General features: G+C 35.5%; 1 protein-coding gene across 2 annotated transcripts; it reads left to right on the forward strand.

Moving 5' to 3' along the window:
* The first annotated feature begins 33861 nt into the window (after window positions 1–33861).
* Window positions 33862–49703, forward strand: LOC105053569 (amino acid transporter AVT1C). 2 transcript variants are annotated; one of them, XM_010934782.3, is made up of 13 exons: window positions 33862–34015; window positions 34376–34589; window positions 37129–37478; window positions 40160–40374; window positions 40480–40503; window positions 44440–44620; window positions 45352–45571; window positions 45698–45833; window positions 46427–46446; window positions 47206–47351; window positions 47645–47688; window positions 47774–47836; window positions 49337–49703. In XM_010934782.3, the coding sequence occupies exons 2-13, from the start codon at window positions 34390–34392 to the stop codon at window positions 49430–49432; spliced, it is 1695 nt and encodes a 564-aa protein (XP_010933084.2). In that variant the 5' UTR covers window positions 33862–34015; window positions 34376–34389; the 3' UTR covers window positions 49433–49703. The 2 variants fall into 2 exon arrangements, with proteins under 2 accessions (XP_010933084.2, XP_019709370.2); XM_019853811.3 differs by lacking the exon at window positions 33862–34015 and having other exon boundaries at window positions 34076–34589.
* The last annotated feature ends 22386 nt before the right edge of the window (window positions 49704–72089 follow it).

Below are 72089 nucleotides of genomic sequence, written 5' to 3' on the forward strand. Positions count from 1 at the left end.
TCCCTTGGGTGCTCTCCTTTCCAATAGATCTCTAAAGAAAAAGAATGAAATAAAAAAAGGATGTGAAAAGAAAAGAAATAAATAAGGAAGCTTAGACGTTAGCTAAGGCTTCCACTTGGGAGAAATGGAAAAGGGCTCAATTATGTGGGAGGCTTGGAGTGATTGAATAGAGAAGCTTAGACGTTACACTACAAAAAAATAAGATATTAGTAACGATCATTAGCGACGGCATTTTAGCTGTCACTAATAAAGGATATTAGCAATGGTATTACCGACGATAATAATTTCGTTCGCTAATAACTTTTTTACCGACGGCTATTAGAGACGGTATTTTTGTCATCCCTAAAAATAATTTTTAATGATAAAAAATAGTGACCAAAAATAAGTCATCATAAAAAAATTATTTATTAAACTTATTAGTGACGGTGGAAAGGATATTTGAGACCGCACGATTGTTAGCGACGGTATTAGTAACGGTCATTAGCGACGGTGTTTTAGCTATCACTAATAAAGGATATTAGCGATGGTATTACCGACGGTAATAATTTCATCCCTAATAACTTTTTTACCGATGGCTATTAGAGATGGTATTTTTACCGTCCCTAAAAATAATTTTTAATGATAAGAAATAGTAACCAAAAATAAGTCATCATAAAAAAATTATTTATTAAACTTATTAAAGATGGTGGAAAGAATATTTGAGACCGTATGATTATTAGTGATGGTACTATTAACGTCAGATTTAGCCATCTCAAAAAAAATATTTATTAAACTTATTAGAGATGGCAAAAAGAGTATTAGCGATAAAATGAGCCATCACTAATAATCATTAGCGATGGCATTATTAGCGACTAAAATTACTATCGTAGAATAAAAAAATCTTTTTTTATTTATTAAACTTATTAGTGATGGTGAATAATTATCTTCATCATTCATTATTTAAATAATTATTATTACAGAATCGTCACAAAAGATCACCTCAATCCGATAGCTCTAGCTATGTCAATCCATAATATTCGATTTCGACGGTCACGAATGACCACATAATGATCTGATAGATCAAGATTACCGATGGATCCAAAAATTTACAACAATGATCTTGATGATATTTATAGTACACTATTAAAATTTTACTTTAATCATACATCATTATTATGATCAATTTAGCATGAGATAATTTTAACCATTAAATAAAAATGAGTGATCAAAAAGCCAAACGGCATCCAATTAAGATGATTTTGTAGATAAATAATCTTTATTACTATGTTAATCATTTGTACAGTGATAATCATAAAATTCAAACCGTATATATATAAATCATTCATATTAAGCAGATCTTATAAAAGCATAAATATAATTACTTAAGGACTTTAAGAATAAGTATCAAGAGACATAGTTTTGGATCATTCATATATGCGTGATTTAAATTTTATGATCACTACTGAATAAATGATCAAAGTAGTAGCAAAAATTATTTATCTTAAAAATTATCTTATAATCGGATGCCATTTGATCTTTTGATCACTCATTTGTCGTTTAACGATCCAAACCATTTCGTGTTAAATTAACCATGATAATGATGTCCGATTGAAGAGAAATTTTGATAGTATACTACAAATATCATCAAAATTATTGTTATAAATTTTTGGATCCATCGGTGATCTCTATCTATCAGATCATTATGCAGTCTTTCGTGACCATCAAAATCAAATTTTAATGATCGACATACCTAGGGCTACCAGATCGAGGTGATCTTTTATGATAATACTCTAATGATAATTATTTAGATAATAAATGATGAATATGAGCTTTAAATTTCATAATTATTAGTTTTTTTAAAATATTAATAGTTTTTTAAAATGTTGAAGTTATTAATGATGGTATTTCTGTCATCATTAATACTATATATTAGTGATGGAAGATGACTAATAGCGACGGCAAAAAAATTTAAAAATTTTTTTTGATTATAATTATAATTAAATGTATTAGCGACAGCTCTCTATTTTTAGCGACTGAATTTACCATCGCTAATAGTTTTACTGACGGCATTAGCGACGGCTTTTTGCCGTCACTAATAATTTTGAAAAAAAATATTTAAAAAATTATGAAAAAATATCTTTATCCCTGATAAAAGTATTACTGATGGCTATCTATTTTGAGCGACAGATTTTGCTGTCGCTAATAGTTTTACTGATGGCATTAGCGATGGGGACTTGCTATCACTAATATTCCACCACACATACTCAAGCACGAGCAAAAAAAATATTTTCTGATGTGCTCCTCAACCCTCTCGCTGGTGCCCAAACCCCCCTCAACCCCCTCTTATCGATGCCCAAACCCTCCTTCCCTCCTTTCCCTCATCCTCTCCTCTCGTCGGTGCCTAAACACCCCATCCTCTCACTGATGACTCATCCTCTCACCCGCACCTAAATGCCCCATCCCTCTGGCATCATGGATGCCAGCCCGCATCCCTCCATGCCCATGATCGCCCCGACCCCACCGGCCCTGACATCATCGACTCAACCTCATGGCCCCAAGCCTGCATCCCTCCATGCCCGCGCTGCCCCGACCCTTCCAGCCCTGACGTTGCTAGCCCGACCCCATGACCCCACCCCACTAGCCTAACCCTGGGGTCCTAACCCGTGCCACCTTCCTGCGGCCCCATCCCTATGCCCTTATCTTCGTGGCCGCATCCTCGAGCCAACTTCCGCTCCTAACCATCCTTTCAACCCTCAGTTCCTACACGCCAACCTGTCTTCTATTGTGAGTATTAGCGACGGCTAATGCCATCTCTAAAAGTTATTTTTTTATTTAAATTATGTTAATTATTTTAATTATATATTAAAAATTAATTATTAATTATTAATTAATTAATTAGATAATTAATTAATCAATTATTATTTAATTAGAAGTATGGGACTTGAGTCTCAATATGTAGAGCACTCAGATCAAAGAAAGGTGCCGGGCAGCATTGTAAATATGGGGTCGAGGCATGTCCTGTGTGCTCGATCTCAGATCCCAGTTGGCGTCCAAGACATCTAGTCCCCTTACGCCCTACATGCTCAGGCCAATGGAAGATGCTGGGCAGCATTACAAACATGAGGTCGGGGCGTACCCTACATGCTCAAGCCTTGGGTCCCAGCTAGCATCCAAGGCATCTAGGATGCGCTCAAGTCGATGGAAGGTGCCGATTAGCATTGTAAACACGAGGTCAGGATGTGCCCTGCACACTCGAGCCTCGGATCACAGTCGGTGTCTAAGACAGCCTATCCTCGTGCAAGGATCAAGTGCATATTTTTGACATCTCATAATTGGATGTTAATTTAAATAATTAATTAGATGTTGATTTAAAAAAAAATTATATTGCATGGAACCATAGACCCATCTTATGATTAATGTACATATTCTACTGTATCCATATATTTATATATTTTTATACGGATGGTAGAGTTATATACGTTGGTTAATTGATTATCCAGTATGGATAGTTTGAAAAATACAAGTAATTCTATAGGTCATTATAGTAATCAAACGGTATATTGAGGGTTCGAAAAAATTTCAAACATATTTTTCTTTAGTTCTCTCTACACATCTTTAGCCATGTGGGGAGAACTAAAGAAAAATACGTTCGAAATATTTTTTGAACCCTCAATATACGTTTGATTACTGTAATAATCTATAAATTACTTATATTTTTTAAACTTTATACTAGATAATCAATTGACCAATATACATAATTCTTTCATCATATAAAAATATATAAATATACAGATACAGTAGAATATATACATTAATCATAAGATGGGTCTATGGTTCCATACAATATTTTTTTTAAAATCAATACCTAATTAATTACTTAAATTAACTCTCTACACATCTTCAGTCGTGTGGGAGAACTAAGAAAAAATACTATCGAAATTTTTTTCAGCCCTATTACGTATTGTTTGATTATGGTAATTGCCATATAGAATTAATGTATTTTCTGAGTGGATAGGATCTTCTATACCTATTAGTTGATGATAGGATGTATTTACTATGTAAGTCATTTTGAATAATAAAATAATTAATTAGTAGTTGCTTTGTATTTATGTATATATATAATTCTTAGACAATATGCCGTGGATCATAGTTGGATGGACCATCAAGTAGTCGACAGGATGATTTTTACTGAATATAGAAAGAATGTAGAGTATTTTATGATTTTTTTTAAGGAATGCAGCACTCTTACATTAAGAACGGCTCATTGCCCTTGTAACAGATATGGCAATAGAAAATATTTAATAGGAATACAATTATGGTTCATTTGTATAAGAGTGGTTTTTGTCCAACTATAAGCATTGGTACCTACATAGAGAGATGTGGAAAAAAGTTGCAAGGATTAGAAATGAGCAAGATAGAGACACAGATAGAATGGTGGATATGGTTATGGATGCAGCTAGTCCTGAATTTAACTAGGATGTGGAGGATGATCCAAAAGCTGGCAGCAGCGATTTCTATCATATGCTGAGATACTGATAAGCCACATAGCTGGGATGTGAAACACATATTATATTATCAGCTATGTTAGAATTATTAAATTTGAAGGCCAAGTTTAATATGATAGTCAATTATTATGATAGGATGGTAGCAATAATAAAGAAGATGCTATTCAAGGATGAGAACCTTGTTAGGAGCTTCTACACTTCAAAGAAAATGGTGAAAGGGTTGGGCATGAATATGAGAAGATAGATGCATGCCGTAATAATTGTATTTTTTCTACAAGAGGACCAACTGAAGAGCTCATATGACGTATGCAGTAAAAGTCGATTTAAACCAAGGCAAGAGGATAGAAATTAAAAGGGCATACCATGTAAGGTTCTTCGATACTTTCTACTCACTCCTAGCTTCGGAGGCTCTAATTATCTAAGAGTACTATCGGATAGATGAGATGGCACAAAGAAGGATTCGTAAGCACTCTGATATAATGAGTCATCCATCGAATAATGAGACATAGAAGCAACATGATGCTTGTCACCCTTTATTTGCTCAGAAATCATGCAATATCTGACTGGATCTATCTACTGATGGCTTATACCATTCAGTCATATAGTGGCTTCTTATTCATTTGGCCAGTCTTTATTACTCTATACAATCTTTCATTTGGGATGTGCATGAAAGAACATAACATCTTTCTTACATTACTCAATCCGGACAATGACATCCTGATGGAAGCATTGAGTATATCTAAGATCTCTTGTGAATGAGCTAAAATTCTTATGGTCCGATGGCATACATACTTTTGATGCATCGAAGAAGCAGAATTTTGTAATGAAGGTTATATTGATGTGGACCATTAGTAATTTTTCTGCTTATGGGATGCTGTCAGGATGGAGCACTCATGAAAACTTGCATATCTCTATTGCATGGAGAATACAAAATTATTTCAGCTTGAGCATGATCATAAGTTTCTGCTAGTTCAATTATCATCGTCAATTCCTTCCGAGCATCATCTTTTTGAAAGCAGCAGAATAGTTTCAGGAGGATAAGATAGAGAAGGACCATGCACCCCAACCTCGATGGCATGGAAGTATTTTAGAGGGTATCCCAATTGGATGAAGTCCAGTTTGGCATACTATTTGATAAGTAAAAGCCTCGAGGGTTTGGTAGAACTCACAATTGAGTGAAGCAAAGCATCTTCTAGAAATTGCCATACTGGTCCATCAATTTGATCCATCATAATTTTAACATCATGCATATTAAGAAGAATGTATTTGATAATATTTTCTACACTATTATGGATGTCAAGGATAAGATGAAGGACAATCCCAAGACTTGAGCAGATATGAAGAACATATGCAATCATCCTCATTAGAGCTAGTTGAGGTGTCATCTGAAAAAATTTTGAAGTCGAAAGCATCTTATACCTTAACAAGGGAGCAATTGAAGGACATTTGTGAATGATGTAAAAATCTTAAATTTTCAGATAGTTATGTAAGTAATCTAGCTCGATGCATCAATGTCAAAGATTGCAAATTCTATGGGCTAAAGAGCCATGACTGTCATGTCTTCATGCAATGATTACTTTTATTGCTTGGCATAATCTCCTTCCCAACTTCATATAGAGTTCTTTGACAAAGTTTAGCCTTTTCTTCAGTCTTGAGGCTAGCAATATAAAGACCATATGCAAGTTAGAGAAGATATTTCTCCTAGTTTCTTCGACTCTATGGAGTACCTTATGATTCATCTGGTATATGAAGCTAGAGTGGGGGACCAATGTAGTATAGTGGATGTATCCATTTGAAAGATACATGCAAAGTCTTAAGAAGAAAGTGAAAAATAAGATCCGAATCGAAGGTTCTATTGTGGAGGTTATATAATAAAAAAATTTCAAATTTCAGTTGACACTATATTAATCCCAGTATGCAGACAAAACTGACTCAAATGGATCATATGATGATGGTGGTGAGGGATCAGAGGTGGAGATCTCAATATTTGCCTATCCTGCTTGTAAATTTGGGCACGAGATTTATCGAGTATTGATTGATACTGAACTTTGATAGACAGAGATATATATTTTGCTAAATTACATAAAGGTCGACCCATATGTTGAGTAAGTATCCATCACAATCTCAACTCTTTAATCACTTATCATACTGTGCTTATCTTATTTATGTATAGGCAATATGATGAGATGCTAAAACAGGACAATTCGATGATAAGCAAGAAAGAAATTTTCACTCACACTCACAAAATTTTATAAATTAGTTCCATAACTGGTAAGTGACCATTGTTATTTTATTTTATTTATTTTTTTTAATTTATTTTTTATAATATACAGGTCATGTAAGGTGGCAAATCCACACCTAAAAGCTAGGACCATTAGGTTACAACCAACAAAGTATGTGACATGTTATAATGGCTATAAGTAAATAATTTTAAATTTCACACACAGTAATATGGAGAACATAAAAGTATAATGAACAGCAGTGTATGTATAAAGGGCAGCTGGTTTGATACCGAGGCGGAGAGTGACTACTATGAGATCCTTGAAGAAGTGATCAAGTTGACCTACCCCTTAGGCAATAATATATAGTGTCATTCTGTTTAAGTACCGATGGTTTGATATCGATAATTGTATGAAGGTTGATCCACGGTATGGATTTATTGAAATCAAATATGAATCAAAAGCATATATCAATGACCCCTTTGTGCTAGCTCAACAAGCTACTCAATGTATTATACTCCTTTTCCATCAAAGGATTGTTAGAAGACTGCTTAGAAGCCAATTGTTGGCTGATACTTTTTTAATTTAAGACTTACTTTTATACTTGTAACATTTCTATTATTAATAAAGAGATTTTTATTCCAATCATATTTATGTGTCCATGATTTATCCTAAAATTAACAAAGATGATATTATATATTCTCAAGGTGTTGAAAATTTGAGACATATATTAATTAGTGGTTAGTTTCTAAATACTCTCGATCAAAAGATCGTCACGAAGATAGTGATCAATCTATTTAAAGATGGTGCACAGATCACCTCCCTTCTTGCAAATGAGTCTCAGATCTGCAGTGTAGGGACATTGATGTAAGAGTGCAGTGGTTATTAGAGAATAACTTACACTGAGCATGACCAACATAAAAATTACTTGAATGTCTACTCACTCATCAGTGATTATCTCGATGCTGCAATGGTACGAGTGGTCTTTTGACTTGCGATGTCATTGGCTATTCACAGTGAGGCTATTGAGTTTGACTGCACATTGCTTTGGTCTCGAGCCATTCGGATCCTTGCTATATATATTGCTACAGTAGGTTCAAATTCGCTATTAGGAGTAGGATGCATCTAGAAAGAATCTATCGATCTTGATAAAAAAAGAGAAGTCCTATGCAATTTGTGAGACTGAGTTCAAAAGTCTTTGGGCAAAGTGTGAATACTGAAAAAAAAAATTCTAGGGATTCACAAGTGAACTCGAGTCGAGCCAATCTGGTATATGATTGACGATGGAGACTGACGACTTCTCCATGACCTCTGTTAAGTCAGACTTATGATAGAAGGACTGAATCACACGATAACTACATCTATGGGTTCATACTTTCATTCTACTAGGTTGCCACTACATACTGCTAGATGTCACTGGTGGATTGTGAAATTTATCATGCATCATCTTAATGATCGTGATTCTCAAATGTTAGAGTTGAAATTATTTCAATCCATCGAAAGAAATTTCGATGATATCGTAATGGAGATCATAATATATCTCATTACTAGATAGAATGGAACCTATGGGGCACACATTAAGAGATTTAATCTTGAATTAACCAATTGGACTTATGAAGTTCTAATTGAATTAGGATTTAGTAAAATTTTATTAGGTTTAGGAGAACCATGCTAGCATATGGTTAAATCTAATTCTTCTTTGGATTTAGATTCTTATTAGATAAGAATTGGATCAAGTCCATAGTCTTGAACCTAATCTAAATCTTTTTTGATTTGGGTTTAGAGGGACACCTATTTGAGGGTCCTAAATGATTGGATCAAGCCAATTAGTTGGCAAATATATCTTCTGATTTTCTTTCTTAATTTTTTTTTATGGCAAAGATTAATTGAAAAGAGAAAGGAGGCGCATGCCTCCCTTTTTGGAAGACCAAGGGGCACATACCCCTTGGAGTGGGCGGATGAAAGAAGAGGGGCCCACCCTCTTTTGTTTTGATGTGGAAGGAGAGAAAGAGGGGCTATGCCCCCTCTCTTGTGCACTTAAAATCCTAAGGGGGCCAAGAGTTGGCACCCCAACTACCTACCTTAAAGAATAAGGGGGCCCCCTCATCTTGCCTTATAAGATGAGGGCGCCCCATCTATCTACTTGCCATTTGAGGCAAGGACCTTTTCAATTAGATTTGATTTTCTTAGAAAGAAAATCAAATTAAAAGGCAAGGACCTTATGAGACAAGGACTACTTTTTAACCTGATTAGATAATGATTTGGAATCAGAGAAAGATCTATTTAAGGGATGGTCTCATAAATTTTAGAATTAATTAAATTATGATTTAAAATTTTCTCTCTCCATCTCCATGCTATCTCTTCTTCTTCCTCTCTTTCCAACACCCAAGGGTTAGGCGTTCTACCTTCCCACATGCCCAAGTTGAGAATGTTCTCTTTCAAAGCAAGGAACAGGAAGAAAAGCTGCAGTTCAAGCGTTGAGATCGCAGTCAAAGATCAAGAGTTGATCAAAAATTTAAAAGAATGAGATTCATCTTGAAGAAGATGGATCTATAGCAAGAAAAAAAGTTTATGATTGATCTCGATGGATACCTTAGAGGTCAGACACGTGTGCGGCTCAAGAACCTTCAAATCTAAAATTATCAGTTGTGGTGTATTTCAACCCACGCAAGATATTGAGATCCGATCTTAATTTTAATTTTTAATTTTTAGATTATATACATGTCTTAGATCTGGGCACAGATAGTATTAGATTTAATCTAAAACATGTGGGGTTAAAGGAGTTTAACCTAGATCTGCTTCCACTGTTTCAAAATTATTTTGAAATATATGCATGCAACCTATCCATTTTCTAACAGTGGTATCAGAGCCACTTATTTTTTAAGATATGTATAATCTAATTTTCATATTAGATCTAAAAGTTTAAATGATTTAATATTGATCTTGTGTTGGTATGAGATTATCCTGATATAGGATTTATCCCCTCTATTGAAAAGATTATCCTAGCACAAGATTGATAGATTTTAAAAATTTTTTAAAAGATTTAAATCAATATTTTAGATCTAAAAATAGATATATATGATATGTCTTTATTCAAGTTTAGATATGAAATTAGAATGATTAAATATTCAGATTGGACTGATATAAGATTATCCTGATGTAGGGTTTATCCCTTATATTGAAAAGGTTGTCCAAGTTTGATGCAAACTGATTTTTTAAAAATATTTTTAAAATATTTTAATTATTATTTTAGATCTGATTATACATGTATTTGATATATGTATTCTTAGTTTTAGATCTAAATTTAATATATATGTGATATATGTTTGTAGTTTAGGTCTAAAACTTGATATATGTGATATATGACATCAGGCTTAGATTTGAAACTGTTTCAAGATCATAAGCAACTAATGCATATAATGAAACATAATCTAAAAAAATATTTTTAAAATCTAAAAATTATGTTATTACATGGAGGATGGATTGAATAAATTAGGTTTAGTGATCAAACTACCATTAAGATCAATTGATTAGATCAGACAAGAACCCATTGTTCCATTTTGAGCAGTTGATTAAACTTAATCAATTATTGGTTAGGATTAGGTCAAAGAGGCTCAAAATCGATTTTAGTTGTAGTTGGTCATATCGATTAATATTTTGATGTGAATTAATTATCTCAAGACCTAATTTGGTGCAGTGGTTCGGACCCATGTCAATAGGTTAACTTGATCGATTTTAATCGACCAATTTAGTGCTTAAGATAAGTATCTAGATGGTGGTTATTTAATTAGTTCTATTGTCTGATCTGGGCAATTCGTTGGTGTCTAAGAAAAGCAATGGAAGGACCCCCACTCATCTTAACTTACTTGGCCACTTTGGGAGATTAAGTTTTGAATTAGGTTACTTGTTGATACGAGTTCATCCATGCCAACTAGATAGGTCAGACATGTGATTGTGTTGACCTAAACTTGATCAGTCAGATATCAAATTGATGACTTAGAAAAGACCTAAACCCAAATCTCTTACTAAATATTAAGTCTAGTGGTCTTCCACCGTTATAGAGATGCGGGTGTCTTCTTGATGTTGATCATTCTCGGCTGGTTACAAAAGTTTGATTGCATCGAAAAGATACAATCACTCTATTGACATTAGATGCTTCGGATAGAGATAGGGTTGGACCCAATAACTGTTAAATGAGGGACCCAATGACGATTTTATATCTGCTGGTGAATGATGGGTCTAACTTAACTAAAAAATATACTAATAACTGTTAGGTGAGGCCATAGAACTTAGAGACCGAACCCACTGCATTTTGCTGAGTAAAGCAATGGACAAGATATTATCCACTCATTGGTTTGTGCTCACCAATAACTGTTAGATGAGATATGTATAAATCAGTGAACCGCAGTACCTATAAAAATTGATCATGTGTAAATTTTATTTCTCCATCCGAGTATAGGAGATTTGAAAAATAGTGAGAGCCTTATTTATTTTTAAAGTTCTAGAAAAATATTTAGTAAGTACAAATATCTAACTAGAAATTATTCTCTCTGTAGATAATCATATCGAGTGCCAACCCTTTAGCTCGTATCCTTGAACAAAAATAGGTTGATCGGGACGAACTACAAAGACTGGCTCTAGAATTTGAAAATTATTTTCAGTTTCAAAAAGCTAACCCATGTCTTAGATTAGGATGCACCTGTGTTACCAGCTCGTCCATCCCCTGATCAACGAGCTATACTTGAAAAGTGGGTGGATGAGGACAATAAGATGAAGTGTTATATTCTAACATCTATATCCAATGATCTTCAGCGATAGCATAAAGACATGAGGACTGCCAAGGAGATACTAACTCATTTACAAGAGTTGTATGATGAGCAAGTGCACAGCTCATTTTGAGATCTCTCAAAGACTATTCAGAGTAAAATACATGATGGACAGTCTATCAATGATCATTGTTTGACGATGATCAAGATATTGAAGAGCTTCAAAAGCTCGGAATGAATTGGACAAAGAATTACAGGTGGATTTGATCTTCAATCTCTTCTATTTGTATGGGCAATTCATTATGAATTATCATATAAATAAGATTGATAGCACTTTGCCCGAATTATTGAATATGTTAGTGACAGCTTAGGGCACCTTAAAATTTCAAGGGATACAGTTTTGACATAGAGTGGCTTTCTCTAAGAAAAAATCTTCTTTCAAGAAAAAGAAAAAGCCTACGAAGAAGCAAAAAACATGCCAAGCCCAAGAACAGGTTTTGAAGAAGGCTGATGATAAGAAAAAATGTTTCCACTGTAATGTGAAGGCCACTGAAGAAGAACTGTCCGATCTACCTAGCGACTGTGAAGAACAAGAAGAAGGATAGCTTTCTGAAAGTACATCTGATATACTCGTAATTAAAATTAATCTAATGATTTTCTCTTCTTCAAGTTAGATTCTAGATTCTGATTCAAGTGCTCACCTATACACTTCTATGCAGGGTCTGAAAGAAGTTAGAGGGTTGAGAAAGGTGAGATCACTCTCGGATCGACAATAGAGTAAGAGTTGCTGCTGTGACCATCGAACCTACCCTCTGCGACTACCATTAAGAATTAGTTTAATTTTGAAAGACTGCTATTATGTACCTATAGCCAGTAAGAATTTAATTTTCATATCTATGCTGGCACAGAATAACTATAATTTTTATTTTGATAAAGATATGTATGTAATTTATTTTGAAAATAAAGTTGTTACACGTGCTTTCTTGATTGACGCCTTTATCATTTATATATGGATGTGAGTATTAATATTAACGAGCAAACTTTCAAAGCCGTAGAGTCTAAGAGACTTAGAGATAGAATTAACCAAAAATATCTATGGCATCTTAGGCTAGGCCATGTAGGAGAGGACAGACAACAAACTAGAGAAAGATGATCTTCTCGGACCATTGACTTTGAGTCTTATCCGATTTGTGAGTCTGTCTTTAAGAAAAAATAGCTAAGCTGTCCTTTGTGGGATAAGAAAAAGAGCCACTAAGATATTAGCCTGTACATACTAATGTGTGTGGTCATTTGATGTACAAGCCAAGAGTGCTATGTCTACTTCATAATTTTTACTGATGATTATTCACGATATATTTTGTGTATTTGATGCATCACAAGTCTGAAGCCTTTGAAAAGTTCATTGAGTTCAAACATGAAGTAGAAAAGTAGATCAAAAATTCATAAAGGTTCTTCAATCAGATTGAGGAGGAAAATACTTAGCAGAGAATTTCAGACCTATCTCAAGGATAACGGTATAGTCTTATAATGGACACTTCCAAGGATGCCTCAGCTCAATGAGGTATCCAAAAGGAGGAATCGATCCTATTAGATATGGTCCATATATAATGAGCTTCACAAATCTTTCTATCTTTCTCTAGAACATGCATTACTTTCTGTAATTCATTTTTTGAATAGGATTTTCTCTAAATTTGTTCCTACCACACCATATAAGTTATGCATGGTAAGAAGCTAGCTCTTGGTATCTCAAGATTTAGGGATGTCTGGCCATGTTAAATAACAACAGGCAGATAAGTTAAGGCTAGATCATTTAGACTCATTTTATAGGGTACCCTAAGAAAACTATGGGATACTACTTTTATCTTTCTGAGGATCACAATTGATTATGAGCCGTCATGCCATCTTCTTGAAAAAAGAGTTTATCCAAAATGGAGGTAGTAGGAGGAAAATTGAGCTCGAAGGAAGATCTCTGAAGAGCATCGAGTCCAAGAACCTGAATCAATAGGAGTTAGTAAATATGGTACCTCCTCTACCTCATAATCAAGTAGGTCTTCCATCCTCCTGAAAGGTACTTAGGTATTCTTACAGAGGATCTAGAGAAAGCATTCCTTGTGGGAGATAGGAAATTAGGAATGATCCCAAGACCTATAATGAGGCGATATTAGATGTTGACTCTAAGAGATGGATGGAAGCAATAAAGTCAGACATTGACTCCATACATTCCAACTAAGTTTGGACCTTAGTAGATCCATCTAAAGTATTGTACCTATTGGGTGTAAATGGATCTATAAAAGAAAAATTGGTTAGATGGTAAGATAAAGATCTATAAGCAAGATTGGTTGTGAAAGGTTATAGTCAACGCAAAGCATAGACTATCAGAAAACTTTTTCACCTGTGCCATACTGAAATCCATCCGAACTCTGCTTACGATAGCAATTTTCATGATTATAAATTTGGCAGGTGGATGTGAAAACTATCTTCCTAAATGGATATCTTGAAAAGGATATCTGTATGGAGCAGTCTTTGGATTTCACATCCAATGATAGTGATCACAAGGTCTGCAAGCTGCAAAGTTCATATATGGACTCAAGCAAGCATCTCGAAGTTGGAACACTCACTTTAATGATGTGATCAAAATATTTGATTTCATCAAAAATGAAAGGAGCAATGTGTGTATAAAAAGGTCAGTGAGAGCACTGTCACATTCCTCGTATTATACATGGATGATATCATCTTGATAGGAATGATATTCCCATACTGATATCGGTCAAAGTATGGTTGTCAAAAGAATTTGCCATAAAGATCTAAGAGAAGCTTCCTACATTCTTGATACAAAGGTCTATAGGGATAGATCTAAGAGAATGATAGGACTCTCACAGCGAATATACATAGAGAAGGTGCTAAAAAAGTTCAGCATAGAAAATCCAAGAGGATCTCTTGCCTCTTAGATATGGCATTCATCTCTCTAAGAAGTTGTATCCTGACACACCTGAGAAGATCCAGTGCATGAGCAAGATCCCTTATACTTTGATAATAGGGAGTCTTATATATGCCATGTTATGTATACGACTTGATATAGCCCTTGTCATGAGTATCATGAGCAGATATCAGGTGAATCCAAATGAAGAATACTGGATTGCTGTGAAAAATATCCTTAAGTATTTGAGAAGAACTAAAGATTTATTTTTGATCTTTGATGAGGATCGGAGCTGAAAGTGGAGGGATACACTAATTCAGACTTCATGACTGATGTTGATGATGAAAAATCTATATCGAGATGTATTTTTTATGTATTTAAAGATCGATTAGTTGGAAGAGTTCCAACCAGTCAGTCATTACAGATTCGACCATGAAAATTGAGTACATCACCATCTCTGAAGCTGCTAAGAAATTTTTTGATTCAAAAAGTTTGTTACAGAGCTGGATGTGATGCCATCTGATGCAATTGCACTACACTACGACAACAACAGCACCATAGCCCTAGCTAAAAAGCCCAGGTCTCATCAGAAGTCCAAGTATATAGAGCGGCGATTCCACATCATATGCGAATAACTCGAGAAGAAGTTCGTTGACGTGCAGAGACTCCATGCAGAATGTGGTGGACTTGCTGACCAAGCCTCTCAGCCAGTAGAAGATCGAAGCTCATCTTGAGAAGATAGATCTTAGGTATATGGTCAATTAGCTTTAGGTCAAGTAGGAGTTTATTAGAGAAGTGCCCTGGAAGTCAATTATTAGCTGACATATTTTGTAATTTCAGGACTTACTTTTGTATTTATAATATTTTTATTATTAATAAAAGATATTTTTTATTTTAATCATATTTATGTGTCCATGATTTGTCTTAGAAATTAATAAAGATAATTTTGTATATTCTCAAGGTGTTGAGAATTTGAGACATACATTAATTAGTGGTTAACTTCTAAATACTTTCGATCAAAGGATCGTCATGGAGGATAATGATCAATCTATTTAAAGATCGATGCATGGATCACCTCTCTTTTGGATAGATGAGTCTCGGATCTGCAATGTAGGGACACTGAGGTGAGAGTGCAGATGGTTGTTAGCGAACAACTAGCACTGAGCATGACTAACACAAAAAATCACTTGAATGTTTATTCATACGTCAATGGTTATCTCAATGCTGTAGTAGTATGAGTAGTTCTTTGATCTACGATGTCATTGGCTATTTGCAGCGAGGCTACTGAGTTTGACTACATATTTTTTTGGTCCCTAGTCATTCGGATCTTTGCTATGTATGTTGGCTATGGTAGGTACAGGTTCGTTATTAGGAGTAGGATGTATCTAGAAGGAATCTATCGATCTTGGTAGAAAAAAAATCTCATGCGATTTACGAGATTGAGTTCAGAAAGTCTTTGACCAAAGTAAGTGTGAATACTGAAAAAGAGTTTTCACGAAATTCATAAGTGAACTCGAGTCAAGTCAATCTAGCATATGACTGATGATGGGATCTGATGAGTTCTACATAACCTCCGTCAAATCAGGACTCATGATAAAAGAACTGAATCATACAATAATTGTATCTGAAGGTTCATACTTTTATTCTACTGTATTGCTGCTACATACTGTAAGGTGTCACTAGTGGATTATGGACTCATCGGACGTCATCTTGATGATCAATGACCCTCAAAGGGTAGAGTTAAAATTATTTCAACCCATCGAAAGAAATTTCCATGATATCATGATGGAGATCACAATATATCTCACTACTAGATAGAATGAAATCTATGAGATCACACATTAAGGGATTTAATCTTGAATTAATCAATTGACTTGTGAAGTTCTAATTAGGTTAGGATTTAGTGAAATCCTATTGGGTTTAGGAGAACCATGCTAGCACATGGTTACATACAATTCTTCTCTAGACTTAGATTCCTTATTAGATAAGGATTGAATCAAGTCCATAGCCTTAACCTAATCTAAATCTTTTTTTATTTAGAATTAAAGGGACACCTATTTAAGGGCCCTAAAGGATTGGATCAAGCCAATTAGTTGGCAAATATATCTTCTTATATTTTCTCCCTTGATTTTTCTTTTGTGGCAAGAATTAATTGTAAAGAGAGAGGAGGTGCATGCCTCCCTTTTTAAAAAGACCAAGGGGTGCATAACCCTTGGAGTGGGCGGATGAAAGAGAGAGGGGCCCACCCCTCTTTTGTTTTGATGTGGAAGGAGAGAGAGAGGGGCTACACCCCCTCTCTTATGCACTTAAAACCCTAAGGGGCACCATAAGTTGGCACCCCAACTACCTGCCTTAAAGAATAAGGGGTGCCCCATATCTTGCCTTATAAGATGAGGGGCCACATCTACTTGTCATTTGAGGCAAGGCCTTTCCAATTGGATCTGATTTTTTTAGGAAGAAAATCAAATTAAAAGGCAAGAGACTTTATAAGATAAGGACTAACCTTTTTAGCCTGATTGCATAATGATTTGAAATCAAGGAAAGATCTATTTAAGGATGGTCTCCTAGGGTTTTAGAATTAATTGAATTGTGATTTAAAATTTTCTCTCTCCATCTCCATGCCATCTCTTCTTCTTCCTCTCTTTTCAATGCCCAAGGTTGGGCATCCCACCTTCCCACAAGCCCAAGTTGAAGGTGATCTATTTCAGAGCAAAGAACGGGAGAAAGATTGAAGTTCAAGCATTGGGATCACGGTCAAAGATTAAAAGTTGTTCAAAGATCTAAAAGGTTGAGATTCACCTTCGAGAAGATAGATCTATAGCAAGAAGAAAGATTCGAGATTGATCTCGGTGGCTACCTGTAGAGATCGAACATATGTGCGGTTCAAGAACCTTCAGATCTAGGATCATCGGTTGCGGTGTATTTCAACCCACGCAAGGTATTGAGATCGATCTCAATTTTAATTTTTAATTTTTAGATTATATGCATATCTTAGATCTAAGCACAGGTAGTATTAGATTTGATCTAAAGTATGTGGGGTTAAAGAGCTTTAATCTAGATCTATTTTTACTGTTTCAAAATTATTTTAAATGATGCATACAACCTACCCATTTTCTAATAGGGAGAGAGGAAGGAAAGATTGATGGGCTATATATAAAGTTAAGTCTCGAACCATTCATTACGCGCTCGAAGAAAAGAGCTTTAATTGTTAGAATACTTTTAGGAGGATGAAACATTAGGGTTTCATTGGTCTTTAATAGATGCCGAGTTGGATGCTTCAAGAATTCTCGTACATGATGGCCAACATGAGGAGATAGATCTAACTAATTTTGTTTTAAAGGATAATCCTATCTAAGAAGAAAAGAAGAGAAAGAAGAAGAACTAAAAGAAGAAAACTAGAAGAAAGGAAGAAGTAGAAGAAGAAGAATAATTAGAAGAAGAATCTGAAGGATACCAGACATCTGAAAAGGCTCATGAGTAGTACTAAGTATATAATCCTTGAATCATTTTAAATTTTGTATTTCCATCTATAATTGTATAATTAATTTAGTGAATCTATTTATTTTTATTTTCAGAGATTATACATCATGTCTTCCAGAGATCGAAGCCATGCCAACAGAGGACAGAGCTCTGAGGAGAGAGCGATCATGTGATCTGTTCGTAGGATTCTGTACCTCTCACACCCTGCAGTAAACTCTAATACTTTAAATATTCTCATTTATATTATTTTATCTTTGTTAACTAATATAATATTTTTTATATTAGATATTTTTGCTCAGGTTCAAGAACAGGGGGTCACCAGTGACCCCACAGTCACACGCACCAATGACCAACTCCCAAACACAGAGGCATGGTAGAGGACCCACCTGACTTGCAACATCTTCGACTCGATCGGAGGATAGAGAGCTCATCCATATTAAGAGTCGATCGTAAGTATTATATCTTCACTGAATATGTTTAAAATTTAACCATTATAGAATCTAACATTTATTGTTCAAAATCAATTTTGCAGCATATTTATAGAGAACTCCGTGCCTCATGTGATTACGGAGATCATCCGACGATTGATGTCGAGGTCGGTGAATGAGTTCTCCAATTGGTCGTCCGAGGCTCGTGATGCAGCCTGAGAGATATTCTTGGTAAGTCAAAGATGTTTAATTTAATAATTCATGGTAGGTTTATATTCTATTTATTAATACATGCTTGTTCTACTTGTAGTAGGACAACCGACTCTTATCTCCTCAGATTAGGAGGCTGGTCGTCCGATCTTCGAGTAGGTGGCCACATGTAGGTTTCGACATAGGCTACACAACCTACGACAGTCTGCCATCAAACATTTCATTTCCAATTACCATCAGACTGAAAGTCCTATAAAGATCACTAGATGTGGGTGGATGTATAAGATGACCTCTACGACCAGTGGAGCAGCAAGGAGTATGTTAGTAGACGGCAGAGGGCTCGATAGAATCTGCCCAGCAGGATCCGATCAGGCACATGGGCGACTCCATCGGTATACATGTTGTGGCCGACAGACTGATAAAAAATCTATACCAAAACTCTTCACTAGAACTATAAAAATTTTTATATGTATATTTTAATTAATTTAATTTTATTATTTACTTATTGTAGAATGGCAGCTGGATCATCCATCAGACCAGCTATAGTTGTGGGAGGCCACACACCAATCTAGGAGGATCGATAATTATTTAAATTCTAGATTGCGATAAATCATGATAAAATTTTAAATTATATTTATTAAGTTGTTACAGGATCTGATATGTATATTAGAACTAATATATTTTTGAACTGTGTAGACAAATTACGTGGAGTACATCGTTGTGCGGCACAGCGATGACCCGTCCACTCAGCTCCTCCTTAACCTTGAGGGATGGCTCAAGATCATCAGAGGGGTGAGTAGGAGTGGGTCATAGGATTCAGCCACAGCTTCACCCTCCAGTGGTTGATACTCTTCGACATTCTCATAGGCCTCGATGTTTCAGACTTGGAGCGATGCGTACATGGAGGAGATCGTGCAGAGGCTTCTGAGCCAGCGACCTCAGAGCTTCTAAGATGCTGTCCATGATACGGTCATAAGATTCTCTAGATCCACAGCTACGCAATTAGCTGGGCTTGTTATCCCAGCCATCACATCAGGTAATTCTATTAATAAATTTTTTATTTATTTTATATTTTCATATTTAGAAGCTTCACATATTTAGGTTTGAGTCGAAGAAGGGATCTAGGGAGCTAAAAATTTAATTTAACCATCCAATTGATAGGTCGGAGGTGTCTATAGTTCTGTTTCATTGAATGAAACATGCAGGAATAATCTATTTGAGAATTGAAGGAGTGTATTGAAAGATATACCTTCATATCGAAAGATACACCTCTGTATCGAAATTTATTAATAATATTTTATTTTTCTTCATTTCAGGATGCTAGGACATCCGGCTCTTATCCACTAGCTGTTGGAGAGAAGTAAGAGGATGAGGAGGAGGATGACGAGGAGGATCTAATGATTTCTTTTGTCTTGATGTATTGTATTTTTTTTATACTACTTGTAAAATTATATAATTTATATTTTTAATATAATATAATTGATTTTTTATTTATAATTATCATATTATCTTTAAATTTTAATTATAACAGGTGTTAGGAATCATAATTGATTGTGATTAATAAAATATATTTTAAAAAAATATTATTATTAATTTTTAAAAAAATAAAATTAACTATTACTGACGATATTAGTGATGACTTTAGCCATCACTAATAATAAAATATTATTATATTTTTTTAAAAAAATAAAATTAAATATCACCGATGGTATTAGCGATGGCTTGAGCCATCTCTAATACTTATTAGCAATGGCATTGACGATAATAAAGCTGTCGCTAATTATTTTTAAAATTTTATTTAAAAATAAAAAATAAATAGCGACAGAACTTAGCCATCGCTAATGCCATCACTAATAGTCTTCATTAGTGATGGATAAAAGTTCCATCGCTAATAAGGACAATTAGCGATTAGGATTTTTCTGACTATCAATTAGCGATAGTAAGCCATCGCTAATACTGCCTTAGCGACTAGAATTTTTTTGACCATCAATTAGTGATAGTAAACCATCGCTAATAATATTAGCAATAAAAAATGACTATTAGCAATGGCAATTAGCCGTCGCTAATAGTCAAATTTCTTATAGTGTTAAATAGGGCTTCTGCTTTGGAGGAATGGGAAAGGGCTCAATCGTGTGGGAGGCTTGGAGTGGCTGAATATGGAAGCTTAGACATTAGCTAAGAGAAATTATTTCATGCACCAAGTCCAAGTGAACTAGGGCAAATCTTGGAGCATATGCACACTGGACAGCACGCAAACGAGAATTGGTGAAATGCAACGGGTAACGTGGCCTATTATCCACTGTGGGATTTGGCACGATCCAATTGCACCTGGTGCATGCAATATGTAGATCGTTAGCTAGGGCTTCTACTTGGGAGAGATAGAAAAGGGCATGATTTTTTTCTAAAATGGGCGGTGGGCACAATTTTATTTTGTTTAGCACATGATTTTCATATTAGAAATGGAGATAATCATAATATGGCATTAATCAGATGGATCAAGAAAAGCATACCAATTTTCATTTTGGGAATGGACTCAAGTCCAAATTAAATCAGTTTAAATATTGTGTTTAATCTGATTCAAATCTCCTATAAACAATATCAATTCAAAGACAAATTGAATGCAATACATTTTTATTTTTTCTAATTTTTTCCTATTATTCATAAAACATCTAGTCTATAAGTTGATAAACAACGATAACTTCTTTAAATTATATTGCATGCTACAACTTTTCATGTGATAAATACATTCATATTTATTATAGTTTGTCATGATGTATTTCATTCCTAAAGCAAGCTTCGTAAACTCTTTATCATACATGTATATCATCTAGTTAAATTAACTAATTATATTTAAAGATGATCTTAATATGGTCTAGAAAAATCATGGGACTTGATGCAAATCATTTTGAATACTATAGATAGAAATGGATAGGATCTACATATGAGATCAATCATATTGGAAGCCAAGTCATAAGCTAAATTTTTTAAGACAAAACTTGGTCATATGATGTTCATTTTAATGATCGTTTTTTAAAATAAAATTTTTTTTGAGATCTACATAATTATGCCCTCCTAATAAGGGATGGCCTAGCTATCAGATCTAAATTTCTTTGCAAAGGATCCAAAATGGATCGATCATATCAAAAATTTCTCTTTTAGGTAAGATTTTAATCAAATATATCTCCTAATCTAAAGAAATTAAATGAAGTGATAAAAGTAAAGTTTATGTAAAAGTTAAAATCTACCATCTGTAGAATTTTAGCTTTTACAGTTTATTTATATGAGTTATGTCTATTTAGGAAAGCAAGTCATATAGAAATTGGGAAGATGAATCCGACCAAGTTTGAGTAAGAACAAATCTTATCCTTACGAATATAAGGATGTAACTCAATTTTAAATGAACAATGAAATTAAAGAGGATGTAAAACTTTTACTTTTGTTAGTTTTTGTACCTTTTTCCTTCTTCCAATTGAATCATAGATTTCTTTAGCAAATGGCTAAATGCCTCATTTGCTCTGTATCTTATATGATTCTATATTATAATAGTAGATTAAATAACTCAATTTTTCATGTCGTCATTATTATGTCACATTAATACCTCAATTCTTGTAGTGTTGGTATTATATTTCAATATCATTAAGAAATTTTAAGAAAAAATTTTTTCTAATAGAATTTTTTTATTTTTAAAAATATCTTATTAGCACCAAGAGATTCATCCCTTGATAAATCTTGAAGGAACAAACTTTCCTTACAAATCCTCAGTAAAAATTAATGAATAATTACTCACAAATTCCTTTAGATTATCGAAGGATTTTCAAGAGATTTACTGAGCCGGTAAATCCTTGCAAATCACTTAAAATTCCTTAGTAAAATTAGATTTTGAATACAACTTAACACCCATTGAAAATTTCTTTTTAATCCCTCAGTGATTTTTTGAGAGACAGATCCCTCAATGATATTCCTTGATGAAAGCTAATTTCTGATAGTGTATCCCATAAAGCTCTTAGTATCCGGTGCAAAAGCTAAGGCTAATGGTGAAAGAATGAGGTATCATTTTTTTCATCTGATTTAAAGGGAATAAAGAGAATAAGGAGCTAAAAATGCCAACCCCCATTTTTTCTGAAATCTAAACAGACGTGCCTTCTCTTTAGACTGCTTTATTCTTGTGTGGGAAAGATTTTTGACCAAATAAAACTAGAAAATAGGTTTTAGTTAGGTCACGAGAAAAAGAAACCAGGCATTAATCCAATGTAAACTGTATTTTGAACTTTTGTGGATATTTCTTTGTGCAACTATATAGTGTAAATTCCAGAGCTGGGTTTTCACCAGCAATTTTGTTTTGCAACCCTATGCAAACACATCAGGGCTATGAGTATTTTTACAATATAGCAAAAAAGTGTTGTTTCTTTTCCGTTCTTAATTTACTGAGTTTCATGTAAAAGTTTCTATTCTTCTTTTTTTCTTTTATTCATAAGAAAAAGAGGGCCTATAAAAGGGAAGATATTCAAAACCCTCAAGCATGATAAAGGTGAGACTTAAATCTATATCTCTGGTAAAACCGCAAGGAGATTTATCATTATGCAAGTCTAGGACATCTACTAGTATTCCATCTATTTATTATAAATAAAGCTCTTATGATTATCTCTCTGTCTCTGCACACTTGTCAAATCATAATATCACAGGCATTATGCACCTAAGTCTAATGTTAAACTTCATGCAATGAACGATAAGTTTGCTTTAAGATAGCTTTTTAGAACAGTTTCTGGTTATTCTATTGTTAAAAATAAGTTTTTCAGAAATATTATAAAATTGAGGATGTCGGTTCATGTAGTTGATGAAGTTACTGAAGGTTGGTATAAACAACTTGGATTGTAGTCTCGCTCCCATCCAAATTTTGGCTAGTTTATCCTAATTAATTTTTAAATAAAATTTAAAAAAAAAAAAATTAGAATATGGACTTCATACACCAGTCCTATGGGTGAGTACAACGAACATCAAACCTAGGTGCTGGTATCACTGTTAATAGAACATGAAGGGCCACCCATGTTCCATTACGTATGTCGTTTTTTTTGCCTCGTTCTCGACCAAAAAGCCATAGTACTGGGTCGGAACTTGTACAATTCTTATCAACGGATAATGGATAATGATGAAGGCATAACGTGTATTCGTCCGAGTATAACACATCCGTTGCAACTCACGAGACCAGGATATTTTTTCGTTGGGTCAGCAGAGCAAAATATGATGTAATAATTTCCAAGGAATAGGACAGGCAAAGAAAGGACGACTATATGATTTTTTTTTTTTTTTTTTTTTCTCGTGGCCTCTTTTCCTCCAACTTAAAAAGCCACCATCATCCCCACTTGGCATCCGTGCAGGCTGCCATGATTCACTCACATAATTCATTCATGCCTCATCATTCAGTTCAAGGGTTGTGACCTGTGGAGAATATCATCTCAAAGAAAAGTAGTTTATGGAGGCATCAACCTCCGTGCTGCGTTCTAGTTGGTCCGGTTATAAAGGTTACCTTAGTGGAACAAATTAGCAGTACAATTAGCACCGCTGGACCCTTCGTGGGACACACCAACATGGCTTGCTTCCGCAATGGAGGTCTCTATCACGCATATGCACACGCATGCACAGACGCCTCGTTTCTAACTTCTTAATTTGTCTGCCATGCCTAATAATCTTAATAAACCTAATATGGTTAAGAAATATAACAATATAAATGTGCATTGATAAAAAAAAAAAAAAAAAAAAAAAAATGTTGCCGAACCATATATTTGAAGATTTTTTCCGAATGCATATATCCATATTTTCCCATCACGATGTGCATATTGTGTCATTATTCGACTTCCATTTAACCACTGACAGGTCGAATGAGCCAGCAGCACCGGTTTCGATTGAGAAATAGTTCAAAGACTTTTTTCAACATAGGAGTGGTGAATGAGGTTTTTGAAACAGCCTTTTTAAGTATATTTTTTTTTTTTTTTTTTTTTGCTTAATTCGTTAGGTGCTTCATGTCCTACGAAAAAAATAAGTTTTCTCCCCTCAAATGGATCCGATACCTTGTCGCAGTTGACTGTCTGTAATTCACCATCTTTCTAATATCTTGATCTTTAGCAAGTTTGAAATGGAATCTGGATTTTGGTAGATCTGATCTCTTTTATATTTATCCCATACAAGGAGCAAAGTAGTCGAGATGTTGACGAGAAAGAGGCGAGTTTTAAGGCCAAAGTGATGATTCTATTCTATCTCTATTTTAGATTGCGGTCTTTCTGAATCATTGCAGGCAATGCCAGTCAGATATCTCCATACAAAAAAGTGAAGATGAATCTTCCCATTCCACGTTGAGGGTGTGAGCCATTCAATAATACATAGTTCCAAGCTTTAAGTTTTCTATTAAAATGTGGTGAGTGGTCCCGCGTGAAACAAGATAAGCAGCATTCCCTCAAAAAAAACAAAAAGGTGAAGAACAAAAGGATTAATCTAGATGCCACTGTTACAGGAATTGTATCTTTACAGTAGACGGCGGAATCTAGATGACATTTTTCCTCGCATCTTTGTGCTCCACCTGATGGGCCTGGCGCTGAGGTGCGTAGAATATAATTGAACGGACCCACGATAAAAGTGAAAAGACTCCACCGCCTCTCTTTCTTCCCCACCCTCCGAATCTTGTTGCCCCCTCGAACGCCAGACCGCCGTAGACGGCGGCGGATACTTCGGGGGGACCAGAGGTGTGACAGGTCACTTTCCAACGGGGATGGAAGACATCAAGCCCTTAGATCCCGTGAAGGATCCCACTCCCACTATCCCCATCCTCCCACCGCTCCTCAGCCGCCTCCGCCGCCACCGGCGGCCGTAAGAGACCCTACACAAAGACCGCGCATAAATTTAGGACAGCTCAGCAGGCAGCATATTCCTTTCCAGTCCCCACCTAACAATTGTCCGAGATGGGACCATTCCAATCATATTTCTCAAAATAATTAATTACTATCTCCAAGCCTGCTCTCTAGATATTTACCTTCCAAGACTGCCCCGCGGCTCCATCCCAGAATATTTTTGGACCAGCACAGGTAATGTCTCCTGACTCAACTCAGTTGAGCATGGATCTATTGTTCAAAGGACAACTGTATCAGGATATGTCTTCAATTTAGACCCAGAACTACATTATTACTATTCAAGTAAACTAAGTCCAGCCCACTTTAGTAGCAGTGTTAAAAATTTTAGAGATGTGCTGGTTCATTTTAGAGATGGTGCTGGCTTCATCAACTACAGTTTGACTCCAAACTAGTGGCACAATGGTGGATATCATTTCTTGAAAGTACCATCTTACAGTGAATTTGCAAACAGCATGGAATGGTATATCATTTGCGAGTAGTAGTTATAGACGGAGAGACTAATAGTGGGAGATGATTTGCTACGATTATTGACTGACCACAAAAATAGTAGAGGATTGGAGTTGCTCATCCCCTTCTTAACGATATTTTATATCTTTTGCAGGGATGCTCCTCGATCGAAATCAATACATCTATTGTGAGGCCAACAGTACGGCGATTGGATGCTTCTTTGTATCAGAGCACACTAGAAGAGTTGTATTTATGGATTCGGTGATCGAGATGCCTTAAGCATTTCGAGATGTTTTTTTTTATTTTTTTAACTATGTTCATATTGATAATATATGAGTACTCTATTGTATAAAAAAAAAAATAAAAAAAAAAAAGTTCAGCCCATTAAGAGGTCTAATTTCATATTTTACGATCAAACCATATGCAGAATCCAAATTTGGGTTAGATTCAACATATAAGCAAACAATCTACTTAGTTCCATCCATACAAGTGCTGAAGGTCTATTTAGGTCATTGGACATGCATAAACCCAGCATTAATTCGCTTTGGACACTAGTTTGAAACTTATCACATTGTCTCAAGGGTCTAGTCATTTCTGCCACCTCATACATCCAAATCTCTGTCCCGCCAGCAGCGTGAGTTGGAGGTCCATTCCACATTTTCTGATTGGAATATATGTATTCCTTTTCCTAACCTAACCAAGTGGTCCCAATTTTGAGTCATGGTAAGGTGGTAGGCAGCGCACTCCAATAACTTGGCGCCCTCTGACGATGACCAATAGAGGTGACACCTGGACCGCCGCAGAAGATGGAGCGAATCTAGTCGATGATCGCCTGGATTTAACTAAAAGGTGTTCTTTATACGTAGTCCTCGGAGAGCTTCCTACTTTTAACCTTTGGAAGGGACCAGGGGTTCCATTCTCCCACACAACTTTTGTTTTTATGTATTATTCCCTTAAATAGGTTTGATCAGTTACTCTTTATTTTCTTTAAGGATCACTACTCAAATTACAGTCAATACACATCCTTATATATATACATCTAGCAATTATAAACAGTGCCCAACAAGTTGGGTCGTCCACCATTCTGTACATTTTCTCTCTGATCATCCCCAGTGGTGTTGCAATTTCTCTTTACATTAGATACATGGTGAATGAAAAGTACTAATGGAATAGTCACCCAATTTGTAAAGATAATAGTAATGATATGAGCAGGACACTGATAACTTTTGCATGGATTTCTAAAAGGAAGATTATTCCAGCATGTGTATATTTCATCTTGGCTTCTGTTATAACTTGTACATGGTCATCTATCTTTAGGATGCATGTGAAGTATTTTTTATACTAGATTGGTTGTTTGCAATTTTCCTTAAACATCCTTTTGGCATGCATAAACATTTTAATAAGCATAGATGTTTCATGGGCCTAAGCATGAAAAATTGAAGTATAATATTATACAAAAAATTAAAATTTAAACAAGAATACAAACATTAGTTAATAATAACTACGTCTAGTGAATAAGCAGCATTTTCACTCCAGAGATCAAGCAATTTTTCAAATTTTTTTTATTTTTCATTCCCCTTAATTTGAACAGCTAGTTCTCTTTATTGGAGTTCAGAACCAAGTTAAAAAATATCAATAATATTTTTCATTCCTTGAAATTTTTTTTTGATAATTATAGGTAAAGAGCATACTTATATATTTAAATAGAAATGCTTACTATGAGATTCAAACTCCGAGTTGTGCCTACGAAGCTTTGCCTTGTGTTGCTAATCACTAAATGATATGTATGACACATGCCAATCTACAGTAAAGAATATAACTTTGACTTGTTCTTTTTCATAAAAAGAAAGAATTTCAAATCCTCCCAGCCTTTAATATAGCTTAGGGTGATTATGATATTTCAACATGTCCATTGCTATCAATTAGAAAAAACAGTCTAGAACCTCCATTTGGAAATAGATCACCAGAACTTGACCAACCTAATTCGAACTAGGTTTCCTTGAGTTAAATCACTAATTAAGCTTGAAAATGGTAGGTCTAGTTAGCTGAGCAAAAATCTTGAAATCCACAGCACATTGCATCCCCACTTAACGGAAACTCTTTGTTTGCAATGGATCTAAACCACATCTGTGCACAGAGAGCTAAAATGGGTAGTGGATCCTTGATGACCTGAGTTTAAAGGATAGCCCTTATCACTAATTATTATTTAATGCTTTGTCTTGAGGGAAATGATGGTTTAAATTTCAATGGAAAATATTTGTTGAGCTCCATATATATTCTAGGGTTAAGCCACTAGTTTATTTCTAACTTATTAGAGCATAATTGGTTCATATAGATATATAATTATCTATCATCCAAGCAGCAACTAATAGCTTAGTTGATCAGCATCTCTCTTCCAGAGGTATGCATTTGGAGAGGGTTCAAGATTCAAATCTTACGGGTCAGTCGAACATGTTACCAAGACCCAACTAATCAAGTCCCAATAAGTAGAAAAATATAATATCACTAGCGTGGTATGTAAGTCTACTAGTTAAGTCCTTTAAAAAAAATTTATGCATCATGGACGGTGTAAAACTGCGCGCACCATCTGTAGTGATCGGCTCACATACGGCATCGAAAGAAAAAAATTTATTCTTTTTGCGTTTCATGTCCTGACTCCATGCATGAGCCAATCATAGATGATGTGCACGTTGTGCACCGCGTGCGCAAAGAATTTCTCTAAATACCAATGAGTGGGGACATGAGATCACCTGTGTACAAAATTTCAGCCCTGCTAGTAAAGCCCTGATGTGTAGAGGGCGATATGTCGTGACACATGCTGTAGGGTTAAACTAACATCACTCGATATAGAATCATAGAGTTCAGACAATGAGACTAACATCATTGACAGTACAATAATGGAAATCTTCACTAGGAAATACAATGGTGCCAATTAAACTCAAGAATCACATGTCATTCCACATGTGGCTCATTTCTATTGGTGAGTTCTGGTTCCTATTGAGATAGGCCGTATCTGTAGCTGAAAAGGCCAAATTATAAGTGGGGACTGACTGGCTAGTATTTTCCTAAACGATGTATCTTGGGGGTCTGTCCCACAGGGTGGTGGGGGGTCGCTGCCCAAACAAGATAGCACATTATGCTTATTTGTATCATGAGCTAGCTCTTCTGATGTCAGTCTAATCACCTAGAGATGTTGATTAGAGCACCGGCTGGTTATTTTTCTCATTAATTAAAAAACACTTATTGGTGTCTGTTTCGCTCCAATGGCTCAACCAGTGTAGAGCTACTAAATGAGTGGGGTGCTTGCAAAATAGATTATGTAGTCTGGCTTGCCCAATTAGTGAACAAGCTGAGTGAAGCTAGCGTTAACTAGCTTGAGCTTGACTTGGTTGAAGCCAAAATATAAATATATAATAATTTATATATTATATATTATTATTTAATTATTATCTATATAAATATTATTTTATATTTTAATTATTAAAATTTATATATAATATAATGTAGTTCAATTATAAGATCGAAATTGATTAGAATAATTGGTTTCAATTATATAAATGAAAATCTTGAAGGATCTGAAGCTGTGACAAGATCTCTTAACAACCTGGTGGTGAATGTAGCTTTAAATTGGGAGAAATCATTAATTAGATTGGGTTTGTCAGCTTAGCGATAGACCAATCCAATTAAAAAATATCACATGTCATAGTAAAAAAAAGGAAAAGAGTGGGAAAAAGAATAAGAATTGGGCGGTGATCTCCATCCATGATATCGATCGATCTTGATTGAGATCATGTTCAATGATCCAGATCCAGATTTGGTGATAAGGGTGCTAATGATGTGCTCACTGATAGAGAGGGATAGCATGGAGAGGTAGTGAGGCGACTGAAGAGGTTAAGGAGATTGATGTAGGTGACAAAGAGAGCACCCAGCGACGAAGGTACATTATCAATCAATGCAACCACATTGGAGGTGATGGTGGTGGGGGCACGATCGACAGAGGCATGGGCAGCGGTTAGGAAATGGAGAGGGTCATAGCGAGATTGATGGGCCCGATAAAAGAGAAGTGAAGCAGCGCAATAGCAATGCGACCGGAGATCCGGGTTGCTCTTCCTTTCCTCGGCAAAGGGGAACGTGAGCGGGTGGTGGCAGCACGGGTGGCAGCGGTGGTGGTGGGGCAGATCACAGAGTTGGCAATAGAGTGCGGGGATGTTGGTGGACATCGATGTTGCAGTATAAAAAAAAATTTAAAATATATATATATATATATATATATATATATATATATATATATATATATATATATATATATATATATATTTTTATTATTATAAAAAAATATTATAAAAAAAATTTTTATCTTCAATCTTCATATACTTCCTCACAAAAATTCTTTCTCTAAAAAGATCACTCTAAACCTCTGAAACGATCGCTATCTAACAATCTCTCTGAAATCTCTGCTCCTGTTTTTTTTGGCACATCGCGTCTGCTCTCTCTCTCCCTGGGTTTTATGCCGTCCAAAACCACGCCACACCCTTCTGCTCGGTGATCAGGAGGATTTTAAAAGCCTAAAACCCAAGTTATATCGGAAACAGGCTCCTTACAGCACTTAAAAACCTTCCTGGACCCTTGGATCACGGCCAGCAACACCCAGAACCGTTAGATCACGACCCGATCTACGAAAAAAGCCATAGACAGCGAGAAACCAACCAAAAATGGTGTTTCAGTCCATGATGGACCGCGAGAAATTGAGAGGAAACGCTCTCTCGATCTATAGAGCCGTCTGTGCACCGCTCGATCCACGATGGACTGAGCTATCCGGACTCCCGCATGGGTGCACATGGGCCGAGGCCACGCCTGCGCACGTGCTTGGGCCTGGGCCGCACCCCGCGTGCATGCACCAAGGGCCTGAGCCGTGCTCTGCACATTGGGCCGCCCCCTGGGCTGCAAGCGGCCGTGCCACCACCGCTCTGCCGGCCCGCCGCCAGCCGCTAGTAGTCCTCCGCCGCTCCGAGTCTTATGCCAACTTCAATCGGACGTATCTCGACCATCCGGACTCCATTTAAGATGATCTTGGACTCGTTGGACTCCATTTTTCTTCACAAATCTCACTGTGGGCTCAATATGAATCAAATCTCGAGATATTAAATTTTAAAAATTTTTATCTTGACTCGACATTCGGCCTCCTCCTAACTATGAGAGCTATTGGATCTCTTCGTCCTCATGCTCTAGGGCAATCGTCTGCTGATCATGAATAGACAAATATAGGAGTTGAGCCAAGCTACTCGATCCCATCTCCATCGTATGCTGTGCTCCTCCTAACCTGAGGCCTGCTCGGGGTATCATCCTGTGGCAATAGGAATCTCACCTTATGATATCGCCTTTCATCCTTTCAAGTCTCCTGTCTCGTACCCGATCCACCTCCATCTAGAGCTCCATCTTACTTTGAGCTTTTCCTGGCTCCCGAAGCTCCACCTCGCATTGGACTCTCCGTCAGGTAGTAATGTTCTCTCATCTTCTTCTTTCCTTCTAGAATAATCCTATCACCGTATAGCATCTTCAGGATTCTTCCACCAACTACCATCCTGTAGCCTCTTGAATCTAGTCTAGTTAGTGGGATAAGATTCCACCTGAAATCGGATATGTATCAGACTTTTCCCAATCTTCTCACTGCACCATCATGTGTCCTCCAACTGACCGTCCCGATGCTTTTGATCGTATAGTTCGATCCATCCAGCAGATAAATAGTACCCTCACTGTTCTCTAAAGAGTTAAACTGTTCCTCTCTGCAACATAAATAATAGATGCATGCAGAATTTAAAATTTACTGTTGGAAAAAAGTAGATATCTCATCAGATATCTCCAGGACATCTCTCTCTGAATCGCTACTGACCGTCGCTACAGTAGCCATCATCCGATCTCTGAGTTGAGAGCAATTTCTGACTAGATGTCCCAACTCGTCACACCAGTAATATCTAGTCTTGCTCAAGTCCCTCGTCCTAAACTTAGACCGCCTTCGTCGCGATCTCCTATCACTCTGTCTAGTGCCTCCTGCTCCTCCAAAAACCATCAAAGCTAAGTTGCTGCCACCTGAGCTCGAAGCTGGGTTCTCTCTCCTGAGAACCTCATTTTGGAGAATCGACGTGGTGATCTCGTCCATCTTGATAGTACTCTTCTCCACTAGAAGAGCAGTCACCAAGAACTCATATGAAGAGGAAAGAGATGCTAGCAAGACCAGCACCCTGGTCTTCTCTTCAACATTCTCGCCAATGCTGAGGAGGTCGGTGAGGATTTTCTGGAAGTGGCTAAGATGCTTCTGCACGCTCTGTCTCTCAGTCATCTGCAGTTGGTAGAACTGTCTCTAGAGAAAAAAAGTGTTGGTGAGAGATTTCGTCATGTACAACTCCTCGAGCTTCGACCACAGCACCGTCGGAGAAGTCTCGCTAAGCACATGGATCACCACCTCATCCGCTAGGTACATGCAGATGGTACTTACCACATACATCTGTAGCCGTCTCCAATTCTGCACCTCCATTATGGTCGGCTTCTCCTCACATAAGAGAGTATCGATCAACTATTGCTAGATGAGCATGTCCTTCACTTTTGCTTGTCATAAGGAGAAATTGCTCTTTCCATCAAACTTGTTGATCTCCATTGATTGATCATGTCTTCTCCATCTTTAGTCTTGCTCACTACCACTGCAATGTGTGTCTTTATACCGCCTCGCTCTGATACTACTTATTGATGAATGTCTGGCCAGGATACCACCTCCCATGACTTTTTCAATACCGTGTGCTGTAGCAGGAAGAAAGAAGAAATAAAACAGAAAGCAATCGAATATGTGGATCAGCCAAAAAAGGGCTCGCTTCCACGGGGCATGCAAATTTCACTATGAGAAAAAGAAATATTACAAGAGGAGATCTCACCCTCAACCCTCGTACACCCAATCTTTCCCTCACAAGAAGTTCTTCCTCATAAAAGCTCTCTCTAGGAAGATCCTTCTGAACCTCTGAAGTGACTGCTGTCTGCTATCCAACAGTCTCCCTGAAGCCTCTACTCCTGCTCCTGTTGGTACGTCGCGTCTGCTTTCTCTCTCCATGGATTCTGTGTCATCCAAAACCGCGCCACACCCTTCTGTTCGGTGATCAAGAGGATTTTAAAGGCCTAAAACCCAAGTTACATCGGAAATAGACTCCTTACGGCACTTAAAATCTTCCCTAGACCCTTGGATCACGACCGACAACACGCAGGACCGTTAGATCGCGACCCGATCCACGAAAAAAGCAGTAGGCCGCAAGAAACCATCCAGAAATGACGTCCGATCCACGATGGACTACGAGAAATTGAAGAGAAATGCTCCCTCGGTCCATAGAGCCGTCCATGCACCGCCCAGTCCATGATGGACCGGGCTATCTGGGCGCGTGGGCCTGGGTCGTGCCCACGCGCACGCACTTGGGCTTGGACTTGGGCCGCACCCCACGCACGTATGCCTGGGTCTGGGTCGCGCTCTGCATGCTGGAGCGCGCGGCAGCGCCACCGCCGCTCCGTCAGCGGTCCTCCGTTGCTTCGAGTCTCGTACCAATTTCAATCGGATGCATCTTGGCATCCGGACTTCGTTTGAGGTAGTCTTGAGCTTGTTGGACTTCATTTTTTATCACGGACCTTGCTGTGGGTTCAATGTGAATCGAATCTCGAAATGTCAAATCCTAATAGGAATGCATCAGCTATGATGAAGTTGTCATGGAGGACGGTAGGAAGGTGCTCGTGGAGCTTACTTTTTCTTATTCTAATATGATATGCGGTGCTTTTTGGTTAGATTGGTCTGCTGTTGAGTTTGTAGATCCGGTCCAACTAATAAATTGTTCTACGTGTTGCTAAATTTTAAATGAGTTGGTCCAGGCTCGGGACAGCCCAAGCACGACACAAACAGACCCAAGCCTTTGTCTCCTACTTTGATCCTGGCTTGCAAATACATCTCTCAACCAGGGGTACTTTGGGAGCCATATCTTTCATCATTATCTCTCGCTCTCTATTGGGTCTCGTACGAGTCCAAACGAGCTGCATAAATATGACCCTTCCACCCTTTTAGGACGACCCCTCTCTCTCCGTGTCTCTCTCCCCCGCTTCTGCAGCTCTGCTGCCGTTTCTGGAGAGCTCCAGAGTCCGTGGTAAGCCCACTTTGCGAGTCGCTTATTTCTTCTGTCTTTCCCTCTTTGCTTTATGACTCCTAATCTCTATCCCCAAGCTCTCCAACCTGGAGCGCCATTTTCCTCTATTCCACTCTAATCAGATCCCTGACCATAGAAAGCATGCTTCCTCTCTACTTTATCGCCGTCTAGCCACCACGCCCTTGATCTTTTTCTCTTTTCCCCCTAAATCGTTTGAAATCTTTCTATCTATCTACCTATCCGTTTATTTATTTGTATCCAGCCTCTTTCTGTTATTGCTCTGTTCTCCTTTGGTTGTGTTGTATCCGTTTTTAGTTTAATGTAAGTAACAAAGCTTTTCTTTTATTTATTTATTTGTAGAAGGAAGAGGAGAAATGAAGAACTCGGTGTCGGATCGAGACCTCTTCATTGACAGCGAGGAGGAAGAAGACGATGAGGTCGTCGACGAGGAGGAAGGGGGGAAGTATCGAGCGCAGGATGAGGACGGTGACGAATCGGACGGCTCAGATTCGTCGAGCCCGCGGCACAGCAGCAGGCCTAGCTCCTACAACACCACATGGCCCCAGAGCTACAGGTACAAACCAATCCGTGATTCATTCCCGGTCCACCCTCCGATCACGATCCGACCGTCCGTGTTGTTTCTTGGCTTCTGGCTGTCGAATCTCGATCGGGCGGTCTGGAGTAGATCGGAACGCGGCGTCTCGATGCCGTGTTGGAATGAATCATGCTTTCGAGGACGAATAATTTTTATTTTCTTTTCCGTGCCGTGATTTCCTTCTTGTTTTCAATATTATTTTGGATTATGTCGTGCTGTTGAGTTGGGGACGTGGACGGCTTCTGATCTAGACTGTTGGATTCCAGAAAGTTGCGATGGGGATATTTCAGTATATATATATATATATATATATATATATATATATATATATATATATATATATATATATATATGCATTTGGATTTTGGAGTTGTGAGGACGGGAATGGTAGGAGCGGAAATGGCCTTGTTGTCTTATTGTAGACATGGATATTTCAATGTCGGCGCAATAATTGGGGGAGAGATCTGGGAATTTGGTAATAGTTTGGCTTTACAGGCAATTGTTTGGCTTGGCATAATTAAGTTCTTTTCAACAGATGAGTAAAATGGTTCACGATCGTTTGATTGAGGGTAATCTGGTACAAAAAAAATAAATTTTATATTAAATTATTATATTTGATATAAAAAATAAAAAAATAATAAAAAAATTAATAAATTTTATGTTTATTTTTTTTAAAAAATAAAATAAATATCATGTGGATTAGTATTTGATAAATTTTTGAGTGATAGTAATAGATATCATGTTTATTTTCTAAAGAAAAGATAAAATAAATACCATGAGAGGTTGGTGTTTGATAAATTTTCGAGTGAAAGTAATTTATACTTGTTAAAAATACCCCTAATAAAATTGTATATGTAATTATTGAGTTTGTTCTGATGTCTTTCCAAATTTATTTAATAAAAAATTTTTATAAAAATTAAGATGGAGATGACATTATGCAAAGAGCTATGTAATTATAATCATTATATAAAAATTAATTGAAGATGATAATGCTATCCTGATATTAAAAAATTATTTTATGTTGAAAGGTATATTTGTAAATTTGATCATATTCCTATATAGATTTACGTCCAATCAAATGTCATAATTTTTTTTCAATGTTATTTTTTAAAATAATTTTTTTATCAACCAAAGATAGTAAAAATTATTTTTCTCCATAATTATTTTTTTAAATAAATAATTTACAAAAATTATTAGATTATCCCATAATCTAACAATATTCCAACCAAACAAACCCTTAGACTCAGCTAAATACTAGAGTCTAGCCCGAACGTATTGTATCAATATAAAAGATTTTACCAATTCTGACCAATTAGTATCATTAGAGCTAAGATTTATAGAAGTTGCTCAATCACCAGTATTAAAAATAAATAAATAAAATTCCCCAGTTTGATGGAGTCAAAAGGACAAAAAACAGGAGGGAAGCCTTTTTTTTTTTTTTTTCTGAATGTATAAGTACCTGATACCTAACTACATCATTCTCTACTAGCATGTGCCTGTATCATATGCAGATAATAACAGTTTATGCTATGTATTGATGATATTCACACACACACAAATCTTATGATTCAAAGCTTACTAGCAAGGTATACCATATTGTGCTATATCAGATGGTATAGGGAGTACCATATTATATCGATTTGGCACTAGTATTTGATATGGGAGCCGTGTCGGTATTCGGTATATCTAACCAACCCCATATTGATATAGTAATAGATTGGCACTGATACGGTGAATCTCGCTTACTAGAAATCCTATGAGATTTTGGAAAATAAAATAATTTTTTACTATTATATCATTGGCAAATATAAATTGCATCTCTATTTAGTTTAAGAGTTGCCCGAAAAACTGAGAGATAAACTAGCATACACATATAGTTTACAGGCAACTTATTTTGATGATAAATCTATGGCTAATATTTTCATTAAAATTATTTGATGAATATATGATTGAATCCTGTTATAATCAAAACTGCAGGGACTCCTGCATCTATAGTGCCAAATTGGCCCTATTTATTTGTAAAATTTGTTCACAACAAAATCATGAAACTTCAGATTTTCCTTAAACCTTCTGTATCTGTTCTAGAGGATGGAAGACAAGCCCCACAAATGATATGACTCAACATATAATTAATGAGTGTTGTGAAGCATATAAGTTATGGAGTGACATAACTAAAGGTAAACAGAAAAAATATGAAAAAAAATGAAAGCTTGGAATGTGAGCATAATTATGGTTGGTGTAGTGGTGAAGGCAAATTATTTAAGAAGATAATGATCTAGATAAAGGAGCATATGTCCATAGCCAATGCGAAGCTGTTATTTGAAAATACCAGCTAGGTATGCTTATAATCTAATGTATTTAGATTGTAATTGTTTGTGATCACATACAAAATATATGTGTAAGCTTATCAACATCCATATTATAATTATCCTAGATATGTGAAATATATAATTCATCCAATTACATCATTCTCAACCTACATGATCGTTTAAATTGGATTTTTCTTTCCTTTTTCCAGGCAATCGATGGACATGTATAGTAGTGTTACACCGCCGACTATAGGGCTCTTGGGCACACCTACACTTGGCAGATTGTCAAGTTCCTTCATCACTTCCTCCTTCCGTGGGAAGCACACCCCAGAAATCATCACCTCACTCATTAAACCCCTCTTGTCCACCTCCACAGTCGATCAACAACAAGAAGGTGGAGAAGAAAGGAAGAGCTCTCATTCACTGTTACTCCCTCCTCCAATCCCAACACGGAGGCCATCAGCAAAAAAGATAATCCGTGATGATCATAAGCCTCACAAAGTCTCCCATGAGTTGCCTGTCTCACATCAATGCTCCTATGGACAAGCTGTGCTCAATGGTATGTATTTCTCGTTGCCATCTCAATCATTATTAGTTCCATTGCAGTGACAATCCATTAGACCTTTAGCTCTAAAGATCAACAGCCATTCCAATGATTCTATCATATGGTCTAAAATGATCAATGAGACGGTTTGAAGTAGATGTTACACATTAGGATATGTTTGGTTCACAAGAGCTGGGCTCTGAAATAGAAATAGGAATGAATGACTCTTATTTCAGTTATTTAATTAGAAGGGTTCAAATTTCGATTCTGATTCAAGAGAGTATGATCAGAATTATGTTCCACTATTTTAAAATTTAATTCATATTCTTCTCAAGTATTTCAAGCTTATTTTGATTCCAATTCTGATCACAAACCAAATGTGTTTGAGGATATGATCATTTCAATTCTCATCTCAATCTATTTTGATCTCAATTCTTATTTTGGTCGCAAATTAATGATGATCTAGTACTCATATGGCAAGGACATTAGGTAGTGGAATTTACCAATCTTTGTTTTCAAGTAAAAAGATTATAAATTTTTTCATTTAACAAAAATTAATCACCTTAGGTGCTTCTTTCTTAGGTGCTTCTTTCAAAGATTATTAACCAATTTACCATATATAATTATATCATAACCTTTAGAAGGAGACAAAAGAGCCAGCCGAATTTGTTTGTGACAAGTGCTTTTTTTTGGCAGTAAGATGATATAATTGTATTGCTTGAGTATAGATACAACCAGGACAATAGAGAATCAAATCTCAAGTAGCCATGCTTTGTGACATGTGCCTTTGAAAACTATAAATAATTTATATAACAGTAGCACGGTTTCACCTAGACAAGAATACGGGTAGGCGAGCAATGAACTTGGTTCCATTTAGTGATCAAGTTCGTGGATCCGGAGCATCAACTGGGGCCGAGTTTTTTTTTTTCTTTTTAATTCCACAGTGAACAAATTATGCGGGATAGGGTGGGGGGATCTGCATCACGTCCTAGTCAGACCACAGATGAGTCCAAGCTTGGCGAGATGGTGATGGGATGGCAATAAATTAAGACGTTGGCAATTAGTTTAATAGTAAAAATATTTATACAATTATGATCACAGTTGGTCGATGTTCTCATCTTCTGACAGCTCAAGGAAAGCATCATCCCAGGGATAATTCCATGTACGAATTGTATTTATTCGGAACGGTCTGATTGGTGGGCCAGTCGTGACGCGGCAAATGGCAAGCGTTTGGAGTATGAGATTACTGATTAGGTCGGGGACACGATAAGAACGGTGTCCCGCTCTGGGTCCCCGTGGGGTTGAAGGATCTATGGATGGGATATGCTATCCTCTGACGCTAAGATTTGGACGTGACAGGACCGCACGATTATTTTTTTTTTGGTAAGGAGACAGCACGATTATTAATGACACAAGTTGGCACATGGCTTGTGACCCAGTTTCTTGTTGGTTGGTGATGGCTACCGAGCCTCCGCTTCTCGTGATGCCAATCTTTTTATCTCCCTAACCATATAGAATCTAATCATGTGTGTTAAGTGAACTATTTGAATCTGCATGCTAGCCTACCGAGGGAGACATTATACCCTACATCAAGTATACCATGTCAGTGGTGCACCATACCAATAATTTTTCTCATTTCTGTAAGCTTCATTCATCGTGCGTTGGGCTTGTCGCCTCTCTTACCTCGTCTCAGATTGTTCCTATGTGCACTTGGTGTTGACTATAATTTCTCCTATGTGGGTGGCACCTACTCATATATCTTAATTGAGATTGGGATTAGGTGGTGCTAGACCAAGTTGTTACAACATGTACAAGTTATATACAACTAGATTAGCATCATCAGGATGCTCACAATTTGGACTACTACGTTGCATCTAAATCACTCCCTTAATAATTGTTGCTATACGCCTTGCATGAGATTGGAAGCAGTTATCGGAATTAAAAAAGATACTTTAGTAAAACATGAAAATCTTAAATAGAAAAAGGCATATAATTGATGTATGCCTTCTCCATTTATCCATCCACCCTGCAGCAAAGTTGACAAAATAAAGATTTTTGGTGGAAAGACAAACATGGGAGTTATATGCTAGGTGTGTTGCCTTTCTGTGAGTTTGTGAGAACCCAATTTAACCTCATACTTCCCATATGATGATGTGATTGGGTTATCAAGTTTTGATCGTTATGCCCAGATCAAGCTCATTTAAGGTTTAGTACATGTGCACTTGGGCTAGGCTATTCAAATTATTAAGGGCTAGGCCCAATGAAGTACATGTTGGAAGCCCAAGCCCATAAGATTTGCCTTCTGTGACATTTGAAGAGATCCCAAATGTCTTAGCATATGGTACTGCTGACCATCTTCCTTTGTTTGGAAAGTATCATAAGAGCCGTTATTCCTTTTGTGGTCAATTTTCTTTATGCTTCTTGTTCTATTTGCTAATAATTCAGATAATCTCAATGATTTCCAATGATTTATAAGTTCGATTTGGCATATATTTGATGTAAGCTTCACATAATATATATAATTAAATTGTTGGTTTAAAACTATTATCTAATTTCAGTTAGCATACAGAATTGGATTACATTACCATGATCACTTTCAAAAATTGACTTTATAGTTTTATTCAAAAAAAAAAAAAAAAGCTACAGTCCTTGTTAGAGTATTGACCTTTACAAAATGCTTTGCTCTGCATAATTAGGCATAAATGTTCTATGTGGGGTTGGGATCCTTTCGACGCCTTACGCCGTGAAGGAAGGTGGCTGGATAGGACTCTCTATACTGCTCATATTCGCAGTGCTTGCATGGTACACTGGTATTCTGCTGCGCTACTGTTTGGACAGCGAGCCGGGCCTGCAGACGTACCCAGATATTGGCCAGGCCGCATTTGGCACCACTGGCCGGTTTGCTGTCTCTGTGAGTCCTCCCTCTTAGCCATCCTATTCCTAATTCCCATATTACATCATTGAGAATTTTGTTTGATCTAACACTGGGTACTTTCTGTGTTCTTATTTTGTGCAGATAATACTTTACCTGGAACTCTATGTAAGTACAAACTTCCTGCATATTTATGTTGAAAAGACAGTTTCTTTGTAGAGTGTAAAGTGGCACCACCTTATGGATGCATCATGGATTGGAGAAGACAATTATGGTCAATCTTGGCCTTCACTGCTTGTGTTGGTCAAATATTTCACCAGTGGGTGTTAAGGAATTAGCAGTTTAGACCAAAAATAAAAGAAGAAACTCTGAAATTTCTAAATCTTTAGGCGTTGGGAAAAAGGGTTCAGCTTCCTTTTGAACTTGTTGGGAGAACATGCAGTCCACTATCTAAGAAGTAAATACTATCAATATGTTCTGCTGCAGTCCTTTGTTTATGGGAGAAAATCCCTTCATCTCTCTACCAACAGTAACCAACATGCAGCTGAAGCCAAAGTGATCCTTTCATTTCAGAATTTGGTATTTCTTGTGTTTCATTTTATGATAGAATCGTTCAATTCTGCTGATATTTTATTCTTTGATCCATCAATAAGGTGGTATTTTGTTTGGTAAGTTCCTACTAGGATGCCTTAATTTGTGATAACCCAGCCCGATGGGCCCAAAACCAGCCCACTAAGCCCACTTAAAAAAAAAAAAAAAACAGGGAGGAAGACTCTCGATCGGAGTCTTCCTCTTCCCCGGTTCCGATCAGGAATCAGAGTCCTAGGGCCATTAAAAGACCCTAGGACGAGCTCTATAAGAACCCCCCTCCTCTCCTCTAAGAGTAGACCCATCAATCACCGACGATCGTCGGAGTTCCTCTCCGATTTTTTCGATTGAAGCCGCGGCCCCTCGACTTGTGCTTGCCGCGATTTCACGCCGGTGGGGGTCATCGGAGGCTGTGGTAAGGCCTCCTTCTCTTCTCTTCTCTCCCTTCTTTCTCGTGCCTGTGGGCACGATTGCCGGCGACGGGTGTCGCCGGATTTTGTTGGAAAAGAAAATCCCTGTTCGGCCTCTTCTTTTTCCTGATTTTTCCGGTACCGACGGTCACCACCGACCGTCGGCTCTGGCCCTTCCGAATTGGGAAAATCGTCCCTTGCCACCGGCCACCGCCGGGCAAGGTGCGGCCGTGAACGGCCGGTTTAAGGAACGGGGACCTCTAGGTCCCCTGTTCTGGCCAAAGAAGGCCACGGGGAAAAAGAAAAAGAAAAGAAAAGGAGAAGGAAAAAGGAAAGAAAAAGAAAAAGAAAAGAAAAAGGAAAAAGAAAAAGAAAAGAAAAAGAAGAAAAAAAAATATATATATATAATAATGATAATAATAATAATAATAAAGAGAGGAAAAAGAAAAAGAAAAAGAAAAAAAATAATAAAAAAAAAAATACATGTGAGAGAAAGTTTTCCTCATCTCTCTCTCTTAAGTCTTTCTCTCTCTAAAATTGGACTTTCTCTCTCTATCTTCTCTCTACATTTTCTCTCTCTAGATTTTCTTTCTATTTTCTCTCTCTAGACTTTTTATCCCTTTTTATGAATTTTGTCTCTTTAGGGTCACTCTCTCTCTGATTGCATCATAGATCCTAAGATAAACTTGAGATGAAAATATGATAATCTGAGACTGCTCCAAAATTCGTGCAGTAGATCAGATCTCGATCCGATCCTTATTCGAAATTGATAACATCGATCATGGTTAATCCATATTAAGTCATCCTGATATAACTCTGATGATCTCAATTATGATTGTCACTTTGAAGGATACAAAGATTCTCTCTCCACTTTCTCTCTCATGACCGACTTTCTTTCTCTAAAAGATCTATGAATCCTGTATCAAGTCATGCCTTCATCTTTTAGAGGCTCATATTGACTTTAATAAGATGATCCAAAGTTGCTTTGATATCCGTGTTGTATGTCAACTTCATTTGGCCATATCAAGTATTTTTCAAACTCATTATTAAAGAATCCTATTGATTGATCTTGACCTTAATTCGATCTGTGCTTCATGATTTCTTGATCAAGTCACTTGAATCTGACCCTCAGATAAGAGATCCTGAATTACCCTGGTATCTGGATGGTCCGACACATCCGGTCAACAGTCCTCTTTTCTTATAATTTAATCTTGTTATAGTTATGGAATAGAATTTGATAATGATTTGATATTTTAAATAGGATTAGCTGATTCTTCTAACGATGTTTGAAGATCTAAGATGAACGATGCAAGTAGATCTTATGCTCCTTATTTATTTTTAAATGATCATGTTTTTATACAAAGAATTGCTATTGATGAAATCATAATTTTTCATAAAATAAGGATCGGCATATGTGATATGAAAAAGCATGTTTTATTATGAGCATTGATTTTATGAATATGTCTTATGAAAATAGCATGGTTATGAAGCATGAATTTCATTGTTTTTTCATCTATGTATATGTATGTTTTAAGAAAAAGATATAATGATTTCAAAGGCTCTCAGATGGCTATGAATGAATCCCTTCGGGAAGATCGACATCCGGAGCTAGCATCCACACGAAACATGGCCTGCCAGCAGGTATAAAGTTGGCACATGAATTAAGAACTCTGTCGATTAAGAAACATGGCCCTGTCACGGGTATAATAGTGACCTTAGTACGACTATCTGTGAGCAATGTTTTGAAACAAGACATGAATACATGATGAAAATGATTTACGATTCATGATTGTGAAATATACATGATTTATACATGCATGATGAGTTTATAACTTGTTTTATTATATGCTCTATGAAATATTTTATTTTGTATTATCTGTTATTTTCTAAATATTGCATTATCATGAAAAACTTATGTTTGATCCGATAAGGAAGTGCAAGTTCTACTTACTGGGCTAGTGTAGCTCATATTCTTTTTATTTTCTTTTTGTTTGAACAGAGAAATAAGGTTAGGATTGGCAAAAAGAATCCAAGTTTGAAGATCGGCATAGCAAGCTTGAAAATTTGACACCAGAAGTTTATTTTATTTTATAATCATGGATTTGTAGTTATTTATAAATGTTGAGATTCGGGTTAGTACTTGCTTTTGGATTTAGATGCTCTGAACCAATATTGGTTCGATTATTTGATGAATAATAGAATTGAATCTTTTTATTTGACAGATTTTAGATGATTATGATGGATTGGCTTCGTGTTATCGTGGGCTCCATCCCTCGGTAGCATGGCCGTGTTATGTCCCGGATTTGGAACGTGACATAATTTGCCTTACCCAAGAATTTAGTGCTATTTAGAGGTTTAGCATTAGGTTGAGTGCCAATCATAATAGAAAAATGTTTCCGGGCCAATCCTAATACCAAAAGAAGCCCTGCTTCCACATTGTACCATAATCCTACTGTGTATTGCACCAACTACATGAACTGCATTAATGCTCCAGTGCTTCCTTTTGCTGCAAGGTTTGAACCCCAAGCATTACTTGTCATGAAAATTTTTGACTCGAGTAGATCACACTGTGATACAGAGCTTCGAATCCACATGATGGATAAGATTTTCTGGTTAATGGTTAAATGCTATGGCTCAAGAAGGAACCTGTTTATTGTCCAAACTGGCCCACCACCTATTCAAGACCAGCCATGGTTATGAATCTAGGCAAGGGGCACTAAGCAATCCCATTCTGTGCTGATGTGTTAGTCACCAATCTGTTCAGAAGGTGGGGTCCTGAAGACATCAACTCTGCAAAATCCCACAGCACATGACTTGTGGCCTTCATCTTGTATGCAATTGATATTGGACAGCTGAAACATCTTCAGAAAGTATTAAAAGATGTTGCTAAACTCGGATTGTAGCGTGCTTAAGCTAATAAATTGGGCTCTGTTTTGTGTTCTTTCACTATTTTACATAGCATGTGATTTTCCATCCTAGATTTGATTTTATGGGATTTATTTATTTCTAGCAATGTAAAACAATGACCAGAAATCCAGCAGTTTATAATTTATGCTGGACTGTGTAAGGGCTGAAGTTTAATTTCTTCTTACTCTTGGTTTTGCAGGGTTGCTGTGTTGAGTACATTATACTAGAAAGTGATAATCTATCTTCATTGTTTCCCAACGCACACTTAGATATTGGTGGGCTGCATCTAAATTCTCATCTACTCTTTGCCATCATGGCCGCTGCAATCGTTCTCCCTACCACCTGGCTTCAAGATCTCAGCATTCTTAGTTACATCTCAGGTCAGACTGCACGCAATGACATTTCCTCTTACAGTTGTCCTTATATGTTGGTCCAGCTCTTCAGAATCAAGAAGGACCAAGCTTGTGATGGAGAATTTACTGAATTATTTAGTTCATTTGTGCACAAAAAAAGCAAAATATTGAAGAAGAATGTGTTAACCTAGACAACTGTCAACCGTTTAACAGCAATAAACTTTCTGTAAATTGATTGTACTAATGGTTTGTTATTTATAGCTTTGATTTTTTACTTTCTCTAAAAAATATGTAGACCTAGGTGCTTAGAACTACCACTAGCCATGAGTGGTTTTTCTACGTTTGTGCAAGAATAATCCAAATAATACCCATGAGTTAGTATTTCTAAGTTGAAGCATATTAAAGCAAGAAATTCTCTGTGGATCCATTTCGTTTATTTAATATGCATTTTGGTTGGTTGTCTAATTTCAAAATCAACAGCCACTTTATTTCTTTAGTGGAGGAAATGAACTTCGGAATGTTTACTTCATTGAGTGAAGAACCTTTAGATTTTTTTTTTTCTTTTTTTTTTTTTTTTGGTTAATCATGTAAGAGTTTTCTCCTGTCAGCTGTTTCTACATATTAATTTAAGCACAGACGGCACTTGGACTTCAATCTAAGCAGCAAGTGTTTGTCATTAAACCCATATAAATTTAATTTTTAACATATGAAAGATGCAATTCAATCTAATTTCATCCTATTATTTACATTTTTGGCAGCTGGAGGAGTTATTGCATCTTTGCTGGTGGTCTTTAGTTTGTTTTGGGTTGGGCTAGTGGATCAAGTTGACTTTCAAAACGGGGGAACTTCACTAAATCTCTCAGGGATTCCAATTGCTATTGGGTTATATGGATACTGCTACTCAGGCCATGCAGTTTTTCCAAACATATATTCCTCTCTAAAGAAACCTAACCAGTACCCATCAGTTCTCTTCACTAGGTAAGTGGCTTTCAATCATCTATTTTTCAGCTTTATGCATGCATTGCATGAACATCAGTGTAATATTTTAGCATGAACGTACTGAGAGATATAATTCAAATCATACTTCATTAAATATGTTTACAGTTTTGCAATTTGTACCGTGATGTTTGCTGGAGCTGCTGTCATGGGCTACATCATGTTTGGGGATTCCACATTATCTCAGTTCACACTCAACATGCCCCATGATCTGGTGATGTCGAGGGTGGCTGTGTGGACTACGGTAATAATGACACAGCTATTGCATGATAATATTTTTTCTTTTTCTGTTAAATGGTGATGATTCACAACATCAAGAGGTTCATTGTGTAAAAAGTCATATTGCCTTTAGTTTGTGAATTTACAAAGACCAAGGGAGGCAGTTTTTTATGTGATCAACAAAGACAGTGCTTTGATGAATATTAGGGATTAATCTTACTGTTATTTACTTTGCTTAAAATATATCAGGTTCTGAATGCATATATTTGGTTCATGAGGATAGAATCTATGGGGGTTAACTTCCATGTTGACTTGTATTCACCAAGCAATGGGTCACAAATAATTCCTTGGTGAAATTTATGGTGCATTAAAACCTGTAGACTGGTTGGTTTACATTTATAACTTACCTAATTGGTTGTAGTAAGTTTAAAAAAGAAAAAAATAAAAACTTGAACCAGAAGCTATTAATAAATTCTGATTGTGTAAATATCTTAGTGGCTGTCTTTGCATATGATGATTGATCATAAGCAAATAATTTATTGATCCTGAATTCTTCACTTTTTTGAGCTGCTATTTATAATTAGCAACTTATTTATCTTGATATTTTTTCTGTTGCAGGTGGTGAATCCGTTGACCAAATATCCTTTATTTGATATTTTTTCATTTGTCCTTCTTGGGGACAAGATTGTCAGAACAACTTGCTGTATTATACCCTCATCTCGAGTTACCTAAAAAAAAATTGCATTTCTCCAGTGACTCCTGAAAATGAGGTTAGCAGACTTACGCTATGGTGCACCCATTATTTGCACACAAAAAGGATCCTTGGCCCACTTATGCTAGCTTGGCAATTTAACATTGAACTACCCATGTTTTGTGCTAATGCTTGGCAACTTACATCAATCCCCCTATGCCGCCTGGTAGGAGGACCTTTGGTGTGCATGAAACAGGGCACATAGCATTACTCTGCTTTTATTGTTGATAACAATCTTAGCTCAGAAAACAAACTTAATGACAAGATTCATGTTATTTGTACTTGGTTAGCTTCTACTTGAGAATCACATCAGAAAGCTGTTTATCCTTGGCGAGCAGTCTGGAAAGCTTTAAGATTGAGAAAAATGTAAGCAGATGTAAAAGGGGAAGGCTAAAGATTGTGACATAAATATTTTCAGTTCAATGCTCTGACCATGGAAAGGTGCCCAATGGTAGGATATGCTCCACTATTTATGATAAAGAATCAAATATGCATTTATCTTCCAAAATCAAATCCTACATTCTCACACCAATATGCCTAACAAAATTCTAGATGATTAATGAACTTGAGATTTCACAAGTCTTTTCAAAAAGAAAAAGAGAGAGATATTTAACAGCAAAGTTATGTTGCCTTAACCAGTGACCACATATGCATTGACCCTGACTCCAATGGCATTGAGTTTGGAGGAGTTGATACCAGCAAACCATGTAAAATCTCACATGTATGCCATCATCATTAGAACAACTTTGGTGGTCTCCACCTTGCTTGTGGCACTTTCGGTCCCTTTTTTTGGTAAGTCTATATCATCCCTCCTCCTTGATGCACTGGAGATTTGATTTTTCCATTTAAGTGTTTAGTACCTTTACATGCTGTGCACTGTAATTCAAGATTGAACACCGCTACTAATTTAATTTGTTTGTTCTTAACTAAGTGCCTCCAAAGGACTATATTTCTGCATCTATATCTTTTAGAATTTCACCAACTAATAAAAAGGCATTTCTTTATGTAGTATTCCTATTTTAGCAGCTATATATTGTACACTAAGCACTTAAGTTTGTGTCCTCATATCTCAATTGCGTTATCAGGTCTGGTGATGTCTCTAATTGGTTCCCTGCTCACCATGCTTGTAGTAAGTTCCCCATTGTCCACTTATCTCTTCTTATAATTGGTGGTCTTGATATTTTAGCAATGCTAATTATAATATGTTGTCACAGACTTTGATTCTTCCTTGTGCTTGCTTTTTGAGCATTCTCAGGGGTAAAGTGGCCTGGACTCAGGTAAAACATTGTAAAGTTCCTAATTAATCTCTAGAATTCATGCTAACAGAACCCTTGTTTGATATATGTACAATTAATTTGATGGATTAGATTTTTGCCATGTATTAATTAACTGAAGTTATCCATGTTCATTCAAAACAACCATCCCCTTTACCCTGGATCTTGATCCATAAACTTTTCTGGTCATGACATACATAACAATGCAATGATAATATTCAATTAGTTTCAACTTCTTGGAAACCAAAAAGAACATCTGAATCTTGAATTGACTTTGCTTTTTCTGTCATTACAATGTAAATCTGCAACTGAATTTGAGGGTTTATTTTCAGTAATGCTCCACAAAACCAACACCCCACACAACCCCCCCCCCCCACCCCAACCCCACCACCAAAAAAAAAAAAAAAAAAGCTCCCCTCTTCCTGCCCCACACCAAAAAAAGAAAAGAAAAGAAAAAAAGGCATCAAAATCTTCTAGTAGTTTCCATGGGTTTTGGCATAAAATAAACTCTTTTAACATAGTCCTTTTAGATCAGCTTTTTTTTGTTCCCCTTTAAACAGATACGTTTGTATCAGTTATTTTAATTTAAATCATAACTTTGAATGACATTCATATCATGTAAATGATAAATATATTAAAATATTTAAATAAGTGAAACGGATACATTTATTAATGTAAAAGAATTTATATAATGATATCAATTCGAGTAAAAGATAATTTAGCTTTAGGAACATATTATATAGAGCTGATGAGTAAAAAAAATAGTTTTTTTTTTTTTTTCATGAAATTGAATCGGTACCATTATATGATTATTTTTTGCACTCCATCAATGTAATGTCCTCAGCACCATACCTCAAAATATCATATGTGCACTTGCATGGCAAAAATATGTTAAAATTGACATGCCAGGTCATGAAGGGAGATGCAACTCCATGTGAGACATGATTTTCAGAATAGCAGTTTGGATGTTGAAGCCAAAAAAGTATTGAGCATGAAAAATATTTCAAACATTCTCAGTGAAAAACATAAAAAACAATGCCGGCACATTTCTCTTATTTGAGAACCACTCTGCATGCACAAGTGCTCCTTTTATGCATGTAAAATTTTATTTACATTGTCGTTGCAAACTCTTGCTGATATTCAATTTATGGTTGCACATTACATAATTCCACAGATTGTTTTGGACATTGAAGAATGATTAAGGCATTGATCTTCAAATTCTTTTAGATTTTATCTAACCTACTAGTATATGATATTAGCCTCTGTCTTGCTGAATCATAAAGATATCACATTAGCACATCATGTAAATGTTCTTGTACACAAGACCTTCATAAATGGTTATGTTGCAAGAGTCATAACCATTCTTCCATCTATATATAAGATAAAACTTAACAGTTCTTCTTGAATGATGATCAAGCGAAAGTGGAAAAGTAGATGATTTGTAGGTTTCTATGGCAATTATCTCTATAAAATGTCAATGATTGTTTCATTTTAAATTTGCAGGTATCATTATGCATGTTCATTATCATTGTAGGAGTCGTCTCCTGTGCCTTTGGCACATTCTCAGCGATATCCAAGATAATTCAAAGTTTGAGTTGATCTTTTGTTTATCATATGAAGGTTGCACCTAATGGCTTTCTATTTTGTTATATTTGTTTATCATATTTGTTTATTTTTTGTTTTTCTTATAAATTAGGTCAGGGGATCATTAATTGTATTTTAGTTTGAAGAAATAAATTCTGAAAGATTTCCTTGCCAATATGTACTGTTATGTGATCTCTATGACTTTGAATAAGGCAAGATGTATTTTGAAGATTGGTCCTTCAAATTTTACTCTAATGATGTATTTTGCATTATGTCTTTTTGCTTATATTGTGTGCTTTAGAGATAGTTGTTATTCCTCGTATGCCTTTTCAATGTTCAAGGAACATTAAAGAATATTATTTTCATTAGTTTAAATTGTATAATTAACATATTAGACCTTCTTGCTACCAATGGATTTCTATGTTCGACCCTAGCCTTGTTTTCTTCCCGGTATCAGTTACTCCCAAAATAAGGAGCAAAATTATAAAGAGTAGCTAACATCGAATTATAAACTGGATATAAAATGTTCTCCAATATTGATGAATTATTCTTTGATCCTTCATGTTTCGCACATATAGATGGAATAAGGCATGTTTGTTAATGGTATGGAATTATGCTTTTCACCTTATTATTATATGAAGATCTAGCAAGGTGATACAAAATGCGTTATGTGATGAGTTGCCTGGAAATTTTTCAAACCTAATCTTCCCTGCATAATTCTCAAAGCATGAAAAAGAAATGTAAAAAAAAAAAAAAAGTGGAAACCTCATGCACTATGCACGTGAGGTAGATGGGGCTCTTCCTCTTCTCCAATTCTGGTTGGGCAGTAGGAACTTAAGATAAAGATTTTGATCTATAAAAAAGGCTCCATGTATTCATTACACTCCAAAATGCCATCCACCGCTAGCGAGATTGCTTAGATTTTTCTTGAATTTTGTTGATGTCCTTTGATGAATCACTATCGATTTTTATTGGAGATGAGATAAGGATCACTTCTTTTTTTTTTATTTTTTGATTTTCAAGTTATCTCTATTATTTGTGATTAAGATCGATGGTCGCTAGATTTCATGATGGATGAGTTTTTTTGTTTTATTTTTTTTTCTTTTCTTCTTTCACCATGTTGACCACTATTGTTAGATATGGATTGTATTCGGATAGCCAAAGGTTGGCATCATCAGAATTTGCTAGCATCGGAGGTTGCACCACGGGCGTGTGGTCAGCTAAAACCATCCATACTGTTTTCCCAAAAAGAGGAGAAGAAAATGAGAAAAAGAGAAAGAGGAAGAAGAAAGAAAAAGAAAAAAAAGGAAGAAGGAAAAGAGAAAAAAAGAAAAGGAAAGGAAAAAGGAAAAAAAAAGAAAAAATGGAGAGAGTTTGTCTCTCCTCTCCTCCTCTCTTTACTTTCTCTTTCTATAAGTTTTTTTTAGTTTCTCTCTCTACAATTTTCTCTCCCTTCATGAATTTCTTTTTCTAGGAATCTTGTGGACCAATAGAGGGTTCAGGTGCTTAGATAACCCAATCAATTAGTTGATCTTAGGAGAGGTCCTGAACTTATGATGTTAAGGTATTTTTTCGTAATTCCTTCATCCTTAATTATATATAATTTTTATATTTGATCCTGATTATATAGAAGAAAAATTATCTGCTTAAGAAGGTGACGAGTGAAACATCTTGTTTCCAAATTCATAGATCAAAGAGTTCATTGATTACTGTGTTTGACTCAATCATCGATAGAAATAAAGATTCTTGGACATTAATATCTATATATATGATTATTTATGTATTACATGATTTTGATTTTTTGTGACTAATTTTGATGGATATGTGATTATCGATATGACTACTTTTATTTCTATATTACATATTTTTATTGATAGATTTTCATATGGTTTGAATTATGATATCAGAATTTGAAAAGGATATAATATGATATAATATTTTTATGGCATAATTGAGATTAGTAAATTGACAGTCAAGAAAGGGTTGACTAGCTATATTAAACTGAGAATAGCAAATCATCATAGGTAGAAATGTGATACTAAGAATATCCTCATCATAGGTAGAATGTGACACTAAGAATAGCCTGCTGTGGACAGAAATATGGTACCGAGAATAACCTCGTCATAAATAAAAATATGATACTGAAATAGATAGCCCATCATGGAAAGGAATATGGCACTGAGCATAGTCTGCTATGGGTAAAAATATGAAACTGAGAATAGCCTTGCCATAGATAGAAAGTGGTACTGAGGATAGTTTGTCATGGGTAGGAACATAACACTGAGAATAGCCCCACTACAGGCAGAAATGTAGTATTGAGAATAGCCCCACCACAGGTAAGAACATGGTACTTAAGTTTGCCTGACAGGGACTGGAGTGTGACCGACATTAGTCCAAAATTCTAAAGATAATCATTGATTGATCCAGACCATATTAATGAGATACAGATGATGAGACATGAAATCAAAATTAAGTAAAATTAAGTTTTACTTAATTACATATGTCTGGTATATCACTTTTGAAAAAAATGGATATTCAATAGTATATAATGTATATTTTTGTATATATTGATATTAAGTTATACTGAATACTCGATATGATATTTTGTGGGTTATGATTTCTTTTAATATTGTTCATATGTTATTTTCAAATTATTATTATATTGATGAGCATGTGTGAAGAGTCTTACTGAACTATAAAGCTCATAACCCCAAGTCTCTTTTTCATCTCAGAGTTATAGGATACTATTATTGGCTGTGGTTTGTTGTTTTATGTTCATGTGTGAAGGATGAACAGAAAAAGCGACATTGATATCCGATCAAATGATTAAAGGATGACTGAATTTTATAATTGTACATATTTTATTATTTACTTGGATTGAAATCATTATTATTCATTGAAAATTTGAGGTTATAATAATTTTAAGATCTTGTATATTCTTTAGAATCTTGCCCTAGAAAGTGTACAAATATTGCATGCTCGATTCGATGCTAGATTTGGAGCATCACAAAATTGTATCAGAGCTTAAGGTTATGATCTCTAGGGACTGTGACTCAAGTATTTGAGCATAAGGTTATGATCACTAAGGACATGATGGAAGTAGCAGAATATAATTTAGAGTTAAGATTTAAGCTTGTTAAGTATTGTGACAAATTTATGTATAGAGATTGAAATATGATGAGTATAAAGAGGAGATTGATGTCTTGACTTCAATAGGTGAAATTTGACCTAGGATGGGAGTGCAAGATGTTATCTATGGAATATTAAATGAGTTTGTTATATAGTATCATGTGTATTTATGTAATTATCATCTAAGTGATTTGGAATCCCTATGTTGACATGTGCCTAGATCTTGATAGCTTTCTAGTTTTCTCATTAACTATCTTGTTGTAATTTTGGGCTTATTAGAAAAAAAGTTGTTTAGAGTGTTGCTTATGAAAAAATTTCATTGTATGAGTGAGAAATATTCTTTGAGCATTGAACCTATAAGAGGATCATGTATGAAACTCATATGTAACTAAAAAATATACTAGATTCTATTAGTGGATTTGATTTTATTATAAAGATATGGGATAGACATCTTGGTATAATCTTTAGTTATTTAAATTATCATATTTACATTTGATTACTTGAATTTTTTATTTATTTGTTGGAGATTTTTGGGCTGTGCTAAGTTTCAAGTCAAAAGTTTACTTCTTTGAGTGGATCTAGGATATTTTGCTATTATTGTTTAATGGAATAAAGAAATTGATTTTGAGAAACTAATATGAGTTTAACATGGAAGGAGAAGGATTACAACTAGATTTGTCGATATGTGCTAAGGATCAAGGTGAAAGAAGCTTTATGAGAAATAATCAGATTGATTCTACTCATTGAGATATTGATTTGAGATCTTTTAATTTATTTGAGATTAGATCTGATCTTTTTATAAAAAAATGTTGATTTAGAATTGTCCCATTGATTGTTAGGTAAATTCAAGATTAACTCATTTCAAATTATTCTAGATGTATTGGGTTCTAGACGAGCAGTGGAAGCTTATGTAATGATTTCGAACATAGAAAGTGGATCAAGATTTAAATTTGATATGGTATGCTTGAGGCATAATAAAGATAAAGAAACTCAAAGTTTTACTTTAGTTCTATCTAAAAATTTGAAAGATTAAATCTTTTTTAGATTCTAATGTATAGTGGTATTCTTATCAAAATTTTTTTGATAAACCTACATAATTCGATAAATTTAGATCAGAGTGCATAACAAGAGTATGATGGTTTGGATTATTTTGATACTAGTGAAGAACATTAATTCTAACTCAATAAGTGTAGTGATCGGAGACTAAATTTAATTTTCAGTAAAGAGACTTTAATTGGTGAGTGAAAGGAGAAAATTGCCGATTCTTTAGGTAATCTAGGCACTGCAATACCATCCTCAGTGATAGGTTCTTTTCTTGTGGGTGATAATGAGAAGAATTTTGGGCATCTTAAGTTTGGGGTTAATGGATTGATAATCTTTGATCAAGCTCGGATTTGGAACATTTGGCATAGATCTCTTTTTTCCTAACTCTAACATTATTACTTGATCTAATGTAGAGGGTTGAGATTTTCCTAAGATGAAAGTCTAGTCATTAAATTGTTGGAAGATAAAAAAAGGAAGAAGCTTGTAATTATAAAGAGCATCCAATATTCAGGCTTTCTTTAGTTTTTATTAAAGGTAGTTTGGGCCGATTATGATTTCTGTATGGAATTAATCAATCAATGTAATAGACAAAGAATTTTGATATTTTAATATAAGGTTGAAATGTTATTATTCTTTGAAAAATTTGAGAAACTAATATGAAAGGAATGAGTTTAAGATATCATATTGTTTCGTTATATTGAGATTTTATGAAACAAATACTATGTAAGACAGGCTATTGGAAGCTTGAGGATGACATGATGGATGCATATTTTTGAAGTTTATGGTTCAAGCAAACTAGTTTTGAGGATGAAATTATTTTAAAAGGGAGAGAATGTAATGACCCACCCAGAAATTTCTCAAACCTAACCTTCTCCTGCATGATTCTCAAAGCATGAAAAAAAATTGAAAACCTCATGTGCTGTGCATGTGAGGTAGGGGGAAGCAGGAGTTTCCTTTTCTCCGATTCGAGCTGGGAAGAGAGAACTTAGGGCAAGGGTTTGATCTATAAAAAGGGCTCCTCCTTCCTATTTTCATCATACTCCAAAACTCCATCCATTGCTGATGAGAATGCTCTGATTTTTCTTAGATTGCATTGATGTCCCTTGACAAATCACCATCGATTTCTCATTGGAGATGAGGTAAGGACTACTTCTCTCCTTTTTGATTTCCAAGTTGTCTCTATTGCTTGTGATTAAGATGGTGGTAGTTGGATTTCATGGTTGATAAGTCCACTCTTCTATCCTTGTGTCGATCACCATTGCTTGGATATGGGCTGCGCTCGGGCGGTCGAGGGTCAGCATCGATAGGGTTTGCTGGTGTCAAGAGGGGTCACCCCCACAGTCGGGGGTCATGCCATTGGAAGTGGTTGGCTAAAACCATCCACCCTACTTTCCAAAAAGAGGAGAAGAAAATGAGAAAAAGAAAGAAAGGAAGAAGAAAGAAAAAATAAAAAAAAAATAAAAGAAAAGAAAAAGAAAAAAGAAAAAAAAAGAAACAAAGAGAGAGTTTCTCTCTCCTTTCTACCTTCTCTCTCCACTTTCTCTCTCTATAAGTTTCTCTTTAGTTTTTCTCTTTATAATCTTCTCTTCTTTCATAGATTTCTCTCTTTAGGATCTTATGGACCAATAGAAGGTCTGGACTCATGATGTTTAGGTGTTTTCTATAATTTCTCCATCTTTAATTGCATATAATTTTTATATTTGACCATGATTATGTAGAAGAGAAATTATCTGCACAAAAAACTGACGAGTAGAACATCTTGTTTTCGAGCTCATAGATTGAGAAGTGCATCAATTATCATATTTGAGTTAATTGTTGATAGAGATAAGGATTTTTGGACATAAACACTTATATTTGGTTATTTATGTATTGCATGGTTTTGGTTTATTGTGACTCATTTTAATAGATATATGATTATCGGTATGACTATGTTTACTTTCTATATTACATATTTTTATTGATGGCATTTTGGATGGTTTGGATTATGATACCGATTATTGAGAATTTTGACAAGAATATAATATGATACAATATATTTCTAGCATAGTTGAGATTAATAAAATGATGATCAAGCAAGAGGTGTTTGGATTAGCCATGTTAAACTGAGAATAACCTCATCATAGGTAGGAATGTGATATTAAGAATAACCCATCATGGACAGAAATTTGGTACTGAGAATAGCCCACCATGAGTAGAAACATGGCACTGAGAATAGTCCATGTTCGATGTATGTCCTAAAAGTCAATATGACAGACACATTGTAATAAATCTAAGGCATAATTTTATATTTAAAATATTAATTTAATCAATAAAAGAATAAATTTTATTTTCATTCAAGAGCGACGTGTTCTTGAATTATCCATGAAATAATACTTCGATATATATTCTCGAAGAGTTGAGGACTAGAGGTATGTATAAAATTCTTAAATGCTCCGGTCATAGTATCATCATGAGGACGGTGATCAATCTGGATAGGTCGATGTACAGATCATTTCTTTCGAAGTAGATGAGTCTCGATCTACAGTATATAGACACTGAGCGACGAGTGCGAATAGTTGTTAGAGAACAACTAGTATTGAGCATGACCATATGAGAGATCATATGAATTTTTATTCGATCATCAGTGATCATCTCGATGTTATAGTTGTGTGAATAATCTTTTGATCTACGATGGTATGGTTGCTCGTAGTGAGATTGCTAGAGTTTGACTGCTACATAAACATGGTCTCATTAAGATCTTGTAGTAGATGTTGGCAACAGTTAGTCCACTGTAGGAGTAGAGTACGTATCTAAAAAGAATCTATCGATCTTGATAGAGAGTAGTCCTATGAAATTTGAGAAGCTAAGTCCGAGAGTCTGTGGTCACAGTAGTGTGATTGATGAAAAAGAGTTTTCATGAGAATCACAATTGGACTTGAGCTAATCGAATCTATCATATAACTGATGATGAGGTTTGACGATTTATCCATGATCTGCCATCTAGTTGAGATTTACGATAAAGTGACTGAATCATATGTGAACTGTACCTTGAGATTCTATTTTGATTCTACTGAATTACCACTATATACTACTAGATGTCACTGGTGGATTGTGAGAGCCCACTAGAGTTATTCAGGATCGACAATCTTTGATGAGTTAGAGTGAAATCTTTCTGACCCATTGAAAAGAGTTTCAATAATATTATGATAGAGATTATGGTATATCTCACGACTAGATAGAATTGAACCTAGAGTCACATAACAAAGGGATTAGATCTAGAATAAGCAATTGGGCTTATGAAGTCTCAATTGAGTTTAGAGAAATTCTATTGGGTTTAGAGTAATCTTGTTAGCACATGATTGAACTCAATTTTCTCTTTGCACTTGAATCATTTATTTAATAAGATTAATTTGACTTAATACCTGCTAATAACCTAAATGAATTAGATTCATTGAGCTTCAATTATTGGATGTCTAGGATTTGGGTCATATGCATTAAGGATTTAAACCCTTAAGCATTTTCTTGATTGTTTAATATGGGGCGCCACTTGATTTGATCAAGTTGGGTGTGCCCACTTGATTAAGGGCATGAAGGATCAGCTAGGGGGCATCCCATATTCTCATGTGGCATGTGAGAGTGGGCTAATGGGTGCCAAGTGTTGGTGCCTCATGGATCTCCTAAAGGGGGTCAAAAAATCTAAAGCTACAAGGATTCTTAATGCAAGTAGGACTTGTATTAAAGGACTATTTGATTTTGAATAGGATTAAAAATTTTTACCTATTTAAAGGATCCTTCTCTAAGGATCTTAGCATTAGATTTTCAGCAGTCTCCATGCCTCCCATAAGATCCCCATTCCTCCCTCTCTTCTCCCTTCTAGTTCCAATGCCCAAGAGTATTAGGCGTCCTCCATCTCCATGCCCCAAAGGTGTTTGGGCATCCTTCTTGGTAGCTGATTTTCAGAGTTTGGTTGCTGCATAACCAAGAGAAGGAGAGCAAAAAAAGAAGAGAAGAAAAAGATTAAGGAATGGATCAAAAAATTGATCGCGATCCAGGCTTCGTTCAGATTCGTAGGGTGATCATTTTTAGAGAAGAAAGATCGACACCAAAGAAGACTGATCTAGGTTGATCCTAAGTGGACACCCATACAGATCGGATATTTATGCAGCTAAGGAAGAATCTACCATCTCTCAGATCTAGATTCGAAAAAAAAATTACGAAACAGGTATGTGATTCGATCACAAATTTAATTAATTTCAGCATAAAATTCAGCATGTGTTCAATTTCAGCATACAAAATAGATCTTTGTGTTCTTTATTTTGTGCATACATGGTTTAGATTAAAAAATATTTTAATTTTCTATTCTACTATATTATTTAGAAAAGAAAAATTTTGAAACACACATGCATGCCCCTACATAAAATTTCAACAGTGGTATCAGAGCCTCGGATTTCATATGCATGAAAATGACATACATATTTTTAAAAAAAAATTAAAATCTAATTTTAATTGATATATGAGATGTATGAATATTTAATTTAAATCTAAAATTTATTTTAAATTTAATTTTTTTATTTATATATTCGATATGTGAAGGCATGCATAGATCTAAAATTTATTCTAGATTGATTTCTAGTTCATGTATACGTGATATATAGATGCATGCATAAATCTGAAAATTATTTTAACCTAATTTATGATTTATATATGAGATGTATGATTATATACTTAGGTCTGAAAATTAGTTTTAATTTGATTCATGATTTGTATATGAGATATATGATATCATGTTATGATCTGAATTTTAGTTTAGATCTTAATTTTACATACATATATGTGATATGTACTTGTATGTTAAATCTAAAAATTAATTTTATGATTTAAACTTATCTTTATATAAAAAAATTTAGATTTAAAATTTGATTTTAGAATCTAAAATTTATGTTTGTGCATGAAAATTTTGTTCATTGATAAATCAAAAATTAGATCATATAATTAGATTGTATCTAGGTTTTTTTATTTGAACATAATGGGTCAGTTTAATTAAGTAATTGATCAAATTAAGTCAAGTGTTGATTAGAATTAGGTCAATTAAGTTTTAAGATCATATAATTATTATTGATCAAATCAATTAAATCTCATATATAGAATCGATTAACCTAAGGACCTAATTTGGCTCGATGGCTTGAGCCTGATTCACTTAAGCTAACCTATTTGGACTGATTGACCTATTAGTGTCTAAGACAGGTAATTGAGAGGTGATTATTTAATTAGTTTCATTCCTCAATCTGGTCAATTTATTGGTATCTAAGAAAAGCAACGGGGGACCCCCACCGATCTCTACTTATCTGGCTAATTTGAAAGATTGTGTCTTCAATATGATTGCCAGGCAGTTTGGTTTAGCCCATGCCAATTAGATCGGTCATATGATGACTGATTAGATGAGACATAAATCTAAAACTCTTCATAAATATTAAATCTATAGGTCTTTCACTATTGTAGATGTGTGGGTGTGGTACTGGTGTTAATTGTTCTTGACTGGTCACAGTGATTCAATTGCATCAGAAACACGCAACTACTATATTAGCAAAGAGTTACTCCAGGATAAGGATGGGGTTGAGCTCAATAATTATTAGCTGAGAGATCCAATGATGGCTTTACACTTGCTTGTGAACCGTGGGTTGGGTTTAACTAAGAAGTGTAATCAATAACTGTTAGGTGAGCCCACATAACTTAGAGATCAAGTTGCTACAATATACTTAGAGAAGCATCAAGACAGAGTTATCCATGCATCGGTGTGTATGTTACCAACAACTATTAGGTGAGGTGCATGACATCGGTGAGACCGTAGCATCCACTAAAGATTCAGTTGTCACGTCAGAATTTTTGCTTCCCATCCAAGGGTGTAGGGATCTGAAAAAATAGTGGGAGTCTTTATTTACTTCTTAAAATTTTTAAAGTAAATATAAAATTTAAAAGTATAAAAATCTAACTTGAATCTCTACTCTCGCAGTTAAATCATGTCAGCTTCGAACCCTCTAGCCTGCATCCTTGAATCCAATCATTTGACCGATATCAATTTTAAAAATTGGCTTAGAAACCTCAGGATTGTCCTAACTTCTGAAAAATTGGATCATGTACTCGATCAAAAATTTATAGTATTATCAAACCGCTCTGCTGAGCAAAGAGTAGCATATGAAAAGTGGATGGATAAAGATAGTTGGGTTAAGTGCTATGTGCTGGCTTCTATGTCAAACGAGTTACAGAGCCAGTATGAGCATATACCCACTGCTAGGGCTAATCACTCACCTACAAGAGTTGTATGGTGAGTAGAGCCGAACTGCATGCTTCGAAGTGTCCAAGAGACTCTTCAATATGAAGATGCATGAAGGACAGTCAGTCTATATGCACTGTATGACAGTGATCAAGAACATTGAAGAGCTTAAGAAGCTCAGGCTTAATATGCAAAAAAAAATTATAGATAGATTTGATCTTTCAATCTCTTATGAGTTCATATAGTCCATTTATTATAAATTTTTATATGAACAAACTGGACACACTATATTCAAACTGGTCAATATGTTAGTTACTACTAAGGGAATCTTGAAAAGTTCAAGGGATACTGTTCTTGCTGTGGAGTGATCTTCTTCATTCAAGAAAAGTCTGATTGGAAGAAAAAGAATAAACCCATGAAGAAACAAAAGGAGAGCAAGCCAATTAAGGACATTCCCATGAAGGCTGCAGCGAAGAAAAAGTATTTCCACTGTGATGCTGATGGCCATTGAAGGCGAAACTATCCACTCTACCTGGAGAGCCTGAAAATCAAAATGGATGACAAACCTTCAGAAGGTATGCTTGTAATTGAATCTAACCTGATGATTTCTTCTACTTCTAGTTGGGTGTTGGACTCTGATTCGAGTGCTCATATATATACTTCAATACAGGGTCTAATAGAAAGTAGGAGGTTGAGGGAAGATGATATGATCCTTCAGATTGGCAGTAGAGTAAAAGTTGCTGCAAAAGTCATTGGCACTTATCCTTTTTAATTATCATCAGAGTTTAGATTAGATTTGAAAGACTATTATTTTATTCCTGTAGCTAGTCGAAATTTGATTTTTATATCTATGCTAGCACAGGATGGTTTTAATTTTAATTTTGATAAAAATTTTTATTTTATTTATTTATGAAATAAATTGATTGCACGTGATTTTTTAATTGACAGTCTCTATCACTTGTATATTGATGTGAATGTAAATATAAACAAACAAATAATGAGTATCGTAGGTCAAAAGAGATCTAGAGACAAAATTAATCAGAAGTACTTGCAATATCATAGACTAGGCCATATTGGAGAGGACATGATAAACAAACTAGAAAGGGATGGATCCTTGATTTTTTTGATTCAGAGTCGTACCCAGCTTATGAATCTTATCTTCGAAAAAAAATGATCAAGTTACCCTTTGTGGGACATGGAGAAAAGACCATTGAGTTACTTGCCCTGGTACATACCGACGTTTATGGGCCATTTGATGTGCAGGTCAATGATGGTTATAGCTACTTCATCATCTTTACCGATGATTTGTCACGGTACCGATATATGTATCCAATGAAAACATAAGTCTGAAGTCTTGAAAAAGTTCAAAAAATTCAGAAAAAAAGTAGAGAAACAAATAAACAAATACATTAAGATTTTTTAATATAATCAAAGAGGTGAATATCTTAGTCAAAAATTTTTTAGATATTTTAAGAACAACGGTATAGTCTCTTAATGGACTCCTTCTGGAATACCTCAGCTCAATGGGGTATCCGAAAAGAAGAATAAGATCCTATTAGATATGGTCAGGTCTATGATGAGCTTTACTGATTTATCCTTATATCTTTGGAGATATACTTTATTAACTGTAATTCACCTATTGAAAAGAGTTCTATTAAAATTCATTTCTACCACACCATATGAGATATGGTATGATAAGAAATCGAGTCTAGGCTATCTTAAGATTTGAGATTGTCTGACCTATGTCAAAAGATAGATGATTGATAAATTAGAGGATATATCTGTAATAGCTTATTTTATTGGATATCCAAAAGAATCAATGAGATACTACTTCTACTTTTCATAAGATCACAATGTGATTGTGAGTTGGAATGCCATATTCTTAAAAAAATAGTTTATCCAGGATGGTGGCAGTGGGAGATTAGTTGAGCTTGAAGAGAAGGTCTTTGATAAGTAAAGAGCTATAGATTTTCAGGAACCCATTATTCATGAGCTAGTAGTTGATATTTTTCTACCACCTCATAGATCTAGTAGGATCTTCTATCCTTCTGAAAGGTACATGGGTATGCTTACAGAGGAAGTAAAAAAAATATTCTTTATAGGAGATAAAGATTATGGTGATAATCTTAATACTTTTGATGAGGTGATGTCTGATATCGATTTTGAGAAATGGTAAGATGCAATGAAGTCAGAAATTGATTCAATGTACTTGAACCAACTATGGACCTTAGTGGATTCACCCAAGGGTATAGTACCCATTGGGTGTAAATGGATCTACAAAAGAAGAATAGGTGTAGATGGTAAGGTAGAGATTTATAAAGCTAAGCTCATGACGAAAGTTTATAATCAGTATAAAGGCATTGACTATCAGAAAATCTTCTCGTCCGTAGTCATATTGAAATCTATCCACACTCTACTTGCTGTTGCAGCTTATTATGATTATAAAATCTAACAGATGAATGTGAAAACTATTTTTTTGAATGGATATCTTGAAAAAAATATTTGTATAGAGTAGCCTTTGAATTTCATATCAGGTGATGGTGATCACCGAGTCTGCAAGTTGCAAAGGTCCATATGTGGATTAAAGTAAGCTTCTCAGAGTTGGAACCTTCATTTTGATAAAGCAATCAAATCATTTGATTTCATCAAGAATGAAGAGGAACATTATGTATATAAGAGGGTTAGTGGGAGCGCAATAACATTCTCCGTATTGTACGTGGATGATATTCTCCTCATTGAAAATGATATTTTCATTCTGACCAAGATCAAAAAATGGTTGTCGAAGAAATTCTTCATGAAAGACCTAGGAGAAGCATCCTATATTTTTGGATTAAAGATCTATAGAGATAGATCTAAAAGGATACTACGCCTGTCACAAAAGTTGTACATAGAGAAAGTGTTGAAAAGGTTCAGCATGAAAAGCTCTAAAAGAGGTCTTCTACCCCTCAGGCATGGTATTCATCTTTCCAAGATGATGTGTCCGAACACATTTGAGAAAATTCAGTGCATGAGTAGGATTCCTTATGTCTCGATCATAGGGAGCCTCATGTATGCCATACTGTGTATTTGACCTGATATTGTCCTTGCTGTGAGTATCACAAGTAGATATCAATCGAATCCAGATGAGGAGCACTTGATAGCTATAAAGAATATCCTTAAGTACTTAAGAAGAACTCAAGATTTGTTCTTGATCTTGGGAGGAGGTTTTGAGTTATGAGTCGGGGGGTATACTGATTTAGACTTCATATCTGATTTTGATGATAAAAAATTTACATCAGGATATGTGTTCATATGCAATGGTGGCACAGTCAACTGAAAGAGTTTCAAGTAACCCATCATAGTAGATTTGACCATAAAAGCTGAATATATCACTGCTTCAGATGCTGCAAAGAAAGATTTTTGGTTCAAGAAGTTCATCATGGAGCTTGGGGTAATGACATCGGATGTCATACCATTTTATTATGACAACAATGGAGCCATAACACTTGCTAAGGAGTTAAGATCTTATCATAAATTAAAGCATATCAAGCGGCAGTTTCATATCATACATGACTATCTCGAAAAAAATATATCGAGGTGTGAAGAGTAGACTCCATAGATAATGTGAAAGATCCATTGATAAAATAATTGAGCCAACCAAAGATGGAGGTCCATCTTGAGAAGATGGAACTTAGATTAGTGGCCAATTAATTTTAGTTCAAGTAGAAGATTGTTAGATGTATGTCCTAGAAGCCAATATGGAAGATACATTGTAATAAATCTAGGACATAATTTTATTTTTAAAATATTGATTTGATCAATAAAAGGATAAGTTTTATGTTTATTCAAGAGTGATGTGTCCTTAAATCGTCTATAGAATAATACTGCGATACATATTCTCAAAAAGTTGAGAATTAGAAGTATGTATAAAATTTTAAATACTCTCAGTCATAGTATCATCATGAGGATGATGATCGATCCGAATAGATCGATATACAGATTATTTCTTTCGGGATAGATGAATCTCTAGTCTACATTGTATAGATATTGAGCGATGAGTATGGATAGTTGTTAGAGAATAACTAGTACTGAATATGACCATACAAAAGATCATATGAATTTCTATTCGATCATCAGTGATCGTTTTGATACTGTAATTGTATGAATGGTTCTTTGACTTGTGATGGCATGGTTGCTCGTAGTGAGGCTGTTAGAGTTTGACTGATATATAATTATGGCCTCATTAAGATCTTATAGTGAATGTTGGTGACAGTTGATCCACTGTAGAAGTAGGATATGCATCTAAAAGAAATCTATTGACTTTGATAAGTAGTCCTATGAGATTTGAGAGGTTAAGTCTGAGAGTTTGTGGCCGTAGTAGTATGATTGATAAAAAAAATTTCCATGAGGATCATAATTGGACTTAAGTTAATCGAATCTATCATATAATTGATGATAAGGTTTGATGATTTATCCATGACCTATCATCTAGTCAGAACTCATGATAGAAGTACTGGATCACATATAAACTATATCTTGAGGTTCTATCTCAGTTCTACTGGATTGCCACTATATACTAGTAGGTGTCACTAGTAGATTGTGAGAGCTTACTAGAGCTGCTCAAGATTGACAATCTTTGAATTTCGATCCATTGAAAAAAGTTTTAATGATATTATGATAGAGATCATGGTATATCTTACTACCAGATAGAATTGAATTATGGGGTCACACAATAAAAAAATTATACCTGAAATAAGCAATTGGGCTTATGAAGTCTCAATTAGGTTTAGAAAAATCCTATTAAGTTCAGGATAACCTTGCAAGTGTATGGTTGAACTCAATTTTCTTTTTACACTTGAATTATTTATTTGATAAGATTAATTCAAGTTAATTATCTGCTAATAATCTAAATGAATTTGATTCATTGAACTCTATTTATTGAGTGTCTAGGGTTTTAGATCATATGCATTAAGGGTTCAAACCCTTAAGCATTTTTTTGATTATTTAATATGGGCATCACGATTTGATCAAGTTGGGTGCACCCACTTGATTGAGGGCATGAAGGACCAGCTAGGAGGTATCCCATATCCCCATGTGGCATGTGAGAGAGTGGGTTAATGGATGCCAAGTGTTGGTGCCTCATGGATCTCCTAAAGAGGGTCAAAAATCTAAAGCTACAAAGGTTCCTAATGCAAGTAGGACTTGTATTAAGGGACTATTTGTTTTTGAATAGGATTAAAACTTTTTGCCTATTTAAAGGGCTCTTCTCTAAGGATCTTAGCATTAGATTTCTAGTAGTCCTCAGACCTCCTATAAGGTCCCCACACCTCCCTCTCTTCTCCCTTCTATTTCCAATGCCCAAGAGTATTGGCATCCTTTATCTCTATGCCCAAAAGATATTTGGGCGTCCTTCTTAGTAGCTGATTTTTAGAGCTTGGTTGCTGCATAACCAAAGAAAGGAGAGCAAGAAAAGAAGAGAAAAAAAAAATCAAAAAAAAGGATCAAAGAGTTGATTGCGATCCAGACTTCATTCAGATTCATAGAGTGATCATTCTTGAAGAAAAAAGATCAATACCAAAGAGGACTGTTCTAGATTGATTTAAGTGGATATCCATAGAGATTGGATACTTACATGGCTAAGAAAGAACATACCTTCTTTCAGATCCAAATTCAAAGAAAAAAATTACGAAATAGATATATGATTCGATCACATATTTAATTTCGGCATAAAATTTAACATGTGTTTAATTTCAGCATATGAAGTAGATTCTTATATTCTTTATTTTGTGCATGTATGATTTAGATTAAAAATATTTTAATCTTCTATTCCACTACGTTGTTTAGAAAAAAAAATTTTGAAACACACATGCATGTCCCTATACGAAATTCCAATAGTCTCATCATAAGCAGGAACATAATACTAAGAATATCCCATCATCGGCAGAAACATGGCATTGAGAATAGTGTGCCATGGATAAGAATATGGCACTAAGAATAATAGTACCATAGGCAAGAACTTGGTAATGAGGATAATTCATTATGAGTCAAAATATGATACTGAGAATAGCTCCACTATAGGCAGAAACATGGTACTGAGAATACTCAGTACATAATCAAGAATGTGGTACTTAAATTTGCCAATCATAGACTGAAATATGATTGTGATTAGTCCAAAATCCCAATCATTGATTGATCCGAACCATGTTAATAAGATATGGATAATAAGACATGAAACCAAAATTAAGTAAAAGGGAAAATTACATGTGTGCGGTATATCACTTTTGAAAAAGATGGATATTCGATGGTACATGATGCATATTTTTATATATATTAATATTGAGTTATACTGAATACTTGATATGATATTTTGTAACTTATGATTTTTCTTGATATTGTTCATATGTTATTTTTAAATTATTATTATATTAGTATGAGTGTGTGGAGATTTTTACTGGACCATAAAATTTACAATTTCAATTTTCTTTCTCATCTTAGAGTTGCAAGATCTATTATTGGTTGTGGTTTGTGCTCATGCATGAAAGACGAACAGAAAGAGCGACATTGATATCCGATCAGATAATTGAAGGATGATTGAATTTTGTAATTATACATGTTTTGTTATTTATTCATATTGAGATCATTATTGTTCATTGAGAATTTGAGGTTTTAATAGATTTTAAGACCTTGCATATTCTTTAGGATCTTATCATAGGGAGTGTGCGGCCATCACATATCCGATCTGGATGCTGGGTTTGGAGCTTGACACATTATGTGAATTGTAAAATTAAGAATGTCAAATATAAGAACTAAAATAAAATAAAGAGTAGTGTGATATCCATATAACTAAAAATTCATTTTTATCATGCATTTAAAAAGGACTGAGGTAGCATGAGCACATAGAATTAAAGAATTAAAAATGGTTTCATGCACTAAGTTCAAATTTTTTGTCCTATTTTCATCTTATTATATTTAGGGATTGATAATTTAAATAGCCACTCTAGGTGACGTGTTGATATTGCTTTCAAAGTCATGCTCTTTCTTTTCTTGCCCTATGAAGGTTTTACCACACACAATCAAAACTTCATTTGGTTCATTAGAGTTCCTTGGGCATGCTCTCTAATATTTTAAACTTAACATAAATCAACTTCTAATTCTAAAATCAGTTTTCTGTTGGAAAATGTGTCCCAAAAAGCCAATCGTCAAGCTGTTGACGGTTGAGCAATCAAGTATTGTAATTGATTTGTTAATAAATAAAATATATTTGGCATCTTCATCATAAGCTTTCATCTTCTAATGAACTCCGTTGTTATGATGAAGTCCTTAGGACTATTTAAGTTTGATAAAGAAAGAATTTATCGATTAGTCCTTAAAACTGTTCACGACCAAATGATAGGCTGTTAATAAGGATGACAGCTTCTATCGAGCATAGATCGCTGTAGGCCATATCGGTTGGTTGTCCTCTTAACCAAGGAATGTGGAGACACTGGTATGGCATACAGGTGAGATGTAAGGGTACATCATCATTGAACGTGACCAACTCTAGAGCATTCTGCTGTCGAGAATGTCTCTGATAGGATATAGGTATAAGTGTCCCTTAGACTTGAGATCGCCTCAGTGACTTGCAAGTAACTCACTGTGCTTTGGTACTGGACTAACTGAATTTCTAATTCAGGGACGGAAGGCTTCTGGGCACAGTCAAGTACTTACGAAGTCAGAGTGTGATCGAGATGAGATTGACCACTCCAAGAGTTGGAGAAGAATGAGTCACTGTATTTCAATTTAGCAAAATCTTGGCCAGGGTAATCCATTAGATGGATTTGATATTTTAAAATACAATGTGGACAACCTGATCAGAGTTGACAGTTGAACTCTGGGGTGTCCTATGATCATTTTGGTCAAGGATATGAATTATATGAAAACTATATCCGCATGGGTTCTAAGGATGTTGTTCTATACATTCGACTATTTGGTCGTTGGGTACCATTGCTAGATGATCACTTCGATTGGTACAGAAATTTTTCCTATGCTACCGACTTAGGTTCGGACCTATGAGGTCACACACATTAGAGTTTATGATCCAATTGGATGGTTGATCAATGATTAAGAATCGTTCTAGGGTTAAATGATCAATACGATTGACATTTAACCCAGTGCAAGTGTTGCAGGAGGATCGATTAGCAATTTGATTGCTAATTGGCTAAATTTGATTAAGCCAATGGGCTGAGATTAAGTCTAATTAAATATGATTTAATTAGATTTAGTTTGGGCTTGATTGGATCAAGTCCAATTGGTTTATTGGATAAGCCAAGTGCAAGGAAAAACTAGTCCTAGTTCAACTAGGACTTGGGTCAATCTAATTTCTAATTTGATTAGAAAATTAAATCAGATTTAAATCTAATTTAATCTGATTAAATTAGGTTCTTAATTAGGTTAAGACCTATTTTAATTAGGTTGATCTAATTTTGGTTTGATTTGTTTGAGAAACCAAATTAAAACAAGTCATGAGATAGAATCCTAGTAAGACTAGGATTCCACCTTGCGCCACATAAGCCTTCCCCACACCCTCTCTCTCATTCAACGCCAATCTTCTCTTATTTTGTGCGACAAAAGCCCTCTCCCAGGTCTCTCCCACGTTCACAAAAAGTTTTCTCTCTTCTTTCTTACATGGAAGGTGGTTTGGATCAAATCAAAAAGGAATAAGTTTGGATTTCGAATTCTATGAGATAGAGTTTTAGAAATCCAAAACTCTTTCAATTTTACACCGAATTTATCCAATTTTTTTTTAAAATTTTTATGACTTTTAGGGTACACATTGTGCACCCTTTGCTGGTGATCCATGCACGAAAATATGGAGGAGGTGCTCAAGAGTTGGGTGCCCCTTAACTTGCCATGTTTGGATAAGCCTTGACTAGGTATTTGACCTAGACAAGGACTCTATCATATCTCTCTGTATAAAACGAGTTTCTTCATAAAATTTTTGATGAAGACAGAGATTTGAGAGATCTTTGAGCCATCCAAAAATCAAAGAGAAAGACCTTTGGTCGTGGAGATATAAAAGACACAAGTTAGGGTGTCTAGAGAGAGAAACGAGAAGAAGAATAGGGTCTTCTTCTAGGGTTGTTTGTTTTCATATCTTTCCTCCCTCCATCTTGAGTTTTCTGAGAGCGTCTCAGATATGAAACTCCTTCTACTTTCCATCTTTGGAAGAGTCCAAATCAAGAAGAAGGAGGTACCTGATCAACCATCAAAGAAGGATTAGCGCAGTACTAGCATACTGTGCTAATTTCCTGAAGCAGGACTTCTGATCGAGATTCGTAGGCTCGTGTGGACGACTCCTAGAGGCCAGATGCGTGTGCGGCTTGCAACATCATCCTCAAGCCCGAATCAGCAAGGTTAGAACGTCTAACTTGCAAGGTAATAGATCTGATCTATTGTTTAATACATACATTAATGTAGTATAGAAACATGTTGATATGATCAACATGTAGTTCATGCTATTTTTATATATTTTAATTTTTGATTTAATGCTATGTAATAATCATGTAATAGGATCTTAGATCTAGGGATTCTCTGGTTTTAGAAAATAAATTTTGATTTATTTTAGTCTTCTGCTGTATGATCTTGAAAAAATTTTAAGATCTAACCCTGAAACCCTAGATCTGGTTCCTACAATTGGTATCAGAGCCAGGTTCTTTATTACATAATTATTTATACATGCTTAGATTATTTCTTAGATTAAATCTAATTTATAATCTGAAATTAAAATTTTAGATCAATCACGAACTGCAAGGTTGTCCTACTGTAAGGTTTACCCCTTACAGTGCAAAGGTTGTCCTAGTTTGTGTAGATCTATCTTTAATCATAAATTTGTTAGATATGATCTAGATTAAATTTATGATTTATTAGATTTAAAAGATGTTTAAATCTGAAATAAAATCTCTTTGTTAATAATTTTTGTGCAAAGAAATTGTTTAAAGTTAAAATTATTTCAATTACATGAACCTGTTTAGATTAGATCTAAAGTAGTTTCATGTTTATTTCACTTGTATCTTGATTATGAATCAAACATGCAATATGGTTGGTAGAATCATATTGTAAAATTATTTTACAAATATGAAAATTATTTTTTGAAAAGCCGAACCCAACCCTCAGTCCAAAACTTAATTAAGAATTAAGAAGTTGTTTGATTAGGTTCTAGGATTGTGAATTGAAGAACCTAAGACACAAACCATAACACATTGGGTTAATGGGTTAGTGAGAATTAGGTCCATTAATTGGGTTAGACCTATGGTTAGATTGAAGATGGACTTAATTAGAGAATTGACTAAATCTAATCAATTGTTGTCTTAGATTAGGTCAAGGATTCTCTAGATCAATTACAATAGTTGTAGTTGGTCAAGTCCATGTCTTTAACGAGAACCAAATGGACTTGATTCTTGACTAAGCGGTCTAGCACGAACTGTTAGGTTGATCTAATCGAAACTAATTAAACCAGTTGGTGTCTAAGGTAAACCAGACCGGTGGTTTTTAATTGGGAGCCCGCTTACCTGGCCATTTCTAATGGTGTCTAAGGCAAGCTTTGGCAGACCCTCCCTCTGATCGAACTTACCTGGCCTCTTGGTGAAATTATGTTTTGATCGGATCACTTGACTATTCGAGCTGACCCATGTCAGCTAGGTAAATCAGTGTGACTGATTTAGGTGCTCCTAGACCAGCCCTTTTAATGATTTCCCTTAAGCTGACTTGGTGAAGCCAGTGGGAGGATCATGATAAGCTGGTTCATCTGACCTCATCCTCTATATTATTTAAATTCTCTAAAATTATTAGGTCCTTAAAATGACAAAGTTATGGAGATAACTGAGTCAAAGCCTCCCATTAAGATGTTTGATAATGAGTCCATTAACTCAATAATCATTGCAGACCCAAAGGCCTGGTGCTTGTTGACTAATGGAATTATCACTCATCATATGACGACTTGGAAGTGTCTCTCTAATGGTGGTTAGGTGAGTCAACCAAAGTTGGGCTTAATCATTCGTTGGTTAGATACACCAAGTATGATCATATTAATGGTTAGACCTAACTGGATCCTTACAGTGGAGGCCAAAGCCTACTGATTAGGTTTCTAGGGCAAAATTAAAATTACTAGAAATTGTTTAGAGAAACAATTGGTTATGAACCTACCCTTAGATGTACATGGGTTGGCCAACCAAAGTTGGGCTTGTGTGCAGTCTAAGTGGATTCTAGTACCCACTAAGGAATTAGGGTAATTCCTCGAATTGGAGGTAGCGACTACCAATTCGAATAAAATAGTGAGAGAAATCTTTTGATTAAAGTCCAAATCTTTAGGTTTAATGAATCAATTACTAATTAGGTTATGGTTCTCCTTTGTGCAAATATGGCCACTTCCCTAGCGCTCCGATCATTGTTGGATAATGATAAGTTGGTGGGATCCAACTTCGATAGCTGGTACCGAAAGTTGAAGATAATCCTGGAGCATGAACGGATCCTATATGTGATAATGGATCCTACACCTGAGGAGCCAGCTGCCAATGCACGTGGAACAGTCAGAGACACTTACCAGAAGTGGCTCAGTGACCGGACCACGGTGCGCTGTATTATGCTGGCTGCTATGAGCGACGAGTTCAGTCGTAGATTCGAGACGGCTTAGCCAAAGGACAAGCTTCAAGTGTTGGAGGATGCCTTTGGCACACCTGATGACGTGGAGAGGCACAAGACTAGTTGTGCCATCTTCAATGCCAAAATGCGGGATGGTGCCTCTGTCACTGATCATGTATTGTACATGATCGAGCTGATGGAACGATTGAGCAAGCTCGGCTTTTCCTTGCATGAGCAGCTTGGGAAAGATGCAATACTGAACTCGCTGCCCAAGTCTTATCTCTCATTCCTCACTCATTATAGAATGACAAAGCCTGAAGTAAACTACCATGGGTTACTGGGGTTGCTTCAGAACTTTGAGAAGGATCACCAACTCCTCAAGGAGTCGGTGAACTCAATGGAAGGTTCGTCTTCTGGTTCTCAATCCTTTAGGAAAGGGAAGAAGAACAAGAAGAAGAAAGTGAAGAAGGTGCAAGTTCAGGCTGGGACATCAGTGCAGAGCCAGACCAAAAAGATCAAACCCGATAAGAGTCTATTCTACTGGCAAGCACCCTAGATTAGATAGTGTGTCAGATATCTACTTATGGCACTGTAGGCTAGGTCATATAAACAAGAACAGAATAAACAGGTTGACTCAAGAGAAAATCCTCGAAG

Source organism: Elaeis guineensis, chromosome 11, assembly GCF_000442705.2.
Source record: "Elaeis guineensis isolate ETL-2024a chromosome 11, EG11, whole genome shotgun sequence".
NCBI lineage: Eukaryota > Viridiplantae > Streptophyta > Magnoliopsida > Arecales > Arecaceae > Elaeis > Elaeis guineensis.

What these genes read in the sequence shown, in the direction of transcription:
- LOC105053569 (XM_010934782.3), top strand. Translation starts at nt 34,390, where the DNA reads ATGAAGAACTCGGTGTCGGATCGAGACCTCTTCATTGACAGCGAGGAG. An exon ending in TACTTTACCTGGAACTCTAT is followed by an intron (nt 40,504 to 44,439) that starts GTAAGTACAAAC and finishes TTGGTTTTGCAG; the next exon opens with GGTTGCTGTGTTGAGTACAT. An exon ending in CATTCTTAGTTACATCTCAG is followed by an intron (nt 44,621 to 45,351) that starts GTCAGACTGCAC and finishes CATTTTTGGCAG; the next exon opens with CTGGAGGAGTTATTGCATCT.